The following is a 72,089-nucleotide window of genomic DNA, read 5'->3' as shown; positions in this document are numbered from 1 at the left end:
GTATAAATACGTTATATAAGGTTGATGATATATTACCACATTAACAGCGGTTATATAAAATTTTTCTATTTTGTCTCTTCATAACCCTACTTCTCTAACAGATAAATAGCAGTGCCATTATTTATTGCAGACAAAATCATATATTATAGCTGAGAGACTAACCACCTAACACTAAGATTAGTGGCAATACCTCACGAGAAATCAAACTAAAACATATATGCCTAGATTACGAGTCTTGCGTTAGCCTTAAAAAGCAGCGTTGAGAGGTCCCAACGCTGCTATTTAACGCCCGCTGGTATTACGAGTCTGGCAGGTACAGGTGTACCGCTCACTTTTCTTCCACGACTCGAGCATACCACAAATCCCCTTACGTCAATTGCGTATCCTATCTTTTTAATGGGATTTGCCTAACGCCGGTATTACGAGTCTTGGAGAAAGTGAGCGGTACACACTCTCCTGTCAAGACTCCTACCGCATTTAAAAGTCAGTAGTAAAGAGTTTTATGGGCTAACGCCGTAACATAAAACTCTTAACTAAAGTGCTAAAAAGTACACTAACATCCATAAACTACCTATTAACCCCTAAACCGAGCCCCCCCCCAACATCGCAAACACTTAAATAAAAATTTTAACCCCTAATCTGCCGACCGGACATTGCCGCCACTTTAATAAATGTATTAACCCCTTAACCGCCACACACCCGCCTCGCAAACACTAGTTAAATATTATTAACCCCTAATCTGCCGTCCCTAACATTGCCAACACCTACCTACATTTATTAACCCCTAATCTGCCGCCCCCAACGTCGCTGCAACTATATTAAAGGTATTAACCCCTAAACCTAAGTCTAACCCTAACCCTAACACCCCCTAAATTAAATATAATTTAAATAAATCTAAATAAAATTAATACAATTAACTAAATTATTCCTATTTAAAACTAAATACTTACCTGTAAAATAAACCCTAATCTAGCTACAATATAACTAATAGTTACATTGCAGCTAGCTAAGGATTTATATTTATTTTACAGGCAAGTTTGTATTTATTTTAACTAGGTAGAATAGTTACTAAATAGTTATTAACTATTTAATAACTACCTAGCTAAAATAAAGACAAATTTACCTGTAAAATAAAACCAAACCTAACACTACACTATCATTAAATTAATTACCTAAACTACCTACAATTAATTACAATTAAATTAAATAAACTTAAAAGTACGAAAAACAACAAACACTAAAATACAGAGAATAAAAAAATAATTGCAATTTTTTTAAACTAATTACACCTAATCTAATCCCCCTAATAAAATAAAAAAGCCCCTCAAAATAATAAAATTCCCTACCCTTTACTAAATTACAAATAGCCCTTAAAAGGGCCTTTTGCGGGGCATTGCCACAAACTAATCAGCTCTTTTACCTGTAAAAAAAAATACAATACCCCCCCAACATTAAAACCCACCACCCAAACACCCAACCCTACTCTAAAACCCACCCAATCCCCTCTTAATACAACTTAACACTAACCCCTTGAAGATCACCCTACCTTGAGATGTCTTCACCCAGCCGGGCACAAGTGGACCTCCAGAGGGGCAGAAGTCTTCATCCAATCCGGGCAGAAGAGGTCCTCCAGACGGCCAGAAGTCTTCATCCAGGCGGCATCTTCTATCTTCATCCATCCGGAGCGGAGCGGGTCCATCTTCAATACAGCCGACGCGGAGCATCCTCTTCAACGAAGTCCAACTGAAGAATGTTCCTTTAAATGACGTCATCCAAGATGGTGTCCTTTCATTTCCAATTGGCTGATAGGATTCTATCAGCCAATCGGAATTAAGGTAGGAAAAATCCTATTGGCTGATGCAATCAGCCAATAGAATTGAGCTCGATTGGATCAGCCAATAGGATTGAACTTCAATTCTATTGGCTGATTGCATTTCAGCCCTTCTGGCCGTAATTGTACGATTACGGCCAGAAGGGATGAAACGCGTCAACATCCAGTTCATTGTGTGTATTCCTAAGGCACAATTTGTCACCAAAGATACTGCTGTCAATAAAGCCGTTTTTATTTGCAACAAGTCCGCTGGTGCAGCTTATTTCACTACTAACATTTTTTTCAGCTGGCTCAGCCCCATTGTTTCCTATGGGTAAATCGTGCACAAGCACGTTTAGCCAGCTCACCGCTACCGTAAGCAGCGCTGATATTACAGTGAGATGTGGAGCTAAATTTTGCTCTACGCTCACTTTTTAGAGGCTAACACCGGGTTGAAAAAAACCTGTAATACCAGCGCTGTCTTAAGTGAGCGGTGAGAAAAAAAGGCTCGTTAGCACCGCAAGCCTTACCAACAAAAACTCGTAATCTAGCCGATAGATTTTTTGCAGAGACATTATTTAAGTAGGCAATCCAATTAATCTTATGCAAAGTTGGGAACAAAATTGTCTGTTATTGGATTTTTGGTAGTACATTATGAAAGGTCCTCTAACCTTTTTCTTCTGACAGCAATTATATTATATATTGATGCCTTGTCTCACTAGTACATATATTAATTCTACTACATAAATAATACAATCTGTTGAGTTACCAGCCATTGCAGACAAATTAAAAAGACTATATGCTATAGCTAATAAGCAAATTACCTGATACTTACACAAGTGGTAATACCTTATGAAAACGCTATTATATATTACCACTATATAGCAACAGTATCAGATATTGTTATTCTGACTTTTTTATAACTATTATTTATATCAATTCTTATTACAATACTGAGTTTAAGCTTCTTTAACTGTGTGTGCGCGTGCGTGTACAAGTCCGGTTGGACTTTTATATATATTTTCTCCAATAAAGTTATTTAGTATGTATGACAAAGCATTAAGAGACAATTAGTTCTCTTTCTTCACTCAATTTTTGTGTACAAATTTCTCTCTAGAGCCTGGCAGTCTATCCCTTTCTGCAAATCTATTTGTATTTTTCGTACATAATCCTCAAAATGTGGCCTGTCAGGAGGCCTGAGGACAGGTTGGAAAACCAGTGCGCTAGTTCAAAGATGAAGGAAATTGTTTTTTTTTTAACAAATGTTTGGAATTAATGTTAATTTAACATTTGAATATTATATTGGACTATTATACTTAAATGTTGATGTTCATAGACTAACAGAGAAGACTTAAAGGGACAGAAAACCCCAAAATGTTCTTTCATGATTTGGATAGAACATGCAATTTGAAACAACTTTCTAATTTACTTCTATTATCAAATTTGTTTAATTATCTTGTTACCGTTTGCTGAAGGAGCAGCATTGCACTACTGGCAGCTAGATGAACACATATACACCTAGATTACGAGTTTTGCGTTAGAGGCTGTGCGGTGCTAATGAGCAGTTTTCCCTCACCGCTCACTTACCTGCAGCGCTGGTATTACGAGTTTTCAGAAACTGTCGTTAAAAGACAAGAAGTGAGCGTTGAGCAAAATTTTGCTCATTACCGCACTCCAATACTAGCGCTGCTTAAGTCAGCGGTGAGCTGGTCGTATGTGCTCGTGCACGATTTCCCCATAGGAATCAACGGGGAGAGCCGGCTGAAAAAAAGTCTAACACCTGCTAAAAAGCAGAGTAAAAACTCAGTAACGCAGCCCCATTAAATCCTATGGGGAAATAAAAGTTATGTCTACACCTAACACCCTAACATGAACCCTGAGTCTAAACACCCCTAATCTTACACTTATTAACCCCTAATCTGCCACCCCCAACATCGCAGAAACACCTACATTATAATTATTAACCCCTAATCTGCCGATCCGGACATCGCCGCCCCCTACATTATATGTATTAACCCCTAATCTCCTGCCCCCAACATCGCCAACACCTACATACTATTTATTAACCCCTAATCTGCCATCCCAATGTTGCCGCAACCTACCTACATTTATTAACCCCTAATCTGCTGCCCCCAACGTCGCCGCCACAATATTAAAGTTATTAACCCCTAAACCTAAGTCTAACCCTAACACCCCCTAACTTAAATATAATTAAAAGAAATCTAAAGAAAATTACTATCATTAACTAAATTATTCCTATTTAAAACTAAATACTTACCTATAAAATAAACCCTAAGATAGCTACAATATAACTAATAGTTACATTGTATCTAGCTTAGGGTTTATTTTTATTTTACAGGCAAGTTTGTATTTATTTAAACTAGGTAGAATAGTTATTAAATAGGTATTAACTATTTAATAACTACCTAGCTAAAATAAATATAAATTTACCTGTAAAATAAAACCTAACCTAAGTTATAATTACACCTAACACTACACTATAATTAAATAAATTACCTAAATTAAATACAATTACCTAAATTAAATTAAATTAAATTAGCTAAAGTACAAAAATAACAAACACTAAATTACAGATAATAATAAACAAATTACAAGATATTTAAACTAATTACACCTAATCTAATAGCCCTATCAAAATAAAAAAAGCCCCCACAAAATAAAAAAACCCTAGCCTAAACTAAACTACCAATAGCCCTTAAAAGGGCCTTTTGGTGGGCATTGCTCCAAAGTAGTGATGTCGCGAACATAAAAATTTGGGTTCGAGAACGGCGAACGCGAACTTCCACAACTGTTCATGAACCAGCGAACCGGGCGAACCGCCATAGACTTCATTAGGCAAGCGAATTTTAAAACCCACAGGGACTCTTTCTGGCCACAATAGTGGTGGAAAAGTTGTTTCAAGGGGACTAATACCTGGACTGTGGCATGCCGGAGGGGGATACATGGCAAAACTCCCATGGAAAATTACATAGTTGATGCAGAGTCTGGTTTTAATCCATAAAGGGCATAAATCACCTAACATTCCTAAATTGTTTGGAATAACGTGCTTTAAAACATCAGGTATGTATCGATCAAGTAGTGTAAGGGTTACGCCCTCTTCACAATGCGCAGTGTAGGTGATATACCTGCCCTGACCATGATTTGCAGACTAGGTATCAGTGGTCAGATGGACCCTTGCCCCAACACTGTGTGCCAGACATGCCATTATAGCAGACTTAAATGGCTTTGGCGTTGCTTTTTGGTAATTAGAAGGCTGCTAAATGCCACTGCGCACCACACATGTTTTATGCCCAGCAGTGAAGGGGTTAATTAGGGAGCATGTAGGCAGCTTGTAGAGTTAATTTTAGCTTAAGTGTAGTTTAGTAGGCAACCCAAAGTATTGATCTAGGCCCATTTTGGTATATTTCATGCCACCATTTCACCGCCAAATGCGATCAAATTTAAAAAAAATTAAATTTTTTCCCAATTTTAGGTTTCTCACTGAAATTATTTACAAACAGCTTGTGCAATTATGGCACAAATGGTTGTAAATGCTTCTCTGGGATCCCCTTTGTTCAGAAATAGCAGACATATATGACTTTGGCGTTGCTTTCTGGTAATTAGAAGGCTGCTAAATGCCACTGCGCACCACACGTGTTTTATGCCCAGCAGTGAAGGGGTTAATTAGGGAGCATGTAGGCAGCTTGTAGAGTTAATTTTAGCTTAATTGTAGTTTAGTAGGCAACCCAAAGTATTGATCTAGGCCCATTTTGGTATATTTCATGCCACCATTTCACCGCCAAATGCGATCAAATTTAAAAAAAATTGTTCACTTTTTCACAAACTTTAGGTTTCTCACAGAAATTATTTACAAACAACTTATGCAATTATGGAATAAATTGTTGTAAATGCTTCTCTGGGATCCCCTTTGTTCAGAAATAGCAGACTTATATGGCTTTGGCGTTGCTTTTTGGTAATTAGAAGGCTGCTAAATGCCACTGCGCACCACACGTGTTTTATGCCCAGCAGTGAAGGGGTTAATAAGGGAGCATGTAGGCAGCTTGTAGAGTTAATTTTAGCTTAATTTTAGTTTAGTAGGCAACCCAAAGTATTGATCTAGGCCCATTTTGGTATATTTCATGCCACCATTTCACCGCCAAATGCGATCAAATTTAAAAAAAACTTAAATTTTTTCACAATTTTAGGTTTCTCACTAAAATTATTTACAAACAGCTTGTGCAATTATGGCACAAATGGTTGTAAATGCTTCTCTGGGATCCCCTTTGTTCAGAAATAGCAGACATATATGACTTTGGCGTTGCTTTCTGGTAATTAGAAGGCCGCTAAATGCTGCTGCGCATCACACATGTATTATGGCTACCAGTGAAGGGGTTAATTAGGTAGTTTGTAGGGAGCTTGCAGGGTTAATTTTAGCTTTAGTGTAGAGATCAGCCTCCCACCTGACACATCAGACCCACTGATCCATCCCAAACAGCTCCCTTCCCTCCCCCACACCACAATTGTCCCTGCCATCCTAAGTACTGGCAGAAAGTAGTCCATCTTCAAGACATCCGGCACGGAGCATCCTCTTCAATCGACGTCTTCTTACTGTTCCAATCAGCCAATAGAATGTGAGCTCAATCCTATTGGCTGATTGGATCAGCCAATAGGATTGAACTTCAATCCTTTTGGCTGATTGCATCAGCCAATAGGATTTTTTCTATTTTAATTCCGATTAGCTGATATAATTCTATCAGCCAATCGGAATCTAAGGGACGCCATTTTGGATGAGGTCACTTAAAGGAACCGTCATTTAGTAAGAAGACGTTGATTGAAAAGGATGCTTTGCACCGGATGTCTTGAAGATGGACCCGCTCCACGCCGGATGGAAGAAGATAGAAGATGCCGTCTGGATCAAGACTTCTGCCCGTCTGGAGGACCACTTCACCCGGCTTGGATGAAGACTTCTCCCGGCTTCGTTGAGGACTTCGGCCCGGCTTAGATGAAGACTTCTCCCTGTAAGTCGATCTTCATGGGGTTAGTGTTTTTTAAGGGTGTATTGGGTGGGTTTTAATTTTAGGTTAGGGCTTTGGGCCGCAAAAGAGCTAACTGCCCTTTCCAAATGCCCTTTTCAGGGGAATGAGGAGCTTAGGTTTTTTTAGATAGTATTTTATTTGGGGGGGTTGGGTGTGTGGGTGGTGGGTTTTACTGTTGGGGGGGGTTGTTTGTATTTTTTTTACAGGTAAAAGAGCTGATTACTTTGGGGCAATGCCCCGCAAAAGGCCCTTTTAAGGGCTATTGGTAGTTTAGTTTAGGCTAGGTTTTTTTTATTTTGGGGGGGCTTTTTTATTTTGATAGGGCTATTAGATTAGGTGTAATTAGTTTAAATATCTTGTAATTTGTTTATTATTTTCTGTAATTTTAGTGTGTTTTTTTGTAATTTAGCTAATTTAATTTAATTTATTTAATTGTTTTTAATTTAGTTAATTTATTTAATTATAGTGTAGTTTTAGGTGTTAGTGTAACTTAGGTTAGATTTTATTTTACAGGTACTTTTGTGTTTATTTTAGCTAGGTAGTTTTTAAATACTTAACTATTTAGTAACTATTCTACCTAGTTAAAATAAATTTATACAACACTATAAGAAAAGAAAAAAAAGCCTCAATCTAATATTAGGCCTTTAAAAAGACAGGGAATACAGCACTCTTTATATTTATATAAAGCACATATCTATTGTTAAACAGTTCCAAATCCAGAACTGAAACAAATCAAGCAAATATTGGGAAAGCTGAAAAAATATACATATATATATATATATATATACAAAGTATCAAGTACTCACACATTGCATTCATTCAACATACATACTGAAACACACTATGCATCAGCATTGAAATCTATACCTAGTCACAAAAATCTTATGTGGCCACAATGACTAGGAAATAACAGCGCTGTTACTTTATGGGCGTTAGTGTACTTTTTAGCACTTTGGTTATGAGTTTTATGCTACAGTGTTGTACCATAAAACTCATAACTACTGACTTTTAAATGCATTAGGACTCTTGACGGCCCGGGGTTGGGTGTACCGCTCACTTTTTGGCCTCCCAGGACAGACTTGTAATACCAGCGCTATGGAAGTCTCATAGAAAAAAAGACTTTACAAAGTTTACGTAAGTCGTTTTGCGGTAAGGCCAAAGAAGTGTGCGGTGCCCCTAAACCTTTAAGACTCGTAATACCAGCGGGCGTTGAAAAGCAGTGTTAGGACCTCTTAACGCTGCTTTTTCAGCCTAACGCACAACTCGTAATCTAGCCGATAGTTAGCCAATCACAAGAGACAAATTTGTGCAGGCACCAATCAGCAGCTAGCTCCCACTAGTGTAGGATATAAATGTATTGTTTTTTAAAAAGCGATACAAAGAGAATGAAGCACATTTGAAAATAGAAGTAATTTTTGAAAGTTTCTTAAACTTACATGCTCTATCTGAATTATGCAAGTTTAATTTTGAATTTCCAATCACTTTAATACTTTAATTGTTCTTTAGAAGTCTTTGGAAATTAACATTTTAATGTGAATATTAGGATATTCAAATGTTACATTCTGTTTCCAATATTACATATGGTATTCCCATATAGTTAAAATGAGGTTCATTTAATCAATATTTAAATAAGAAGAAGAATATTTAAATTCTAAATCCATAATTTTAATATTAGTTTACTGAACATTTAAATACTATGTGCAATATATGAAAACTTACCATGCGCAAGTATAGCTGTTAGTTTTTTTTAACCTCGCTGCTCTATTGAAGTCAATGGGGTTAATGTGATATCGCGAACGCAATATCCTGTGGTTAACTTTTTGCGTGCATCGGGCTTTGCTCAATTTTTAATTTCAACTTGTAATATCAGTGATACAAATGTATGGTAAGTTTTCATATATTGCACATAGTATTTAAATGTTCAGTAAACTAATATTAAAATGATGAATGTAGAATTTAAATATTCTTATTATTATTTGAATATTGATTCCATGAACTTCATTTTAACTATATGGGAATACCATATGTAATATTGGAAACAGAATGTAACATTTGAATATCCTAATATTCACATTCAAATGCTAATTTCCAAAGAGCACCTCCAGAGCATAATATATGAAAACTTACCATACATTTGTATCACTGTGATATTACAAGTTAAAAGTCACCCGATTGCAAACTACTCATTACACAATTAACCCCTAAACCGCCATTACCTCCACTGCAATAACCTAATTTGTAATGTGCCAAAATATTTCATAGAGCCCTTCTCAAAATATGTAACTGAACTGACTAATGGAGAGGGCATTGAGGCCTCTGATTTCCTGAGACCTTACAACATGGCGTCTGACCAAGTGTAATTGAGAAGATTACCTAATGAATTCTGGTTGTATTATGCAGTATATTCAGTGCTTTATTAGTGGACAGTGATACGATTTAAAAAAAAAGGAGTAGATCTTTTTATTTTTTTGATTAGCTAAAGTTTAAAAGCACCAGAGAGAGCTGCACAGGACTTTCGCCACCAATTCCTGAGAACATGACGGAATATGATGGGGAGACCTATGTTATAAATACAGCACAGGTGCCAGTAATTATGTTTGTATTTTGATAATTGTAACAGTGCATAACCTGTTTAAACAGTAAAAGAAAAGATCACCAAATGACATTTTTATAAATAATATTATCATGCAGATACTCCATCACATATAGGGGCATATTTATCAAGTTCCATTCGGAGCTTGATACCCCTTGTTTCCGGCGAGCCTTCAGGCTCACCGGAAACAGAAGTTATGAAGCAGCGGTCTAAAGACCACTGCTCCATAACTTGTCCGTCTGCTCTGAGGCCACGGACAGAAATCAACACCCCCTGCTAGCATCCGATTGGGCGCAAATCGGCAGGGGGCGGCATTGCACCAGCAGTTCACAAGAACTGCTGGTGCAATGATAAATGCCGACAGAGTATGCTGTCTGCATTTGTCGATGTGCGGTGGACATGATACGTTACTTTGTATCATGTCCGCTTGCACAATGATAAATGTGCCCCATAGTGACTACCAGTCCTTTACGTTTAGGGAGCAAAAAATAGAGCCGCATATTGACGCATTATGCTCTGGAGGTGCTCTTTGGAAATTAACATTTGAATGTGAATATTAGGATATTCAAATGTTACATTCTGTTTCCAATATTACATATGGTATTCCCATATAGTTAAAATGAAGTTCATGGAATCAATATTCAAATAATAATAAGAATATTTAAATTCTAAATTCATCATTTTAATATTAGTTTACTGAACATTTAAATACTATGTGCAATATATGAAAACTTACCATACATTTGTATCACTGATATTACAAGTTGAAAGTAAAAATTGAGCGAAGCCCGATGCATGCAAAAAGTTAACCACAGGATATTGCGTTCGCGATATCACATTAACCCCATTGACTTCAATAGAGCAGCGAGGTTAAAAAAAACTAACAGCTATACTTGCGCATTAACTCCCATCGCAATAAGCTCCCTACTCAAATAACCCCTAAACCGCAACATTACCCTACTCTTTTAATCCCCTACACTGTTAACCCCTAAATTACCATAACCCCCATTGCAAACTACCATGCTACCCTTTTAACCCCTAATCTACCATCACCCTATTGCAAACTACTCGTTACACAATTAACCCCTAAACCGCCATTACCTCCACTGCAATAACCTCTATGCTACTTAAGCCCTAAACCGACATACCCCCAATGCAATAACCTCTACACTACTTTACCTCTAAATTGACATTAACCCCACTGCAATAAGCCCCCTACACTACTAAACCCGTAAACTGCCATTACCCCAGCCGCAATTTAGGGGTTAATAGTGTAGCGGGGTGGTTTGTGATGGGGGATTTGGCAGATAAGGGGCGTATAGTGTAGGGGTTAATTAAATAAGAAATTAAACATGTATAGGGCATGTCTCAAGAGATAATACTGTATTTGCTAACAATTATTATCCTACATTTGTAATGTGCAAAAATATTTCATAGAACCCTTCTCAAAATATGTAACTGAACTGACTAATGGAGAGGGAATTGAGGCCTCTGATTTCCTGAGACCTTACAACATGGCGTCTGACCAAGTGTAATTGAGAAGATTACCTAATGAATTCTGGTTGTATTATGCAGTATATTCAGTGCTTTATTAGTGGACAGTGATACGATTTAAAAAAAAGGAGTAGATCTTTTTATTTTTTTGATTAGCTAAAGTTTAAAAGCACCAGAGAGAGCTGCACAGGACTTTCGCCACAAATTCCTGAGAACATGACGGAATATGATGGGGAGACCTATGTTATAAATACAGCACAGGTGCCAGTAATTATGTTTGTATTTTGATCATTGTAACAGTGCATAACCTGTTTAAACAGTAAAAGAAAAGATCACCAAATGGCATTTTTATAAAAAAATATTATCATGCAGATACTCCATCACATATAGGGGCATATTTATCAAGTTCCGTATGGAGTTTTATGTCCCTTGTTTCCGGCAAGCCTTCAGGCTCACCGGAAACAGAAATTATGAAGCAGCACTCTAAAGATCGCTGCTCCATAACTTGTCTGCTTGCTCTGAGGCCACGGACAGAAATCCATACCCAATGCAAGCATCCGATTGTGCTCAAATCTGCAGGAGGCGGCATTGCACCAGCAGTTCACAAGGACTGCTGGTGCAATGATAATGCCGACAGAGTATGCTGTCACCATTTATTGATGTGCGGTGGACATGATACGCTACTTTGTATCATGTCCGCTTGCACAATGATAAATCTGCCCCATAGTGACTACCAGTCCTTTACGTTTAGGGAGCAAAAAAATAGTGCTGTATATTGACACATTATGCTCTGGGGGTACTTGAAATATTAGCACTAGGGATTGGCGAATGTGTTTATATTCTAATTTGAATGTTATGGTAGAATTTCGATTTTCATAATCAAATGTTAACAAATATTCTTAAAACTTTTATAATCAAACGTTATTTTCAGTTTTCAAATGTCACTTTTGTATTAGAATTCGAAAATTGAATGTGTATATTCTATTTATTATGAACATTCAAATTAGAATATTACATCTATAAAACACAGTTGTAGACTAGGAATACTATTTAAAATTCGAATTCGAATATTACATTTATAAAACACAGTTGTAGACTAAAATAACTATTTTGAATACGAATATTACATTTTGAAATTAAATGTGATAAAATAAATAGCTAAACATTCTATTATTCGAAACAAATATTTTCAAATGTTATTGAAAAATTAGAAATTTGAAACTAGAATGTTAGAATGTTATATAAACATTCAAAATTCGATTAGAAAGAACAAATGTAACAAAATTCGTTTTAAATTTTGATTTTTTAGAAACATTTGCCCATCCCTAATTAGCACCATATTAAAGTTTTTTTAATTTCACTTTATGCATTGAGAAGCCTGGAATGTTTAACCCCTCCTTGGTTTGAGTGTGTTTGTATTATGATGTAGTTAGCATGTTGGATATCTAGTCAGGAACAACAGTACAAAAGAAGAAAGTAGATATAGCTAGATGTATCTTTGCAATTCCTAATCTCTTATTAAACTACCAAGTAATGACATGATAAGAACAACAAAATAAAAGTAAACCCAGGTCAAGGAAGGGTTTTCCATTGGATAATTATTAGTGCATATATGTATTTTAGAATAAATAATTTGGATAATAATAATAGCAAGACAAGTTTTTAGCTAGTAGTGGTCACAAAGATGACAGTAATACGCACAGCTGGGAACTTGCAGGATCTGATGCAGTCTAAGGATTTAAGCAACCTTACTGGGCTACTGGCTTCATTAAACATGGGCTGGGTAATTCTTTTATCAAATGTTTGTCTTGCTTTCATGCAGTATGTGGTTGACATAAGGAATGTAGTAGAAGGAATCTGATATTGCTGAGAGTGTTGTACAGCAAAGGGTCCAGCAGTCTCCTCCTGTAGCCTCCCCACACTGCACATAGGGAAAAAAAGCAGTGCAGTGAAGTGAATAGGTGAATATGTGGCTAAGGGCCTGATGGTCAATAACTTGTCGCCATGGGGAAAAATTTTACAAAATCTTTTGGATTTGTTTGAGAAATTATATTGTTATGTAAGTGTCTCTCCTTCACATACAAAACCCTGCATAATGAGATAAACATCTCTCAAGGTAAACTTATTTGAGGGACCTTGCTGTACGGACAAAACTACTTAGATGACCTTGACTGAGAGAAGAGGTTTAGATAATCGGCCCTAAGAGAGTGTTGTAGGTAAGTTGTATGTGTATATGTGCCTAAGAGAGTGTTGCAGACCCATGAGATCAATGTTGGTATATCGCTAAATATATTGCAGGGCCAAGAGCCTGATGTTGGTATATGGCTAAGAGAGTGTGGAAGTGCAAGGGTTCAGACTTTGCTATGCGATAGATATAAGGTTGTAAGCATCTGGCTCACATAATAGTTGCAAGGTCAGAATTATTATCTGAGTGTGTTGTTGGCAGAGGGACTGCATTGGAAATATTTTGATGTAGGTATGTCGCTGACATAAGGCATGTAGGAGAAGGAACATGATATTGCTTACAGTGTTGTACAGCAAAGGTTCTGATGTTCGTATATGGCTAACAGAGGGGCTGCAGTTCCAGGGGTCTGTTCTGATTTGGGAATGTAGCCATAAGAGAGGGAAAGGGCACAGAGTCTCATTTAAGGTTTACAGGGTCAACTGTCTTGTGGGTATGTGCCTGACATTAGTGTTGCAGGGCAAGGAACCTGAAAGTAATGATAAATAAAGGTTTTTACCTCTTTCTATGACAATGAATTCATATGTGCAGAGATAATAAGGCAGATACAGGTCAGGAGCAAGCTGGGGTCACTAACCAGGAGTTTGTTCAGTATAGCATCAGAGGTGTCTGAAGATAATCCAAAAGGGTATACATATTTAGTGAGCCGAATTTAATGTGGCACTATATCCCTCACATAACAGAATTCTTGGTGGTGCAATGAAAAACTCACGTCAGCTATTGCTCAAGCGCTAAGTCGAAGGTAAAAAAGTGGAGTTCCTCAGTTTAAAACACCACACATACATATTTACACACACACACATATAAATATATACATATATATTCATACACGCATATATCAATAATTTTACAATTAATATGTATAAATATGAGTGAAATACTTTATTTAGATATATTTTTCGTGTTTTTTTTTTTTTTTTTTTTTTAAATATTTTTATTGAGGTGAAAGATAAAGTAATACATAGTAACCACATACATAGGCCTCCAGCCAGTGGGGGCGGTTTAGAAAGGTATACATCACTGTTTATACACAGAGCGTTACATCAAAAATAGGAGGCATGCAAACATTTCAGACAATAAGAAACTAATAACCATAAGCAATTCCAAGAAATGTATTGTAATCTAAGTGGTTAATGAACCTGTGAGTCAGCCTCAGATTTTAAAGTTTATGGTATATAGGACCCCTTTTTAGGTCCTCACATCTGTATCTTCTTATTAAATTCAATAACATATAGGGTCAAATATAAGCCCTTGTTGCTAGAATGATACATAGATAAGTGAATAGAGTATCGGGGGAGGGATTATTATATAGGGCCCTTTTTGGGTCCTCCAGACTATAAACATATACCTATATCACAGAAAGGTTTATCAACCATAACTATAATGGACTCTTATGTATTTTTTTAGGGGGTCTTCGATGGGATCTGTGTCCCTTAGCTTAATGAATAAGCTCCAAAAAGGGGGGGACGGAGCCTAGTAATATAGAATATGAGTAAAATAAAATAAACTGATGTAATCAGCCGTATCCAGGCATGATCTAAAATCTGGTATACCATTCTTGCAACATAGAATTTACAATTGAAACTGCAGCTGCAGCTCAAGCATCTATTTAGGAGATTGTGCAATATTGCAGTCTCTAACATAACTCAGGAGATAGGAGAGTAACGTTAAACAATTAATTTGTTTTTAAACCGATAATATACTATATCTATAAACTCAAATAAAGGGAGCAATAGAAATTAAAAAAAATAAAATAAAAAGAACAGTAACATTTTATGGATTCAGAAAGTGTTATGCATACATATTAAACAGTTATATCAAAGGTAAGCAATATTATAGCCAAACTACAGTTAATAAGATTATTTTACATTGATAAGTTGACAAGCCTGTCCTAACTCCATTGGTGATAAATCTAATATGGTGAAGCGCAAGTACCTGTCTATTTCTGGATAATGGCGCATCCAGCAAGGTACTCATAGCCAATGTCAACTATGTAGGGGCATGATGTCAATGCCAGGGCAAACAGCTTTGATAAAAAATATATCTCTGCAGTAGTATATCTGGGATTATGTAGGCCTATGGCCAAGCGTTATACTCCTGTCTCCACAAATATAGGCACGTGTCTATGTAACTCGTGCAATAAAAACATATTCATGAGATAATACAAAGCTATACTATACACGCCTAAAGTATCCATAGTAGTGGGGTCCCCTAGTTTATTAACACAGTAGTACAGTGCAGTGCGGTGTGACACAAAAGATGTAAGCCGCTATTTTAGAAATGCTGTGCTAAGAGTAGCCGTGCTATGGGGCACCTGGGCATCGCCAGCATATATCTAATTTCAAGGGAATTTGGGGAAAAACAACTAGTTTAGAAGTTGAAGGGTCAAAGTATCTATTAGACATATATTAAAATGGACCTAGCTTGGTGGCAAAAAGTGTTCTATATAGGAGTGAACCCACTTGTTGGTACTTGTATATTAAAAATCTGAGGAGTAACTCAAACTAGTTAAAGGGTGAACGCTATCAGAATGTGGCTTGGATCTACTAATCTGAGGGTAACCATTGCCTACAGTATGTTCCCCTGCCTCGGCCGCAGACAGAGGAACAAACATCTAACTATAGTGTGTGATAGGCCATTACTCCCCAGGGAAAGAATAACCATCCAGAGATGCCATCTTTCTGTCTAATAATTTGGTGGATATATTCAACTTTATGTACCATATAGTATTCAATGAAGTGGAAGTGCATAAAACATAGCAAAGACAAATGCGTTAATAGAATACCTGTTCAAAGACTGCTTTTAAGTTTCACATAAGCTAATACCTAATAGGAGGACACAGTAGGAACAATAATGAACAAAAATAAAACATTTGCTCTTGCAGTTATAAACTTACAACGTAATATTACTAAAGAACACATACAGTCTATAAAGGTGCTTAGGCATTTCTGAGCAGCAAAAGGTATTGTCAACTAAGCAAAATTTTAGGAGGCATGAAGATATAGGATACATACATTATACCAGTAATGTTACAACAACTTAACGATAGACAGTCATAAGTTCAAACAAAAAAGAATACAAAGCCAGCAAATTTAATGTTAGTAATTTCCAAAAGCGGAATCTCCAACCTAAATAGATTAGCAACTGTCCAGAACATAACATAACAGACGCTCTCAGAGCCATACCGCTAAAACAAAGCTTACTATGCGGTAAAATAAATCTGGATCATTAACTGGGGAGACCGGCTGCCACTTGGAAAAATAATGTCCCGGTGTCTAGCCCATACCTGCTTTGTCAAACAGGGAGCTCGGATGTTGTCTTAGACCATATGAGGTGATATGTCTCACTGCTGCGTGCAACCTTTCGCCATCGGAGCCCAATGTGAAACTGTACAGGCGAGGTAGGACCTGAGCGATAACAGCATCCGCGTCCCCAGATGCGAATTTAGCCTTTAGCATCAGCACAACATATACCGCATTCCGGATCTCAGGGCCTGTTACTGGTTTCCAAGTGTTAGCGGGGCGCACATGACCTAAGAGACCAGAAGACTCTGTGTAAAGCCTAGCAGACTCGGCAGCTGTCCCGTGTAGGTTAGTAACCTTGACATCCAGGGGAGTGGGTTGTCGCCATTGATATGTGACTCCGGTAATGGAGATACCACTAGACATGCAGCTATCTGTGTCGCCACCGCTCTCAGTACAGTGGCGTCGGTTGGCTCTAGATGTTTCTCGGCTGTGTCCTTGAGCTAGGCAGGCAGGGGGACCATCAACATTGCGACTAGGTAAAAGAGTCACAAGAAATTGAAGGAGATGACCCTTCAAGCTGTGAAAATGGACGTCGAGGATCTGCTGTGCCCTAGTTTCCCATCTGTCTAGATCATTCAGAGAGCTCGATATAGGTGCCTCTTGACACCTATCTCTCGGGCACATGTTACTTTTATACAGGATCAAAGTACCTCTACCGCTCTTAATAAAAGACGTTTCAGTAGCCTCTCTATGATTGCGTCCTTATGATGTCGAAGATTGCAATATATGCTAGGTCTTTGTGGGATATATTGCTGTGGCGCAGTTAGAAATTGTCAGTTCTGTGCGGACCAAACAGTGAGTGTATCATCAGGTTCCGGCTTAATAATAGTTATAAATTTGATAACTCCACAAAGCTGGCAGGTTCAGGTATTCATTACTCAGCCTGTGAGTATGATTGGACTTCGTAGTACTAGATTTTAAGCTCCATTTGATGCATATCCTAAGCAGAGCTCTTCACTGAAGCAGCCATCTTCCTCGGTGCTTGACTCCGCCCCCCTATTTTTCGTGTTTTGATACACATACTTTCAAGTGTTAACACATCACGTCTCCCAGAGCGCTACATTTTCTAGCTCTATTTTGTATTGTGCTTGAGTGACACACTTAGCTTACCACTTGTAATATGAGCGATAATAGCGGCACTATCCATTCAAAGTATAGAGTGCATTGACCCTTTTTTACTATCCTCTTGTAATACTAGAATGAAGACTATTGTTTGTACAATGTCATGCTTAGGATAATGCACCATGAGCAATCTGAGAAGCACCATAAGGTACTATATAGATGGACTTATTAGCTGGTATAGCATGAAAAATTATAAATGATTATTGCTTTGGAGAATTATTTCAATTGTAAACTGTTCTCACAATTTTAACTCAGCTATTTGTATTTAACATATACTGTTCACTAACAGGGAAATCATTACTGTACTTAAAATCCCTTAATGAAAATAGCCTAATATTTCACACCATGTTTTGCAATTATTTATTACTTTTCAATATATTAGACTCTAGTAAGGCGTAAGTATTGAAATAATTAATACTTTCCAACTATACAGCTTAAGAAAGACAAAAGGCTTTTCACAAGATTTTGGAATGTGTCTGTGGGAATTTGTGCCCATTCAGCCAAAAGAGTATTTGTAAAAGTCAGGCACTAATATTGGACTAGAAGGTCTTACAAACAGCATTTCAATTCTTTCCAAAAGTGTTCCAATGGGTTAAGGTTATGAACCTTGCTTTCTACACAGGGCTACAGTCATGCTGGAACAGGAAAGGGCCATCCCAAAACTGTTGCAACAAAGTTGGAAGCACCAAATTGTTTATGATATCTTTGTATCCTGTAGCATTAAGATGGCCATTCACTTAAACAAATTGGCCTAGTCCAAACCTGAAAAAAAAGCCCAGACCATTATCCCTCCTCCACCCAACTTTACAATAAGCAATATAATAGTAGAGTTCTCCTGAAATCTGCTACACCCAGATTATTCCATCAAACTCAGAGGAGAAAATGTACTACTCCGAAAGAAAAATATATGACAATACTAGCTTACTCTGTATGAAAGAAAATGGGGTAAAATTATATTGTATTTTCAAAAGTTATGATGTGTAAAATAGTGATAAAAACTGATTAATAAACACAAAAAGTTTAGTGATTAGTAAACACACAAAAAAATAATAATTGATATATACTGAAGTAGTTCAGTCCAGTTTGCACTAACATCAGCATGTAGTACGTATTTTACAATAGCTGGATTCTTGCTTAATCACAGGTGGTTGGAACAATGGTAATAATAGCTTGAGGTGTTTTGATAGGTTCACAGAGTAAAAATAGTTGTTGTTCCCTTACATAGGTAATGTTGTAAAATGCAAATAGCTACAAAAAAGACAGAAAAAGAAAGGCACTTACCTTACGGCTAGATTATGAGTTTTGCGTTATGAATGGTGCGATACTAACTTGCAAGTTATTGTCACCGCTCACTTACCTACAGCGCTGGTATTACAGGTTACTGCGCTGCGGAATCTGTTGGCGCTCTACAAATACCTGATAATAATAATAGTTTACAAAAACCCGGCGTTAGCAGGCAAAAAGTGCGTGTAGAACAAAATTGAGCTCCATACCGCACTCCAATACTAGTGCTGCGGTGAGCGGCGGTAAGCTGGTTTTACGTGCTCATGCACGATTTCCCCATAGACATCAATGGAGAGAGCCGGCTGAAAAAAAGTCTAACACCTGCAATAAAGGAGCGTAAAGCTCTGTAACGCAGCTCCATTGATTCCTATGGGGAAAGAAAATTTATATTTACACCTAACACCCTAACATTAACCCCGAGTCTAAACACCCCTAATCTTACACTTATTAACCCCTAATCTGCTGCCCCCGACATCGCTGCCACTTACATTATACTTATTAACCCCTAATCTGCTGCCCCCAACATCGCCGCCACCTACATTATACTTATTAAAACCTAATCTGCTGCCCCCAACATCGCCGCCACCTACCTACATTTATTAACCCCTAATCTGCCGCCCCAACATCGCCGCCACTATACTAAAGTTATTAACCCCTAACCCTAAGTCTAACCCTAACACCCACTAACTTTAATGTAATTAAAATGAATCTAAATAAAACCTACTATTAATAACTAGATAATTCCTTTTTAAAACTAAATACTTACCTGTAAAATTAATCATAAGCTAGCTACAATATAACTAATAGTTACATTGTAGCTAGCTAAGGCTTTATTTTTATTTTACAGCTAAGTATGTATTCATTTTAACTAGGTAGACTAGTTAGTAAATAGTTATTAACTATTTACTAACTAACTAGTTAAAATAAATACAAATTTACCTGTAAAATAAAACCTAACTTGTCTTACACTAACACCTAACCTTACACTACAATTAAATCAATTACATAAATTAAATACAATTAACTAAATTACAACCCCCCCACTAAATTACACAAAATAAAAAAAGAAATTATCAGATATTTATTTGAACAGCTGATAGAATGCAAGGTCAATCCTATTGGCTGATTGAATCAGCCAATAGGATTGAAGCTCAATCCTATTGGCTGATTGCAACAGCCAATAGGATTTCTTTCAACCTTAATTCCGATTGGCTGATAGAAATCTATCAGCCAATCGGAATCTAAGGGACGTCATCTTGGATGACGTCATTTAAAGGGAAACCTCATTTCGAAGAAGACGTCGATTAATGAGGATGCTCCGCGCCAGATATCTTGAAGATTGACCCGCTCCGCGCCGGATGGATGAAGATAGAAGATGCCATCTGGATGAAGACTTCTGCCCAGTTGGATGAAGACTTCTGCCCGGTTGGATGAGGACTTCTGCCAGCTTCATTGAGGATGGATGTCGGGTCTTCAAAAACTGTAAATGGATCTTTGGGGGTTAGTGTTAGGTTTTTTTGGGCGGAAAAATAGCTAAATGCCCTTTTAAGGGCAATGCCCATCCAAATGCCCTTTTCAGGGTAATGGGGAGCTTAGGTTTTTTTAGTTAGGATTTTATTTGGGGGGTTGGTTGTGTGGGTGGTGGGTTTTACTGTTGGGGGGTTGTTTGTATTTTTTTTTACAGGTAAAAGAGCTGATTTCTTTGGGGCAATGCCACGCAAAAGGCCCTTTTAAGGGCTATTGGTAGTTTAGTTTAGGCTAGGGTTTTTTTATTTTTATTTTGGGGGGCTTTTTTATTTTGATAGGGCTATTAGATTAGGTGTAATTAGTTTAAATATCTGATAATTTCTTTTTTTATTTTGTGTAAATTGTAATTATTGTTTGTTTTTGTAATTTAGTTAATTGTATTTAATTTATGTAATTGGTTTAATTGTAGTGTAAGGTTAGGTGTTAGTGTAAGACAAGTTAGGTTTTATTTTACAGGTAAGTTCGTATTTATTTTAGCTAGGTAGTTAGTAAATAGATAATAACTATTTACTAACTAGTCTACCTAGTTAAAATAAATACAAACTTGCCTGTGAAATAAAAATAAAACCTAAGCTAGCTACAATGTAACTATTAGTTATATTGTAGCTAGCTTAGGGTTTATTTTACAGTTAAGTATTTAGTTTTAAATAGGAATTATTTAGTTATTAATAGTAGGTTTTATTTAGATTTATTTTAATTACATTAAAGTTAGTGGGTGTTAGGGTTAGGTTTAGGTTTAGGGTTTAATAACTTTAGTATAGTGGCGGCGACATGGGGGCAGAAGATTAAGAGTTAATAAATGTAGGTAGGTGACGGCGATGTTAGGGGTGGCAGATTAGGGGTTAATAATATTTAACTAGTGTTTGTGATGCGGGAGTGCGTCGGTTTAGGGGTTAATATATTTATTATAGTGGCGGCGATGTCTGGAGCGGCAGATTAGGGGTTAATAATTTTATTTTAGTGTTTGCGATGCGGGAGGGCCTTGGTTTAGGGGTTAATAGGTAGTTTATGGCTGTTAGTGTACTTTTTAGCAATTTAGTTATGAGTTTTATGTTACATCTTTGTAGCGTAAAACTCATAACTACTGACTTTGAGTTTACGGTATGGATCTTGGCGGTATAGGGTGTACCGCTAATTTTTTGGCCTCCCAGGCAGACTCGTAATACCGGCGCAAAGGAAGTCCCATTGAAAAATGACTTTTTGAAAGCTGCGGTAATTACGTTGCATTACGGCCAAAAAAGTGTGCTGTGCCCCTAAACCTGCAAGACTCATAATATATTATCAGGGATATTGTGGTACTGGTGTAATACCACAAATCCCCTATAGGAGGCGCTAATAACTACGGGCAGAGTATAGTACTGGAATGGTAATACAATCAATATGCCCCTGGTGATACCATATATGTGGATAGAATTATAAATCTAAAAATTAAAAAATAATAATAATAAAAAATATAAAATATAAAAAATAGTTAAAATATATGTATATACAGACGTATCAAATGATCAAATGGAAAAGTTCAAATGAAGTCCAAATGAGTCCAGAGAAAGATAGATAAGGCAGCTCTCAGTCTTCACCCAAACGATGGTGTATCTTCAAAAAAAGGTTAACTGCAAGGAAAACAGAAACAGAGGCGCCACATGTGTAGATCAATCAAAACTGACAAAATTCAAACAAGATGAGATACAGGATACTCACAAACGTGAAGGCACTCTCTTGTGCCTGTAGGGGCAGGCTGGTATTTAAACAGCAAACCAGCTGGCTGTACCAAGGGATCCCCGTCAAGATATCCTACAGTTGTGGTGAATCTCACAACAGCAACCCTTAACTAGGTTACTTCCAGCAAAAAGGAAAAATAGTCCAGAGGGGAGGAAGGCTAAACAGCCTTATGGTTACTAGCAAGGGAAATGCCACACGAACACCAGATTTGTTAAAAAAGTTTCAAGTATTTTATTTTTCAAAAGATAAAAAATACCATCAGTAACAGATTACAGCTGGGTGTGTTTAAATGGAAAGTCTCCTTGTATATGCAGAGATAATAGCGACGCGTTTCTCAGGGAAAACCCTGTTTCATCAGGCTTGTATACTCTAAAACAATTTAAATCCCCTTTATATAGGGATCAGTAACCATATGTTTGCAATAAACCCTCCCCTTCCTTGACATCAACCAATAAAACCTTTTCTTTCCAAAAACTCCCACTTGTTGCCTTAATTAGAAGTTTATTATAATTTTTTCTTATGTACTATGTTCACTTGATAAGTAATCTATGAGCCATAACCTTAATGTGGTTGTCTGTGAAATTAGATCTAAATAATGATATGTCGATTGTGAGATAATTATAGGTGTGTAAATGTAAACAAATTCCGTAGGTAATCGTTCCTTGACCAATTGTAAGCCGTCTTAAGGAGGCTTGTATAATTTGAGGCATCTAATTGGTTTATGTGCTCCTAGTCTGATGACTGCAAGTACCATCATGCCTCTCTGCCGGAACTACAAGGAAATTGTGTTTGCATGATTGTATGTTGTTCTCTAACCGGCTAATCTAAGTGACTACACGTACCATCATGCTTCTATATTCTATACCGGAAGTGCCCGGATAATGTGTCCGCATGACTGTTATTTTGTAGTCCTTTTGTTCCTGGAGGGGGCTTGTACTTAATGATCCATTCAATTGGTTAGTGTCACGTTACAATGAACTGTAGCTGCCATCTTGCTCTGATTAACTACAATTACCATCATGCTTCTGTGTGTCATATCAAAACCGCTCTCTGATTGTCCATTGGACATTCACTTGAAGTTTCCCCACGAAAGCGCATTGGGTCAACTTGTAATGCTTTTGCAGATGAACATATTGCGCTCCTCAATATGATAGTGGGGGCACCAAGATAAATAATAAATTGTATATATAAACAGAAAAATATATAATTGCTGTAAAACTCGATATTCTCTTATGTTAATGTGGTAGCAATAGAAGTAAATGTAAATATAAAGAGCTATAGATAACTAAACTATACTGTACTCACCCTATATACTTTTAACTATAAGCTTACACAGATTTTTGACATAAATATATACTGTCAGTGCACATTGATTTGTAATTGAAGTGACTTTCCCTTTTCACCTTATGAGGTATTTTTGACATATATATTTAATGTCAGTGCGCATTGATTTATATTATATTAATCCCCACCATTATAACAGTAGTAATAATTGTGAGGGTAAAAATTATACTAAGTGAGGTGTTAGATGTTATACTAAATATGTTATAAAGGATAAAAGTGAATGGTCATGTTTAGGACACTTGTGGCTAATGCAACATAAGTATGTGTATAGACAGTTTACAAATAGTGTGAAGGTGATTGTGAATTCCTAATAATGTTTTAGACTGCCACTTAATCTAAGCTATACCCTATTGTTGTGTTGAAGTGTTGATGTGATTATCTCTGATAAGTGGATACCTATTGCAATATATAATGTTGATAAAGTGGTTGTGTCACCATGTCAAGCTATACCCTACTGTTGTGTTAAAGTATTAATGTGATTATCTCTAATAAGTGAATGCCTATTACCATATGTAATGGTGATAAAGTAGTAGTGTCACCATGTCAAGTTATCTCATGTATGCGGCTATGTGAATGCCATTTTGTATAATAGGTATAATGATGTAATATGTTGTTATCCTAATTGGATGTTACTAAGCAACAAGTGAGCTAGGAAAGTCCAGTATATAAAAGCTCCCACTGTTTACAACAAAAAAAGAAAAAGAATGCATAGAACATCTCAAAAAACGATGTATCAAAACAATCTGCAAATAAGACCGTGTTAAACATACTAATCTCCAGAAATGTTAAAAGAGCCCATAATAAATCTAACATTATAACCATGGCATACTATAAAAATAACTTAAGAAAATGCAGCAGAATCTATAACTTCGTTGAGGCCAGTGGGAAATAAACTATTGAATTTGAAGATCCAATAGGTTTCTCTTTGTCTAAGCTTACTAAACCTATTGTAAAGATTGCTTTTGGGAATACATTCTATTGGAGTGATTTTAAATGGACATTTTCCAGATATATATTTTTCACAGGTATGGCGGGATACACTATGTTTAGATGACTTTACTTTGATGTTTCTTAAATGTTCACTCCACCGAGTCCTGACCTTCCTACAGGTCCTGCCTATATATTGTATCCCACATTTGCACGTTAGTGCATAAATGACAAAGCTAGAGTCGCAAGTCATTTTGTTTTTGATGGGAAATGTCTCCCCGGTATTATATGAAACAATCTCAGTGGAACCCTGAGTGATGTGATCACACATAAAACATAGTTTCTTACCACATCTATAAGCTCCCGTCTTATTAAAGATGTTATTACCTTTCTTTCTTGTTAATCTAGATGTATTGGCAATATTCCTTTTGGACATGACAACCTTACTTGGGGCCAATTTCTGTTTGTATGTAGGTGCTCTTTTGAAAACTAATTTTGGTTGTGGTGGTAAAGTCTTATTTAAAATCGGATCTTTAAGGAGGATAGGCCAATGTTTTTTTAGAACTTTGTTAATAATTCTATGGTTAGAATTATACTGTGTGACAAAAAGTGGTTGTTTATTAAATGTTGTTTCTCCCTGGCTATTATGTTGATCTGAAGTAGTGACTGTTGATAGTAAAAGTTCCCTATCAAGGTCCCTGGCTCTCTGTTGGCCCGAACTAATTATCAAGTGAACATAGTACATAAGAAAAAATTATAATAAACTTCTAATTAAGGCAACAAGTGGGAGTTTTTGGAAAGAAAAGGTTTTATTGGTTGATGTCAAGGAAGGGGAGGGTTTATTGCAAACATATGGTTACTGATCCCTATATAAAGGGGATTTAAATTGTTTTAGAGTATACAAGCCTGATGAAACAGGGTTTTCCCTGAGAAACGCGTCGCTATTATCTCTGCATATACAAGGAGACTTGCCATTTAAACACACCCAGCTGTAATCTGTTACTGATGGTATTTTTTATCTTTTGAAAAATAAAATACTTGAAACTTTTTTAACAAATCTGGTGTTCGTGTGGCATTTCCCTTGCTAGTAACCATAAGGCTGTTTAGCCTTCCTCCCCTCTGGACTATTTTTCCTTTTTGCTGGAAGTAACCTAGTTAAGGGTTGCTGTTGTGAGATTCACCACAACTGTAGGATATCTTGACGGGGATCCCTTGGTACAGCCAGCTGGTTTGCTGTTTAAATACCAGCCTGCCCCTACAGGCACAAGAGAGTGCCTTCACGTTTGTGAGTATCCTGTATCTCATCTTGTTTGGATTTTGTCAGTTTTGATTGATCTACACATGTGGCGCCTCTGTTTCTGTTTTCCTTGCAGTTAACCTTTTTTTGAAGACTCATAATACCAGCGGCAGTGAAAAAGAGTCTTAACGCTGCCTTAATACCGCAAAACTCGTAATATAGCCGATTGTGTTTTATCATCCAAACATTTAGTTCTAGCCAAAGAAATGGCAAAAAGAATTACTAGATGTATATATATATGGGATGTGTATTATGGTTATAAAGCCTCACATGTTAACCACAATTTTCCGCCACCAGCAGAGAATCCTGTGAACAAGGGGATAAGCAGACAAAAGGACACAACATTCTGTGTTATCCAATAAACCTTACTATGGTATAGATTTTTACATAACATACATATTTTATGACCCCCATGCTCCAAACCAGTACATTTTGAAATTAAATGTGATAAAATACATAGCTAAACATTCTATTATTCAAAACAAATATTTTCAAATGTTATTGAAAAATTTGAAAATTAAAATTTGAAACTAGAATGTTAGAATGTTATATAAACATTCAAAATTCGATTAGAAAGAACAAATGTAACAAAATTCGTTTTAAATTTTGAATTTTTAGAAACATTCGCCATCCCTAATTAGCACCATATTAAAGTTTTTTAATTTCACTTTATGCATTGAGAAGCCTGGAATGTTTAACCCCTCCTTGGTTTGAGTGTGTTTGTATTATGATGTAGTTAGCATGTTGGATATCTAGTCAGGAACAACGGTACAAAAGAACAGATATAGTAGATATAGCTAGATGTATCTCTGCAATTCCTAATCTCTTATTAAACTACCAAGTAACGACATGATAAGAACAACAATATTCTGTATTTCCATTATATTTCCATTTCTTTGCTTAGAATTATATCTCTGGGGACAAGACACTTTGGCCTTGACCATATCTATAAACGGAGGTCTTTTTGTCTCTTTTTCTGTCCAAAAAGGCTACTTTCACAATCACGCATTTCTGGCTTTTTCCCACATTCAGAAATGTGTTTTTGGATCCTCGCTAAAATCCCTATTTCTCCTATGTGGCCAAAAAATGTCTTGCATGCCAAGTCCAAACATGGACACGACAGTGTCTTTCAAAATGCTTGCTCCTACATTATTGAAATTGTAAAATGGAACTAGTCTTTGTGACTGTGAGTTAAATAACATAGGCACAAAAACTTTGAAATGCACTGTAGTAATCATGTTTGAGCTTAGAGTGCATGGAGGCACATCACAAAGGCCCAATTTTGTTTGAAGGGCTCTTAGTTAGATACAATGTTGAAAGGCAAAGGTTCACGCTTAACAGTTTCAGTTATGTTAAAATCCAGTATGAGAAGACATTATAAGACCTTTCAATAGAAACCTGTAATCACCATCTTGTTTGCAAACCATGCCAATATGCAAACAGTTCTTTAACAAATAATACAAATAACTATTGTCAACACACATTACTTGTCAAAGTTTAAATTGACCATATTGCAATAGAACAATGGTGCATAGTATGCCCATGCCCAAGATAGTTTAGCAGTGGTGCAGATGGAAACAGATTATAATAGTTTCTTATGAAACTGGGCAAATCTAAAGACACCAGTAATGATAGTGACAAACAAGACAGTGCGAGTGTGACTTTAAATCAAATATTAAACTAAAAAAAAAGCCACTCCTTTTGTAGATGTATGCAGGAATGTAGGCTTAGGAGCAAGCCCATTTTTGGTTCAGCACCTGGGTAGTGCTTGCTGATTGGTGGCTAAATCAGTCCATTTTAGTGTAACTTCCCACAGGTACTTAACACAAGAAAAGGCCTTTTCTGTCAAAAAGGCATCTGGGTTGCAGGATATTAACAAACAAAATGATTCTCCATTGTGATCACCCTAGAAACTCGGTGACCGATTTGGTAAGAAAGTCAAACGCCATTTTGTGAGTGAATCACCGATAGATATTCATCAACCCTTATTTTTAGCGTCTTTGGGCCATATTACAAATGGAGCACTAATGACAACGCAGGTTGAATACTCAATAACACTGGACTGCGCTAACATTAGATATTACGAGTTCATGGTAAAGCACATTTAATAGAAAAGGGTTAACGCGGCCGTCATCGTTTGAGTGCAACCTATACTTTCATTGAATACCGAAAACACATTCAAATCGTATTACACACATATAGTATATACAATTTTTTTTATAAAAACATATCATTTAAATATTAATTAAAAATGTTTAAAAATGGTTAAAAGGGATATGGTAAGGTGTTTGACTGCAAAGGGCTCCATATATTTATATATATATATATACTATAATAGCATTTGTAATGGATCTTTCGCCGTCGGCAGTTGCGCACGCATTCTCAAAGGAATGTTGGCTGCACGCACAGCCAAAAGAAATCACCTGGATGCAGCAAAGCGGGGTATTAAAAAAAAAAAAAAAAATAACCACTGCAATAAGTATTAAAAAATAATAAATAACCGTCCGCAATAAGTAATAAAAAAAAAAAAAAAAAAAAAACGCCCGCAAGAAGTATTAAGAAAAAAAATAAAATAAAAAATTCCCAATAAATTTATCAACCCCTAAATCCGCCAACAACAACATCGCAAACTACATAATACATCTATTAATCCCTAATCCACCAACCCCCACAACGCATTAAACCTAATTTACCTATTAACTCCTAAACCGCCAACCCCCACAATGCAAATAATTTATTTAATGACTAAGCCCCCTAACCTAACACCCCTAAATTAACCCCTTAATTACATAAAAAAAATACTACATTACAATTGAAATAAAAAAGTCTAACATTACAAAAAATAATAAAGAACACCATCCAAAATAAAAAAATTAAACCAATCCCTATAAAAATAAAAAAGACTCCCCAAAATAAAAACACCCCCTAATCTAAGAATAAACTACAAATAGCCCTTAAAAATGCCTTTGTAGGGCATTGCCCTAAATAAATCAGCTCTTTTAAATTACAAATAAACAAATACCCCCCTAACAGCCACCCACCCACCAAACAACCCAAAATAAAAAAAACTAACACTAATAAACCTAAACTACCCATTGCCCCTAAAGGGGCATTTGTATGGGCATTGCCCGTAAAAGGTGATTCAGCTCTTTTTTACTGCCCTTAAAAGGGCATTAAGATCTTTTGCATATTGCCCAATAAACCCTAATCTAAAAAAAAAAATAAAAAAAAAAAAAAATAAAAAAAACTAACACTAAAGCCCCAAATAGGTGTTTACAGTTTCAGAAGTCCGGCGGAGAAGGTCTTCTTCCAGGCGGGTCCATCATCTTCATCCACAGCGAAGGCAACGCAGATCGAAGGTCCGGAGCGGACTTTCCAGATGTGGTAGTCTTCCCAAATGTGCGCGGAGCGAAGGCGGCGTGGATCGGAGGTCCGGAGCAGTCTTTCCAGATGTGGCGATCCTCGGCAGCGGTCATCGGCGGTCCTCGGCGAAGGTGTGGTGGTTCCTCTTCATGCGATCGTCCACCGCACACTGAAGATTGAATTCAAGGCACCCCATATTTATTGGGGTACCTTGCATTCCTATTGGCTGAAATGTTCAAAATCAGCCAATAGGATGAGAGCTACTGAAATCTTATTGGCTGATTTGAGCAGCCAATAGGATTTCAGTAGCTCTAACCCTATTCGCTGTTTTGAAAAATTTAGCCAATAGGAATGCAAGGTACCCCAAATTGGCTGCAGTACCTTGCATTCAATATTCAGTATACGACAGACATTGGAGGAAGAGGAACCTCTATGCCGACGAGGACCACCGAATTGAGGACTGCCGCAGAGGATCGCCACCGCCGCCACAGATGACCACCGCCGAGGATTACCACATCAGGGAAGACCACTCTGGACCTCCGCTCTGTGCTGCCTTTGCTTTGGATGAAGATGATGGACCCGCCTGGAAGAAGACCTTCTCCGCCGGACTTCTGAAACTGTGAGTACCTATTTGGTGCTTTAGTGTTAGTTTTTTTAAATTTGGATTTTTTTTTATTTTTTTTTAGATTAGGGTCTTTTGAACAATTTTAAAAGAGCTGAATGCCTTTTTAATGGCAGTGAAAAAGAGCTGATTGCCCTTTTAGGGGTAATGCCCATAAAAATGCCCCTTTAGGGGCAATGGGTAGTTTAGGTTTTTTGTTTATTTTTAATTTAAAAGAGATGATTTATTTAGGGCAATGCCCTAAAAAAAAGCCATTTTAAGGGCTATTGGTAGTTTAGTATTAGATTAGGGGGTGTTTTTATTTTGGTGGGATTTTTTATAGGAGTATTATTTTAGGTTTAATTTTATTATTTTGGATAGCTTTGTTAATTTTTTTCTAAATTTTAACTTTTTTATTTTTTGTAGCTTGGGGGGTTGCATTTTTAACAAATAGACTGCCCTCTGGGCAGGCTTATCAACTAGTATATATATATATATATATATATATATATATATATATATATATTGATATTGTTACACAGTTGACCACCCCCTCCTCCTACAGACCCTTAGCTCTTTTGGCCTCTGTGGCACTGCTCTTTCCTGGTTTCACTCTTATCTTTCTCACAGGTCTTTTTCTGTGTCATTTGCCAATGACTCCTCCTCTCTAATGCCTCTGTCTGTTGGAGTACCTCAAGGATCTGTTCTGGGTCCTCTACTCTTCTCCATTTATACTTCTTCTCTGGGTAAACTTATCAACAGTTATGGCTTCAAATATCACCTCTATGCTGATGACACCCAGATCTACCACTCCACCCCTGCTCTGTCTCCCTCTGTCCTTTCTCATGTCAGCAACTGCTTATCTGGTATTTCTTCCTGGATGGCCTCTCACCAAAAGATTAACATGTCCAAGACTGAGCTCCTTCTTATACCCCCCTCAAGCTCTACGCTGACCTGTGACTTCTCTATCCCTGTTGACGGCATCACCATTTCCCCATCGCCCCAAGTCCGCTGCCTTGGAGTTACACTTGACTCAAATATATCCTTCACCCCACATATCCAATTGCTTTCTACATCCTGCCGCAACCATCTACACAACATTTGCAAGATTCAACCTTTTCTGTGCGCTAACACCACAAAGCAAATAATCCACTCCCTTGTTATCTCCCGACTTGACTACTGCAATAACCTACTCGCTGGCCTCCCTCTTTTCCACCTCTCCCCCCTTCAATCCATCCTAAATGCCTCTGCCAGACTGATCCACCTTTCCCGTCGCTCTGTATCTGCTGCACCTCTCTGCGAGTCCCTTCATTGGCTCCCCATACACAGCAGAATTAAATTCAAAATTCTCACCCTTGCATACAAAGCGCTCACCAACTCCGCTCCCCTCTACCTATCCTCTCTAATCAACAAGTATACTCCAGCCCACCCACTAAGATCCAACAATGACCTGCTCCTTGCTTCTGCGACTATCACCTCCTCTCATGCTAGACTGCAGGACTTCTGTCGTGCAGCACCTACCCTCTGGAACATTCTCCCTCGTGCTGTCAGGCTTTGCCCAAATCTTTCTTCCTTTAAATGCTCTCTGAAGACTTTTCTGTTAAGAGAAGCCTACCACCCAACTCAATAATATTCATTTTACCTAACAACATTTCCCTCCTCTAACTCTGCATTAACATCTTTCTCAATCTTGCAGTCCTCACCTCCTGTTTCTCAACCTTCTACCCTTCTAGATTGTAAGTTCCCACGGGAATAGGGCCCTTGATTCCTCCTGTATGTGTTTGTAAATTCTGTCCTGTCTCTTAGTCTTAGAAGTTTTATACTATTGATTTATTTAAATGATCTGTATCCATGGACAGCGCTGCGGAATATGATGGCGCTTCATAAATAAAGTATAATAATAATACTGTGTATATATATATATATATTTATATATATATATATATATATATATATATATATATATATATATATATATATATATATATATATATATATATATAATTAGCAGGTTTGTTGAACTGGACTTGGTGAAAATCCCATCTGAACAACAAATAAGCAGGCACAACAGAATTACTGCAACCACCTTTAATGTGTCAAAACAGCGTAACACATAACGTTTCAGCCCCTCACAGAGGCCTTGGTCACATGAAAGATAATACACAACCTATACCAACACACCCCTAAACTAGTGACTAATATACCCCCAGGGGAATAACCTGATACGCTGTCAGGAGGACCGCATAACAACTCCCATCAAGTGTAAATTAAAACACATGTAATGTAAACGTCATCAGTACCAGCCCATTGTCATGGTGATCGCCAAAACAAAAGCACAAACAAAACAGCTGTATGCTATGCGACGTAAAGTCTAAGCCGAACGTATGATGCTCTCTCAGCTGACATGGTAAATGTTTCTGAAAGCACCATGGCAACGTGCTGACAACACAGAAAAAATGTCAGAACCAAATTACAGCGAATTCAGGGATCCCCTATCATAAAATGTATTGAGAGTCTGCTGAACCAGAAATCGCCACGGGAAAATATGTATAATATAGCCAACCTTTTATTAGCTGAACATCTGGTCATGCATATTATATAGCTATATTAAATATTATCCACATGTGTGGCAAAATATGCTGAAAAGTTAAAGCAGGCACCAAATTTAAAACAAACAGTACTAAAAAATGCAAAACGCAATGTGCCCCAAGGATATGGTAGAAACATTAGAGGAGAGGAAACTAACAGCTATAACTTTTCAGCATATTTTGCCACACATGTGGATAATATGTAATATAGCTAAACTTTATTTAAACTTGATGGGAGTTGTTACCTGGTCCTCCTGGCGGCTAATCAGGTTATTACCCTGGGGGTATATTAGTTACTAGTTTAGGGGTGTGTTGGTATAGGTTTTGTATTATCTTTCATGTGACCAAGACCTCTGTGAGGGGCCGAAACGTTATTTGTTACGCTGTTTTGACGCATTAAAGGTGGTTGCAGTAATTCTGTGGTGCCTGCTTTTTTGTTGTTCAGATGGGATTTTCACCAAGTCCAGTTCAACAAACATGCTCCTTATTGATATGATTACGCCCGAGCACACAGTATATGGAGGTGTTGGTGAGTGCTGATCTTGTTGGGTCTCTACATACAGTTTTGTTTGGATCATGCACCCCCAGTTCTATTCTGATTGGGATAGAAGTTATATATACCTGAACTGTTTTGGCATACACTACACTCTTCCAGCAGGGTGCTTTGAGTACTCTTTTTTTACATTTGCTACTAAATGAGTGTTGCTCTTGAAGGATATTGCTACTGATATAGCCTCACAACTGCCTCTTCAGGATGACCCGTATGGGGAAATTGAGGACTTTGCTTTTACAGAAGATGATGCAGCACGCATCAGGTGTGAAGCGGACATACAAGAGATGGAGGAAATTAAAGGTGAGACTCCCTTAAATGTGTATCATAAATTACTACACTTAGAAAAAAAGGATAGATTCATACCACGGGGATTTAGGATTAAAAATATCCCTACTTTGGGGAGAGCAAGTATGGAATTCTGCAAAAGGTGGTGCGGCATTCTCAGCAAGTGCTCGCACGACCTAATGCTTTTAGTCATTGAGGAGGTGTCTAGACTTAAGGCTGTGATAAAATCAGATATTACATCAATTAAGGATAAATTGTTACATATTCTCAGTCAAGATTCAGAGACTGACTGGTTAAATAAGCTAGCAGTCCAAGTTGCCAAATACAAACAAGAATTTCTTGTTTTTAAAAATAAAAAATACAATACGGTTGAACATGACTACAGAGAAATAAAGGTTTATAAGTGGTTATATGGCAAACAGGATACACCTTTTCAAAGAAGGGGGAGATATAACAAAAACAGATGAGTGAATTTTGAGACAGTGGATAGTAGTGGAGGTGACTCCTCTGGGAGTGAAGCTATTAGCACCCAATGTACTGCAACTTCAACTAGTGGGGTTATCACCAGGTCCTCACAGAGACCCCCTTTACCTGCGGGGTCAGACACCGATAGGAATATCAAAGAAAAGCACTGTTCACAAGCAGAAACTATAGTATACAATTTGAGCTCACAATCTTTATCCAACACAGAACACTCATTATTTAATAAGGGCGTATCTTTTATCCCTACACCTAAGTGTGATGCCTTTGATTTGCAAGTTGACCTGTGTCGTTTTCAACGTCAGTCGAAATTAAAAGATAATTTTAAGAATAAACTGTGATATCCCAGAAGGGGATATAAAGGCGCGCTATTTTAAAAAAACAGAGGGGTATGTAAATAAAAGAAATAAAAAGAAAATATTTACAGCAAAGATTGTTACAAGTAGTTGCGATCAGTCAGATGATAAAAATCCGTGATGGCTAAAGTCCCTGGATGGGTGGTGTTCTGGTGATGAAGTCCCGGTAGGCAGCTCCTCTAAATCCCAGAGAGCAGGAATATCACTGTAGATAAATGAAGAAAAGAGGGCGCCACATAGGGTGGCTCTTTTTGGATGTCGGCTCAATCTTTGAAGCATAGAAGCGAATTGTTTAAAAACTTGTATAGTTGTGCTGAATAAAAGGTGACGGACAACTTCCAAGTATAAAAGATACAGGCTTATGAAATGGAGTTGTTACCTGGTCCTCCTGGCGGCTAATCAGGTTATTCCCCTGGGGGTATATTAGTTACTAGTTTAGGGGTGTGTTGGTATAGGTTTTGTATTATCTTTCATGTGACCAAGACCTCTGTGAGGGGCCGAAACGTTATTTGTTACGCTGTTTTGACGCATTAAAGGTGGTTGCAGTAATTCTGTGGTGCCTGCTTTTTTGTTGTTCAGATGGGATTTTCACCAAGTCCAGTTCAACAAACATGCTCCTTATTGATATGATTACGCCCGAGCACACAGTATATGGAGGTGTTGGTGAGTGCTGATCTTGTTGGGTCTCTACATACAGTTTTGTTTGGATCATGCACCCCCAGTTCTATTCTGATTGGGATAGAAGTTATATATACCTGAACTGTTTTGGCATACACTACACTCTTCCAGCAGGGTGCTTTGAGTACTCTTTTTTTACATTTGCTACTAAATGAGTGTTGCTCTTGAAGGATATTGCTACTGATATAGCCTCACAACTGCCTCTTCAGGATGACCCGTATGGGGAAATTGAGGACTTTGCTTTTACAGAAGATGATGCAGCACGCATCAGGTGTGAAGCGGACATACAAGAGATGGAGGAAATTAAAGGTGAGACTCCCTTAAATGTGTATCATAAATTACTACACTTAGAAAAAAAGGATAGATTCATACCACGGGGATTTAGGATTAAAAATATCCCTACTTTGGGGAGAGCAAGTATGGAATTCTGCAAAAGGTGGTGCGGCATTCTCAGCAAGTGCTCGCACGACCTAATGCTTTTAGTCATTGAGGAGGTGTCTAGACTTAAGGCTGTGATAAAATCAGATATTACATCAATTAAGGATAAATTGTTACATATTCTCAGTCAAGATTCAGAGACTGACTGGTTAAATAAGCTAGCAGTCCAAGTTGCCAAATACAAACAAGAATTTCTTGTGTTTAAAAATAAAAAATACAATACGGTTGAACATGACTACAGAGAAATAAAGGTTTATAAGTGGTTATATGGCAAACAGGATACACCTTTTCAAAGAAGGGGGAGATATAACAAAAACAGATGAGTGAATTTTGAGACAGTGGATAGTAGTGGAGGTGACTCCTCTGGGAGTGAAGCTATTAGCACCCAATGTACTGCAGCTTCAACTAGTGGGGTTATCACCAGGTCCTCACAGAGACCCCCTTTACCTGCGGGGTCAGACACCGATAGGAATATCAAAGAAAAGCACTGTTCACAAGCAGAAACTATAGTATACAATTTGAGCTCACAATCTTTATCCAACACAGAACACTCATTATTTAATAAGGGCGTATCTTTTATCCCTACACCTAAGTGTGATGCCTTTGATTTGCAAGTTGACCTGTGTCGTTTTCAACGTCAGTCGAAATTAAAAGATAATTTTAAGAATAAACTGTGATATCCCAGAAGGGGATATAAAGGCGCGCTATTTTAAAAAAACAGAGGGGTATGTAAATAAAAGAAATAAAAAGAAAATATTTACAGCAAAGATTGTTACAAGTAGTTGCGATCAGTCAGATGATAAAAATCCGTGATGGCTAAAGTCCCTGGATGGGTGGTGTTCTGGTGATGAAGTCCCGGTAGGCAGCTCCTCTAAATCCCAGAGAGCAGGAATATCACTGTAGATAAATGAAGAAAAGAGGGCGCCACATAGGGTGGCTCTTTTTGGATGTCGGCTCAATCTTTGAAGCATAGAAGCGAATTGTTTAAAAACTTGTATAGTTGTGCTGAATAAAAGGTGACGGACAACTTCCAAGTATAAAAGATACAGGCTTTATTTCATAAGCCTGTATCTTTTATACTTGGAAGTTGTCCGTCACCTTTTATTCAGCACAACTATACAAGTTTTTAAACAATTCGCTTCTATGCTTCAAAGATTGAGCCGACATCCAAAAAGAGGATTTTCTGCAAGTGACTGTCTGACAGTGTACTAGCCACTGATTTAAGTGCTAGCAGGCGAGACAGTACTGGTCACAGAACAGTACCACAGCTTCTGGTAAGCGCATTACTTATTCCACGCTTGTGTTTTTTGTACCGAACGATATCACCCTATGTGGCGCCCTCTTTTCTTCATTTATCTACAATTTTAAGAATAGCCCGAAATACATACACAAACCCTTCCATTAAAACATTTACTAAGATGTGTAATTCTGATATCATAAAACAAAAAATATCTGAGTTTGCTACTTGGGATAATCTGACAGCTGATGAGAGAATTGCTTTGAAAACTCTTTCTGAAGACAGCACCATTGTGATTAGGCCCGCTGATAAGGGCGGAGCCATTTTGTTAGATTACACTCAGTATCAGACAGAGGCACTACAGCAACTTAGTGATGTCTCCACCTATAGAAAATTGACATTCAACCTGACTAATATGTTTAAGTCACAGGTGGATACATTTTTGAATTTAGCGTTGAATGCTAATTATATCGATGAGAATGTATTTCACTATCTGACAGTAGACAATCCAATTTGTCCTATATTGTATTTGTTACCTAAAATACACAAATGCCTGACCACTCCCCCTGGGCATCCAATTGTATCCGCCAGGGGATCATTGTTTCAACCCCTGGCTGAATATATTGATTATTTTCTACAGCCCATAGTCCAGTCTACTCCTTCTTATCTTCGAGATTTGGCTGAACTTTTATCTCAATTATATAAGCTTAGTGACATACAATCAACAGACATTTTAGTGACAATGGATGTTGTCAATTTATACACCATTATTCCACATACACATGGACTTGAGATGGTGAGACAAATTCTGAGTGATAATGCATATTATATCGGTCCCCCAATTGAATTTTTTATTCAACTAATGGAGTTCTGTTTAGTGAAGAATTACTTTCGATTTGAAAGCACTTTCTATCTTCAAACATTAGGCACAGCGATGGGGTCAAACATGGCCCATTCGTATGCCAATATATACATGGCAATGTATGAACAGGAACATATTTTCTTTCCTGAACAGAACTCCATCAAGTTCCATATCGCTATATAGACAATGTCTTTCTGATTTGGAGAGGCAGTGTATCATCCTTACTAGATTGGTTCTACCAACTCAACTCAATTAATTCTATTGTACGGTTCAAAATTGAGAATGATTTAGATCGGATACACTTCCTAGATGTAGAAATCTATAAGAAAGATACAAACAATGGTCTTAAGCTATACACTACGTTATTCAGTAAGCCCACTGATAAAAATTAATTACTACACTTTGGTAGCTATCACCCACAGTTTCAAAAGGTAGGAGTCAGTTCCTCCCAGCTCCTGTGTGTTGTACGTAATAACACAGAGGAGACTAACAAGAAGAACCAACTGGAGACTATGTCCAAATGATTCTTAAACAGGGGTTACCCCGAGACCATAGTGAAAGCACAATGCGAAGCAGCATCTCTCCTCACCCAACAATCCATCACCTCCAAACCACCTAAACCACCAGATACACAATTTAATTTTATAACGACATATAGAACTGCTTCTAATGCAGTGCAAAGGATTGTGCAACAACATTGGCCAATTTTGTCTACCAACAACAGTCTACCTTTTGAAGACATCCCTCCACCACGATTGCCATATCCTTGGGGCACATTGCGTATTGCATTTTTTAGTACTGTTTGTTTTTAAATTTGGTGCCTGCTATAACTTTTCAGCATATTTCACCACACATGTGGATAATATGTAATATAGCTATATAATATGTATGACCAGATGTTCAGCTTATAATAGGTTGGCTATATTATACATAGTTTCCCATGGCGATTTCTGGTTCAGCAGGCTCTCAATACATTTTATGATAGGGGATCCCTGAATTCGCTGTAATTTGGATCTGATGTTTTTTCTCTGTGTTGTCAGCACGTTGCCATGGTGCTTTCAGAAACATTTACCATATCAGCTGAGAGAGCCTGATACGTTTGGCTTAGACTTAGCATACAGCTGTTTTGTTTGTGCTTTTGTTTTGGTGATCACCATAACAACGGGCCAGTACTGATGATGTTTACATTACATGTGTTTTCATTTACACTTGATGGGAGTTGTTATGCGGTCCTCCTGGCGGCCAATCAGGTTATTCCCCTGGGGGTATATTAGTCACTAGTTTAGGGGTGTGTTGGTATAGGTTGTGTATTATCTTTCATGTGAGTCCAGTTCAACAAACCTGCTCATTATTGATATGATTACGGCAGAGCACACAGTATATGGAGGTGTTGGTGAGTGCTGATCTTGTTGGGTCTCTCTCTCTCTCTCTCTCTCTCTCTCTCTCTCTCTCTCTCTCTCTCTCTCTCTCTATATATATATATATATATATATATATATATATATACTAGTCCTAAAGCCTGTTCACACGGGCCATTTTTTGCAGTACATTGGTCCCACCCCTTGCTCTCTCTCCCTCCCTCTCTCTTCTGCTCTCTCTTCCCCTCTCTTTTGCTCTCTCTCTCCCCATCTCTTTTGTGCTCTCTCTTTTGCTCTCTCTCCCCTCTCTTTTGCTCTCTCTTCCCTCTCTTTTGCTCTTTCCCCTCTCTTTTGCTCCCTCTCCCCCTCTCTTTTGCTCTCTCCCCCCTCTCTCCTCTCCCCCCTCTCTTTTGTGCTCTCTCTCTCCCCTCTCTTTTGCGCTCTCTCTCCCCCATCTTTTTTGCGCTCTCTCTCTCCCCTCTCTTTTGCGCTCTCTCTCCCCCTCTCTTTTGCGCTCTCTCTCCCCCCTCTCTTTTGCGCTCTCTCTCTCCCCCCCTCTCTCTTGTTATCTCTCCCCCTCTCTTTTGCACTCTCTCGCTCCACCTCTCTTTTGCGCTCTCTACCTATAGGATATATATATATATATATATATATATATATATATATATATATATATATATATATATATATATATATATACTTAAATATGTGTAGGTGTGTATATGTGTATACATATGTGCTTTTGTCTATATATGTGTATACATGTGTATTTACATGTTTATATGTGTAAATATGTATGTTCACACATATATGTAAAAGTATATACATATAGACACGTGTATACACCTATATAGACGTATATATAAATATATATATATATAAAAGAACATTTTTTTAATGAAGAATGTGCGAGCGATAACTGAAGAAGTTAGTGTGATAGCAATAGCTCAAGTTGATTTTCCTAGACTGGTTAGTAAAGATAGAAAAATAATTTAGAATATTTGTAAAGGTAAACCCATAGAAGACTCAGGTCACAGTGAACGACTAGAGAGAAAGAACTGTTTCTGATGGCTATAAAGAAGTTGAAAACATAGATTATGCAGCATCGTTTGGTTTGAAAAAAAATTCCATTAAGCTTTTTTTTTTGTCATTTAAGAGAGTTAGGTCCTGGGAGGGGAATTAAGTCTAGAGGTATTTTTGCAATTGGGACTACAGTGGGAGGCTTAAATTTACTAAAGACATTTTTACTATAAGGTGCACTGTAAAGGGCTGGTTAAGAAACAGAGGTATTTTGTGTGGGGCTTAGAGTTAAATGGGTGTTGGATGTGTAGGAAGTATTATTAATGGCAGACTGCAATGGGGCACATTGTTTCAAGGGCTGTCAACTTTAGGTTGATGTGGAGCAGGATATTGTTAATGAGGGGTTGGTTGAGTCATTGAGGCCCATTTATCAATCTCCGAATGGAGCTTGAGGGCCCGTGTTTCTGGCGAGCCTGCAGACTCGCCAGAAACAGCAGTTATGAAGCAGCGGTCTAAAGACAGCTGCTCCATAACCCTGTCCGCCTGCTCTGATGAGGCGGACAGGAATCGCCGGAATTCAACCTGAATGAGTACGATCGGGTTAATCGACACCCCCTGCTGGCGGCCGATTGGCCGCAAGTCTGCAGGGGGCGGCGTGGCACCAGTAGCTCACAAGAGCTGCTGGTGAAATGCTGAATACGTAGAGCATATTGCTCTCCGCATTCAGCGAAGTCTGTTCGACCTGATCTGCACTGTCGGATCAGGTCCGACAGACATTTCATAAATAGGCCTCATTATGTTTATTTGGGATTAGGGAAGGTTTGGATTAACAGCAGTAGGGACTTGTCATAGTAATGGTTAATTGTAATGGGCACTGGTTTACTGATATGATAATAGTAGAAGGACTGTGTTGTGGGAAGGTTTAAGGTTTATGATTTAGTGCAATGGCTAGATAAATGATTGTGAAGGATAATTTATTTTTAATCCTATGCATTAGGTCATGCATGAATAAAAGTTGCTGTATTGCTGCTATCAGGTGTCACTCCAAGAAAGATTGTTCCTAAAAAGAAATGGAGAAGGCGACACATAGCATAATTCTGTGGAAATAAAGTACACAGTATGCAGGATATAGTGCACTCACGTGTAGTAAAGCACTAAATGTAGTGCACACTAGGCAGGCCGGATCCTCTGAGTTACTCACCTCTCATATTAGAGCAAAAGGACACTGTCTGTCTGTTATTCGATCGCCACAGACCAGTCAGCATACAATTTGATGCACACAAGCCCAGATATCAGTCCAAAGGTAAAGTGCTCAAAAAAAGGCAGCAAGTAGTAATAAAAAAACAGTGTTTATTTAAAACACATACATAAAAACCATCCAGCAACGCGTTTCTCAGTCCTCAGACCAGTTTCATCAAATCGTATGCTGACTGGTTTGCGGTGATTGAATAACAGACAGAGAGTATCCTTTGGCTCTAATACGAGAGGCGAGTTTGCCAGGCAACTCAGAGGATCCAGCCTGCTTAGTGTGTACTACGTTTAGTACATGTGAGTGCAATATATCCTGCATCTTGTGCACTTTATATCCACAGAATTATGCTGTGTGGCGCCTTCTTCATTTTTTTTTAGGATCAATCTGATGTGGACGGCCTAACACCTGAGAAGAGCTGCCTTTTTTTGGTTTGCCACTTAGAATCATTGGTTCTAATTTTGACATTATATTTCTTTTTACAATATTGTATCTCTATTCTAATATTCAACGTATGTTGTGCAATACATCCATGCAATATCCTTGTGAACTATATACAATTTTGATACTTTTGTACTTTGATACAACTGTTGCATTTTTTTTAATCTGGTTGTAAACTATTTAGTTTTGGTTAGCGCCCCTATCTACACCTGCGAGTGTTGTTTTGTGACTACAAAAAAGATAAGTCACCAGGAACATTGTGAATTGCTACAAATAATAGCAACAATAATAGAATACCCATGTTTTTATGTTGTAAAGGCTGCCATAAAAAATATTAGCTGTCAATAATACTTAGATGTAGCTCTAAGGTTTGAACCACACAACTTCTGAGCAACTAGGCTATCACTCTAGTCCATCTCTATTCCTATCAATAGCAGGTTGAACAGTAATTAGCCTGGAGTGTTCAATGCTTGGAAGAAAAAACAAATTAACGAAAGCTAAAATCTAAATGTTGCAACTAGGACTAATAGTTAGTTTAATGACTTTCCTATTGACGATCATTTGTAGAATGTGAAGAGGTAACTTATCTTTAACTATAAATGAATAACACTAAACTAATATTAAAAAAATGTACACTCTATTTTTTACTAATCTTTATTAAATTTGCTAAATGTGCTACTACGGTTCTAAAATACTTGAAAATAGAAAGGAAGGCAGCATGAAGTATTATAATTGCCTTTATTTGGATAGCATGCTGACAAGCTGAGGATCATGGGACAGAACATAGCCATATAGTTTATGAAATGTATAACTAAATTAAAAGTTTAAGTGTAAGTTACAATTTACTGCAATAAGCATATACTTCTATATATATTGAACAAATCTGTAGTACAGTTATATAATTATAGGCATGTGGTAAATGTTTTATTATTTTTCTAATTTCTCATCAACAATATTGTGTATGCAATAACACATCCATGTAATATATAACTTAAGGAATATGTTAAAATTGAATATATCCATAAACTAGTTAGAACATATACATTATTTATAACATTCCAGACATTTTTTAATGGACTATGAAATTTCATCATTTTGTTTTTTCCCAACGATACAATTTTTTGACATATGTTGAAAATAGTTAATTTATTATAATTAAGAAACAGAAACAACCTTGGTGCAATTCTTGTTATTTGGTGAAACTAATGATTCATTCTTATTATAAGAAAAATATATTGTTTTCCTTTTAAAATTGTATTTTTACTTAATAAATAAAAGGTGGACCAAAAAGTAATGCCGCATAACATGGAGCATGACTAATGGCACAAGCATGTTAAAATCATTGGGAAAATGTCCTTGGAAGACAAATGAATTTTCAGCAGAATAATTAACTTAATTAACAAATTTGCATGCATATTCATCAGGCTATTGAAGTCTTTCCAGCACAGCTTGATGAGCATTGGTGTAATAATTGTCTCATTTACATTCTGCAGTCTACTACAATTTAGGGCATTAAAAAAAGGAAGAAGAAAAAAAAGCTACCCCTTATTTTTGACTTTTGTTTAGGACTGAGTCCTTAAATATCATGTGGGGAGTAGCCTTTAGTACCCAGTAGTAAGTAGGTTGAAGTGTGTTATCATCATACGCTTACTGAATTTCTGCTTCTTCTTTTACTTTTCCATTGGAGTAGGATTTCAGCTTTGCCTGTGCTAGCCCTCCTGGGTAAAACTTGGCACCAGTTCTGACTTCAAATCTCATGGGCCGCCAGACTGCATCATGTAAAAATTGCCATTTTCCTCTATCTCTGCAGGGCAATCTTTAAAGGCAGTAAGGTGTGACGCCCCAGACTGGCAGCTTGGCAAGAAAGAGCCCGTGGATACCAACACACAGTAATATGGAGTGCATACTTTGACAGTCAGTCTGCGCTGCAAACAAAAGAAATGAAACAATAAAATGTATTTATATATTCTACAGACATATAGCTACCAGACCAGCAAAAATAAAAGTAATTACTAATCACTTGATAGGATGGAGTAAGGAAAACAAAAATAGTGAAAATGTAGACACAGCAGTCTTCGATCTCTTTTGATTAAACTTTTCACCTCACATAAGACATTTAAATTAAGGGAGCTGCACGCAGCAAAATAGATTGTTGTTCTATTGTTTGCTGTAGAGGTGTTAAGGTTTAGATTTCTCTGTTGGAGTTTTGGCTGGCTTCAGGTAAAGTATTTTAATTACGATCTGATGTTCTTTAATACAAAGGATCAAAAATGTAAATGACTACAAATATGCAAAAGATGATATTTAAGAATAACTACACTATTCATTAAAAATGTATTATATAGAATCCACAAACAAAATTAACATATGTTAATTTAGTGCAGGTTATTGATTTGGTCAAACACCAAAGTGTATGTTCTGTTGAAGTGCTATAATGGGTTTTATACAGGTCAGGTGGCTTTTATAAATAAGTATTTAGCATGGCAAGCGTTAGAATGTGAAGGAGCAATAATATAGTGTTCTAATATGCAGTATTTCTTACAGAGAATTATGTGTTTTAACCGCCACAAAGGAAGCAATAAGCACAAACGCCGCCCCTAATTGGCTCAGCATCTATGTACATTTCAGGACCAGCAGTGCATTGATGATCTGGAGTTGATTTTAAAGGGGCATTCATATCTTTTTCACTTGGGTAAAAACTGTGCTTTGACCCATGCTCTCCAGAAAGACCAAAAAGCAAAATGTATAACCTAGATTTTCAAAATGCTGAACATTGCCTAAACTGGTTGTTAGATTTACAGCAGTTTTTGGTTACAGATTTTGATTTCCAGTCTTTCTAGGGCAGTGTTTCCCAACTCCAGTCATCAGGACTCGTAGCAGGCCAGATATTGATTATATCTTAACTAGAGCACAGGTGAAATAATCAGCTCACCCATCAGCTGATTATTTCACTTGTGCTCTAATTAGGATATAATGAATCTCTGGATCTTGCGGGTCCTTATGACTGGGTTTGGGCAACACTGCTCTAGTAAGTGTGGAACAAGCACAGTTTTTACACAATAGCAAGAAACATTTCATGTCCTTTTAACTATTTGTTTGACCTCCTAAACATAGTTCTCTACAAGCAATGATTCAATAATCTAATGCTTTAAGAGATCAGAGTATTTTATTATCGCCCGTTTATGCCCCTTTAAGAGGAGGAATAATTATAGTCCATCAATTTATAATTCATAGAAATGTAAAAGTTGCAATCTGTTTTTAACCATGAACCTGTAATATAAACAGTAAGATGCAAGTGACATTAGTTGAGCTTCATAATGCTTGCAATTTAGCGTTGGTCTTGTTTTCTTGCTCTAAATATGGTAGATACGTGTTTCGTTAATTAAAAAATGGAAAAAATCGTAAAAGTTCAAATTGCTCTAAATATGGGCCATGATAGAGAACTTGTGTATAGACGATTTAGGAATTTAGTTTAAGATTTCATAACTGAAAACAAGTATTTGGTTGTGGGTTACAAAGATACCAATGGAATAGATTCAACAAAACTAGTTTGTAAAAATAATATTTTGATAAAGATACTTGCCACAACTTTGTTGCACAAAATTGTAGAATTCATTTTGATTTATACCCACCCATCTTCAGCATGTGGCAGCTCCAGTGAAATCAAAGGACTTGAAGGGACAGTTTAGTCAAAATTAAACTTTCATGATTCAGATAGGGCATGCAATTTTAAACAAATTTTCAATTCACTTTTATCATCAAATTTGCTTTGTTCTTGGTATTCTTAGCTGAAAGCTAAACCTAGGTAGGCTCATATGCTAATTTCTAAGTCCTTGAAGGTCACCTCTTATCTGAAAGCATTTGACAGTTTTTCACAGCTAGAGGGCATTAGTTCATGTGTGGCATATAGATAACACTGTTCTCATGCCCGTGGAGTTACTTATGAGAGGGCACTGGTTGGCTGAAATGCAAGTCTTTCAAAAGAACTGAGATAAGAGGCAGTCTGCAGAGGCTTAGATACAAGGTAATCACAGAGGTAAAAACTATATTAATATAACCGTGTTGGTTATGCAAAGCTGGGGAATGGGTAATAAAGGGATTATCTATCTTTTTAAACAATAACAATTCTGGAGTAGACCTTTAATTATATTTCACAACCATTAAAATTCTCACCACACAGAACAAGTTCCACTGTCAAGGATACCAGAATCATAAATATACGTTCAAAACCTTACATAATAAACCTAAAAAACAAACATTCCACCGTATATATAAAAAAAAACTATTCTAATATATGCAAGAAAAAAGAAAACTTGACAGAAAAATTAAACAAGACAACCTTGTCAGTTTTGAAAAATTGAGCCACAACTGTGAAAAGCAAGTCTATATTTTTCAAGCGTGATTCCTAAGTGTTGTGTTTATAATTATTGTTTTTCTGCATTGCTAGCTTTTCTTGTTTGCTATGTGAGATATCATGTATTGGGGCACTTAACACAACTATACATGTTAATGACCCACTAATAAAGTGCTAGGATAGGTGCAGCAAAACTCACCTTATCAATAAGACCCCTAGGCCCCTTAATGACTGTCTATGAATAACTCAATATGTATCTTAGTATTGTTACATGAAACAGTTTTATTATAGAAACTTTCAAGAATATTAAGTGGCTTAATAAAACTGAGACTGTAAGAATTTTTCAAAAAAGAAAAACACAGCACCAAAGTTGTCCAGGTGTCAAGCTAAAACAGAAAGGGTGGTTGATTCATGGAATATATTTCCATTAGAGATGGTATAGAAAAACACTGTGAAGGACTTTAAGAATTCCTGAGATATGTATAAGGCTATCCTACTTACAAATTAAGCTAAAACTTTATTGGAAATTTGGGTAGACTTGGGCCTATGGCTCTTATCTCACATTACATTGTATCAATTTTTTTTACATATGAAAGACAGTATTCTACACTATTAACATTTTTTATTCTCAAACTAGATTTTTTTTTTCCATTCTAGGGATTGAGGATGGTAGTGTTGCTGTATGTTAAAAGGATATGAAACCCAATAATTCCAATTTATTTCTATTATCAAGTTTTCTACGTTCCCATGATATTCTGTGTGGAAGAGATACCTAGGTAGGCAAATAGTGCTGCCATCTAGTGCTCTTGTAAATAGATTACAGTGTAAAAGGCCCAGCACTGGTACCCAGGCAAATAGGTGCACGCTGTAGGAACCCTGCACTAGTCCCTTGTAGAATCCAAAGAAGCAGAAAAACAGCAGCACCTTGTAAATGCAAAAAATTCTTCCTTTATTGGTTTAACATCATGGCAGATAAGAGATACAACGTTTCGGTCATACACTGACCTTAATCATGTTCTAAATAACATCATAACTGCTCACACTTTATACCCTTACTTAGAGGGGAGGGGCTCAATTACCTGGTTCAGGTGTAATCAAATACATTCCTAACCTACAAACTCCCTCTAGTGGTTGTTAGCAGAGAGATCATTCTTCTTTAACCCTCAAAGACCTGTAAATACATACAACCTAAGTTAAAAACAATATATAGCATATTTATATGTTAAAATTAAAACTACTTGAAACTAGCAAAAAATGTAAAATTCCCAGAATCACATATATTGTCTAGTGTAAGTACATAGTCCACAAGGTACCTTTTTATGGTTCAAGGAGAGACATGTATATTAAAGGGTTATCCCCCAATCTATTTCTTTATTCATCCCTATAGGGGCCAAAGATTGTAGGGTATATATCCAAAATGTTTCCTTACTTTTCAACATTTTAACCCTATCACCCCCTCGCCTAGGTCTTTTAATATGTTCAATAATTTGAAACCTAAGTTGCGAGATTGAGTGACCAGCCTGAAGAAAATGACCTGACAAAGGGGCATCAAGGTTTTTTGTACGAATATTGGATTTGTGTTCATTTATGCGATCCCTGACCCTGCGTGTTGACTCCCCTACATAGATTTTAGAGCAGGGGCATTTAATCAGATAAATAATAAAATCTATATTGCATGTGTAGTATCCAGAGATATTATATCTCTTTCCTGTTAGGGGGTGTAGAAATATCCCACCTTTGATCATGCTGTTGCAGTTGCAGCATCCTAAACAAGGATAGCAACCCATCCGAGGACTACTAATATGTGTCTGTCTCAGACCCTTCTCTGGGCCAATATCAGCTTTGACCAAAGTGTCCCTAATATTTCTACATCTCCTATAGGCTGGCATAGGGGGCTCTTGGAATTCTTTAATATGCTTATTTAAATCCTTTATCATTGGCCAATGTTTCCTGATGATACCATTTATTTTGTTACTAAGTGGGTTAAACTCAGATACAAATACAAGTCTCTCCTTTATCTGAAATTTCCTATTTACATTATTTCCCTTAGGAATTGGTTCCCTTTTGGGAGCCTCAATTTCCTTAATTTGACTCTCAATCAGGGATTTAGGAAAACCCCTTTTGAGAAAACATTTGCCCATCTCTTTGAGTCTAGAGGTCATTTTATCCTCATCCGAGACTATTCGCTTCACACGTAGGAGCTGGCTCTTGGGCAAACTTCTAATCAAGGATGGAGAGTGTGCACTATCAAACCTCAATAAGCTGTTTCTATCACTCATTTTTTTGTACAAATCAGTTTTTAAAGACCTACCATCCTTGATTATCAGTGTGTCCAAGAAAGGGACCGATTCCTCACTCAGGTTCAATTGAAATTTTATAGATCTTGTTGAAATGTTTAAATCTGCTATAAATTCATATAAGGAGTCAATGTCGCCCCCCCATATGCCAAACACATCATCTATGTAACGAAACCAGCAAAGTCCATATTTCTGGAACATGCCATTAGTGTATACAAACTTTTCTTCATACATATTCATATAGATGTTGGCATATGTGGGGGCGACATTTGACCCCATAGCAGTCCCCTGACATTGGATATAAAACTGACTCTGAAAAAGGAAGTAGTTGCAATAAAGAACTAGTTGCAGTAACTCCATAACAAATTCCCTCTCAAAGGTGGTTAGTAAACCACTGGATGTGATAGCCTGCTTCGTAGCATCCAAACCACTATTATGTGTGATAGAAGTATATAGGCTACTCACATCCAGTGTATAGAGAATACATTTATCACTCTGTAGAACTACCTCCTGTAATTTTTTAAGGAAATCCCCTGTGTCTTTAATATAGGATATGGCTGTAGTGACCAATGGTCTTAATATCTTATCCAGATATATAGATACAGTAGTAAGGATGGAGTTGGTACTTGCCACTATTGGACGGCCCGGCAGTTTATCAAGATTTTTGTGTATCTTCGGAAATGTGTAAAAGGCTGGTATGGAAAATTTATCTGGAATCAAAAAGCTTTTCTCATTTCCAGTAATTAGACCATTACACATTGCCTTAGATACACATTTCTCAAGTTCTTTTTTAACTTCAAATGAAGGGTCCCTATCCAGTGGCAAGTAAACATCCCCATCCTGAAGCTGAGTCTTAATCTCCTGTATGTAGTAGTCCCTGTCGAGTATCACAGTGGCCCCGCCCTTATCAGCCGGCTTGCATATTATATGTTTATTGCTGCTAAGATCTTTCAATGCCTTAAACTCTGCTGATGTAAAATTAGGCTTGATTTTGCTTTTGTTCAGTGTAACTCTGTTCTGTAATAGGCTTACATCTTTTAGCACCAATTGAATAAAAGTATCTATGCTCGAATTGTGAATAACAGGTGTAAAGCTACTCTTGTTTCTAAGGTTTAGTTTACCCAATGTTAAATTGTTACTCAAACGAGACTCATTGCAATAATCAGTAACAATATTGCCAAAAAATGCTTTCAATTTTAGAGTCCTGAAAAAGGAATGAAGATCTTTATGCAAATCAAAGAAATTACACTTTGACTGGGGGCAAAATGACAGTCCTTTCTCAATAACAATCTGTTCAGTTTCTGTCAGAGTATGTCCAGATATATTTACCCCCAGATCTACTTGGTCTTGTTGCGGGTCGTCCTCTGTGGCCGTTGCTTCTGCTGTACAGGCACCTTGTTGGTTCCGACTCCGGCGGTGTTTTCTTCCGCCTCGATGTTTTCGCTTGAGTCCCCCGACGATGAGTCGCCTGTTGATGACGTGGAGTGTCCGCGCCGGTGAGACAGCGACGCACACGTGGACACATTGCCGAAGATACACAAAAATCTTGATAAACCGCCGGGCCGTCCAATAGTGGCAAGTACCAATTCCATCCTTACTAATGTATCTATATATCTGGATAAGATATTAAGACCATTGGTCACTACAGCCATATCCTATATTAAAGACACAGGGGATTTCCTTAAAAAATTACAGGAGGTAGTTCTATAGAGTGATAAATTTATTCTCTATACACTGGATGCGAGTAGCCTATATACTTCTATCACACATAATAGTGGTTTGGATGCTACGAAGCAGGCTATCACATCCAGTGGTTTACTAACCACCTTTGAGAGGGAATTTGTTATGGAGTTACTGCAACTAGTTCTTTATTGCAACTACTTCCTTTTTCAGAGTCAGTTTTATATTCAATGTCAGGGGACTGCTATGGGGTCAAATGTCGCCCCCACATATGCCAACATCTATATGAATATGTATGAAGAAAAGTTTGTATACACTAATGGCATGTTCCAGAAATATGGACTTTGCTGGTTTCGTTACATAGATGATGTGTTTGGCATATGTGGGGGGCGACATTGACTCCTTATATGAATTTATAGCAGATTTAAACATTTCAACAAGATCTATAAAATTTCAATTGAACCTGAGTGAGGAATCGGTCCCTTTCTTGGACACACTGATAATCAAGGATGGTAGGTCTTTAAAAACTGATTTGTACAAAAAAATGAGTGATAGAAACAGCTTATTGAGGTTTGATAGTGCACACTCTCCATCCTTGATTAGAAGTTTGCCCAAGAGCCAGCTCCTACGTGTGAAGCGAATAGTCTCGGATGAGGATAAAATGACCTCTAGACTCAAAGAGATGGGCAAATGTTTTCTCAAAAAGGGGTTTTCCTAAATCCCTGATTGAGAGTCAAATTAAGGAAATTGAGGCTCCCAAAAGGGAACCAATTCCTAAGGGAAATAATGTAAATAGGAAATTTCAGAAAAAGGAGAGACTTGTATTTGTATCTGAGTTTAACCCACTTAGTAACAAAATAAATGGTATCATCAGGAAACATTGGCCAATGATAAAGGATTTAAATAAGCATATTAAAGAATTCCAAGAGCCCCCTATGCCAGCCTATAGGAGATGTAGAAATATTAGGGACACTTTGGTCAAAGCTGATATTGGCCCAGAGAAGGGTCTGAGACAGACACATATTAGTAGTCCTCGGATGGGTTGCTATCCTTGTTTAGGATGCTGCAACTGCAACAGCATGATCAAAGGTGGGATATTTCTACACCCCCTAACAGGAAAGAGATATAATATCTCTGGATACTACACATGCAATACAGATTTTATTATTTATCTGATTAAATGCCCCTGCTCTAAAATCTATGTAGGGGAGTCAACACGCAGGGCCAGGGATCGCATAAATGAACACAAATCCAATATTCGTACAAAAAACCTTGATGCCCCTGTGTCAGGTCATTTTCTTCAGGCTGGTCACTCAATCTCGCAACTTTCAAATTATTGAACGTATTAAAAGACCTAGGCGAGGGGGTGATAGGGTTAAAATGTTGAAAAGTAGGGAAACATTTTGGATATATACCCTACAATCTTTGGCCCCTATAGGGATTAATAAAGAAATAGATTGGGGGATAACCCTTTAATATACATGTCTCTCCTTGAACCATAAAAAGGTACCTTGTGGGCTATGTACTTACACTAGACAATATATGTGATTCTGGGAATTTTACATTTTTTGCTAGTTTCAAGTAGTTTTAATTTTAACATATAAATATGCTATATATTGTTTTTAACTTAGGTTGTATGTATTTACAGGTCTTTGAGGGTTAAAGAAGAATGATCTCTCTGCTAACAACCACTAGAGGGAGTATGTAGGTTAGGAATGTATTTGATTACACCTGAACCAGGTAATTGAGCCCCTCCCCTCTAAGTAAGGGTATAAAGTGTGAGCAGTTATGATGTTATTTAGAACATGATTAAGGTCAGTGTACGACCGAAACGTTGTATCTCTTATCTGCCATGATGTTAAACCAATAAAGGAAGAATTTTTTGCATTTACAAGGTGCTGCTGTTTTTCTGCTTCTCTTGTAAATAGATAACATTTTTGCAAAACTGCTGCCATATAGTGCTCTAGAAATGGGCCGGCCCTAAGCATACGTCTCTGCTTTTCAACAAAAGATACCAAGAGAAAAAAGAAACATTGATAATATAAATAAATTATAAAGTTTTTTTTAAAATCACATGCTCTATCAGAATAATGAAAGAAACATTTTGAGTTTCATATCCCTTTAAAGGGACATTATACACTCATTTTTCTTTGCATAAATGTTTTGTAGATGATCTATTTATATAGCCCATAAAGTTTTTTTTTTAAATAAATGTATAGTTTTGCTTATTTTTAAATAACATTGCTCTGATTTTCAGACCCCTAACCAAGCCCCAAAGTTTTATGTGAATACTGTCAGCTACCTTCTCCAGCTTGCTCCTGTTTGTGTAAAGGGTCTTTTCATATGCAAAAGAAGGGGGAGGGGGGGAGTGTCTTATTTGCCACTTGCAGTGGGATTTCCAGCTACCTTTTCAACAGAGCCAAACTGACAGCTTCTAAGTAAGTTTTTAAACAATTTTATACTGAATTTTTATATCAGTATCTGTGCATCTTATTCTTTGTAGTAGTGTCTATTACATGCAGTTATATGAAAATGAGTGTATGCTGTCCCTTTAAGGAGAAGTCTGTGGAGATGACAGCATACAACATATAGAAATATAGATTTTGATAAAAATTAGAGTTTGCCTATATTTCCTACAAAGTGTAAGCTTAATTTTTTAGTATGATAGCCTTATGCTTATATACTGTATTAAACAAACAATGTTAGCCACTAAAGATGATAAATCCACTCAGCAATATAGCTTCTGAAATCTCAATTGGGCACAATGTGAAAGGCTACGATTTATAAAAAAAAAATATATTAATGCTTTGTCTTATGCAAGGAGTATCCTACACATGTTATATTTCCTATAGCTAAGGGACAGTTTAGAAGAATGAAGAACAATTGTTCATTAAAATGAATCGAAAGAGCAATAATAACACTAGAAAATAACCTTAGAGAAAGAGGATTTTTCGAAAGATTATGGGGTCAATTTATCAAAGGCTTCGCAAGCCTTTCAACCCACTACGGCTGCATGTTCTCACAAGAGAACCTGCACACTGTATCTAATAAGCAGCCGCCATCAGACCGCTGCCTCCCTAATCTAAAGTGGCAAAATTCAATCTCCGCGGTCTAGACCAACCGGTGAGATTGACAGCTCCTGCTCGTGTTTGTGTGCCCCTGTCCACCTCAGCTTGATAAATCGCCCACTATAAGGCATCCTACGTTTAAAGTATCAGGACTGAGCAGAAATGATTTGATTCACAATAATTGAAAAAGATGTGAAAATTGTGAAGGAATTACTTTTGTGACGCAGTATATATACCAAAATATTATCACACTTGCAAAATTGTTAATAAGCTTGCAACTGATGATCACCTTAAACATCCAATGGATGTAGAGTCTGCTATGGAAGGAAAGTGTCTCTTACTGATATACTTTTTCTCACCAACACACCAAAGCTGACCAATTCATGGTTAGAGTTTAAGGGTGAATTTAAATTTGGTACTACAGATTGTAAAGTGTGCAGTTATGTTCATTTGGACAGTAAGTTTTGTTTTCAACTGTAACAAGAAAACAATATGATTTCATGTGTTAATTGTAGATCAACATGTGATACATTTGATCACATGTACACACTGCCATCTACAGTATGTTGGTGAAACAACAAGAGAGGTCAAAGTAAGAATAAGGGGGCATCTCTCTAATGTTATATCAGACACCACAATGCAAGACCAAAGCTCACCAATAGCTAGGCATTTTATTATATAGATTGATAAAATAGGAGATTTTTTATTTAAATGTCATTGAACTACCAAAATTAGGGAAAACATGGGGAGATAAGGAGAAGCTATTAGGGAAAAAGCGAGATATGGATTTTACAGTTACAAACATAAATTCCCACAAATTCCCAATAATAATTGAACTACTGTTCCCCTTCTTTATTTGCATATGAAAGTATCTTTAGCATTTTTTTTTTTATTTTCATCATCAATTATAGGTGATAACAACTATTAAAATCAAATATATATTCTCACTTTATAAATAGGTCTTGTTTGAAAATTTCTATGTAAAACTGTTGTTTAAGTACTAAAGTCTAAATGCATTTGGTCTATGAGAGGTTAATTACTAGGCCAAAGCTTGTTTTTAATTGTTTATATGTGTGCATATAATGGACATACACATACATTGATGTCAGTCTATGATTACAGCCCACAAAGCTGAACTGACTGTGTTAGGCTGTTTGCTTTGCCTTCACTTTTTACTTTGCTATGTTTTTCAGCAGTTTTAAATAAAGATTTACAGTTTTATACAGAGATCACTTCTGTTATTTGTGGATATTTTATGAAATAAGCCTTATGCTTACCAAGGCACTCTTGTTGTTCCTCACAGTGTTTGTCTTTACCACCCAGAATGGAAGTTTATTCTATAGGGCTGATTTAAGAAGCTGCGGTCGTAAGACCGCTGTAACTCATCCACCACCTCTGAGGTGGCAGATAGCAATTATCCCGATTGGATATGATCTGGATGATTGACACCCCCTTCTAGCAGCGGATTGGCCGCAAATTTGCAGGGGGCGGCTTTGCACAAGCATTTCACATGAAATGCTTGTGTAATGATAAATGCCAACAGTGCATGCTGTCGGCATTTATCGATGTCGGGCGGACATGATCCGCTATAGCGGATCATGTCTGCCCGACAGTTGATAAATCAGCCCGAATGAATCAACCACATTTTATCTGAAGTAGAGCTTCTGTAAATTACTCCTGAACCTGCTATCCTTCAAGTTGAGATTATGACCCCTTGTTCTGGTGTCTCTTTTTTTGAAAAATACTTTCAGTTCAATTTTATTAAAGGGACAAAGTCAAAATGAAACATTTATGCTTTAGGTGAAGCCTGCAATTATAAACAACGTTCCAATTTATTTATATTATCAAATTTGCGTTGGTCTCTAAAAGTTGCAAACACTGTGCAAACACTGCTGCCAGATGGCGATAGACACATACACGCTCCTGAGCACCACATTGCATTACTCTTAAATAAAGGATACCAAGAGAACAAAGCAAATTTGATATTAAGTAAATTGGAAAGTTGTTTAAATTCCATACACTTTTACTTACGCTTTACTGTCCCTTTAAGTCACTTTATATACTTAAAGATTTCTATCATATCACCTCTCCCCCTTCTCTCTTCTAAGTATAGTTGACAAAAAAATGGTGCACACCGTCATGCAGCTAGAGAGTTATCAAAGAGCAGTCACATGAAGATAACAATGAATAAGTGACAAGCATAGATGTACCAATTATAAGGATGCTGATGTTATCCCACACATGATGCTATGGGATAGGTTGAGTGGGAGCAGAAGGACTATAAATTGTAAGATAAATCTCCAGTCTTATAAAGATAACTGTTTGAACCTAGACAAGAATGGTGATCTTATTAGATGACATACCCCTTTAGAACTTTTTGTATTTTGTAATATGATAACATGGCAAGCGTTATACACAGTACAAAGAAAAGGCCATGCCAGTATTACTATGATTTAAAAATGAAGCATTATTGACTTACAAGATTAGATACAGCAAAACCAACTATAAGCATTAAATATAGTTTAATGCATTTATTAGGCATAAATCCATAATCTGTTTTTTATAACATATAGGAGCGCTAATTTTTCGCATGCTCACAAATGAGCAAATTCGCCCATCTGCAGGCGGGCGATAAATAATCAGCCATTACAAGTGGCTGGTTATTGCTACCATGAGCTTGCGGTAGCAATAAGCGCTCAGAAAATTAACCAGAGATCAGATCTCTAGTTAATTTTCCAAAAGTGATCCCAAATGCCCCAAAAATAAAGGTTTTTTTAGTTTTTTATGAAAAGAAAAAATGTAGCATTTATAACCTTATCCATACAGTTACTTTCTTGTATGTTTGTTGTATGTTTTTTGTATGTTTCTTGTCTTAGATAAGGAATCTTTAAGCGCTGTTATACTCTTGCACACATTTCTAACCCTTACATTTACCCAGTAATGTATTTGTTTCTTAATGGCTGCTAAAGATTTCACTCCCCCTGAACAGCGCAACTTTGAGTACTGCTTGTTTACAGATCAGTTCTCTGACCTGTTACATTCTACTTGTATGCTCATATATATATGTGTATATATATATATATATATATATATGTATAGGTATAGTTATATACAGATACATAAATATATATATAGGAACTATTTATTTACAAATATATAGAGCATATTCCCTAATGTGAAGAACATTGGAATATGAAATATTAACTGTAAATACAAATTTAAATATATTTGTAAGTACACACATAAATACATCTCTGCACACATATAGACATATTTTCTATCTATCTATCAATCTATCAATCATCTATCTCTATATATATTCTCTATCTATGTATCTATCTGTATCTATTTATCTACTGGTGTGGAAAAAAGTTATTTAACGCTAAATTTCTTACTTGTCCTGGAATGTGTTAAAGTGAAAGTCAATCCTAGTGTTGTACAAACGCTAGGATTGACTAGTGAAACAAATACAGGGGACTTTCATTAATGAAGTATAAGATACTTCATGAATAAAGCTCCTTTATCTGTTTCAACCGATCGCCATTCTTAGCTGCTACAGCAGCCCACGGCTAAAAATTTTTTTGCTAAGAGGTTACATTTTCACCTCTTAGCCAATAGCTGTGCAGTAATTTCGGCCAAATTTACTGCACGGCTATTGGCTAAGAGGTGAAAACGTCACACAAATTTTTTTTTTAGCCGTGGGCTGCTGTAGCAGCTAAGAACGGTGATCGGTTGAAACAGATAAAGGAGCTTTATGCATGAAGTATCTTATACTTCATGAATGAAAGTCCCCTGTATTTGTTTCAATAGTAAATCCTAGCGTTTGTACAATGCTAGGATTGACTTTGAATTTAATTTCTTACTAAATGTGACTAGGGGACTAATGGAAATTTGCACACACAAATCATATTTTTTATTAAGAATTGTTATGCTTAAAACACAAAGGACCAGATTGCGAGTGGCTCTCTAACAGTTACACATGAGCAATATTGGGTTTATTGTGGCTGTTTGCGCGTCATACGTAGTGCTCGTATTACAAGTTCAAAGTAAACGCGATCGTTTGAACGCAATTAAAGTTAATGAGCATCGGAATAATGCAACCTCAGATCTCTGGTTAACTGTTTCACAAAACAAAAAGGTGTCACAAAACACATTGAAAATATATTTAAAGCACAGTTACACTCAAAATAACACTATCTAAAAAAAATATTTAGAAAAATATTGCACAACAAAGTAATAAGGGCTGAAAAATGAGACCTCAGGTGCTATATATATAATTAATTTTTATAACTAGTATATATTTTGTGTCGTTTTCTACCTGAGAAGGCCAACCTCTGGCATTCCATATGCTTTCACATTAGCTCGTTCCTTTGAAATTAGATTGGTATAATATACCCCAATTGTCCTAAAGTTTGGGATTGTTTGTGATTCACATTTATTTTGCATATACGCATATCTATCTTCTGTTGTACATAATTATATATTTCCACTTCATTAATTATGCACTTGTGATTAGCGCTGTGTAGTGAACCAATTCTTCTCTTTCACTCCTATTATTAGGCGTGTACACTTACAGGGGTAGCATGCACACGCCTCGCAGGTACACTCCAGCAGCTTCTCTAACCAGTGTCATTTTTATCGCCTCCAGTGTGGCCTGTACTCAAATACAGTCCGCATTTTACAAAATCTTCTTTCGTAACATATATATATATATATCTAAATATGTATGTATATATATGTATGTATGTGTATATATATATATATATATATATATATATATATATATATATATAGTCCCAAATATAAGCAGGCACTCACCGGATTTAAATGAACAAATAGTTTAATCCAACAAAGTTACGTTTTGAGGTTTTACCCCGTCCTCAGACTCATACAAACAATACTTGCATAATCACAAACTTATATACCCTACTTACCACTTATGTGATATGTGATATCAATTATCTCTAATCACCTTCGCCTAGATTTAGAGTTTTGTCGGTAACGACCCGCGTAGCTAACGCTGGCTTTTTTCTGGCCGCACCTTTTAAATACCTCTGGTATTGAGAGTTTACAGAATGGCTGCGTTAGGCTCCAAAAAAGGAGCGTAGAGCATATTTAACGCAACTTCAACTCTCGATACCAGCGGTGCTTACGGACGCGGCCAGCTTCAAAAACGTGCTCGTGCACGATTCCCCCATAGAAAACAATGGGGCTGTTTGAGCTGAAAAAACCTAACACCTGCAAAAAAGCCGCGTTCAGCTCCTAACGCAGCCCCATTGTTTGCTATGGGGAAACACTTCCTATGTCTGCACCTAACACCCTAACATGTACCCCGAGTCTAAACACCCCTAACCTTACACTTATTAACCCCTATTCTGCCGCCCCGCTATCGCTGACCCCTGCATATTTTTTTTAACCCCTAATCTGCCGCTCCGTAAACCGCCGCTACTTACATTATCCCTATGTACCCCTAATCTGCTGCCCCTAACACCGCCGACCCCTATATTATATTTATTAACCCCTAATCTGCCCCCCACAACGTCGCCTCCACCTGCCTACACTTATTAACTCCTAATCTGCCGACCGGACCGCATAGCTATTATAATAAAGTTATTAACCCCTAATCCGCCTCACTCCCGCCTCAATAACCCTATAATAAATAATATTAACCCCTAATCTGCCCTCCCTAACATCGCCGACACCTAACTTCAAACATTAACCCCTAATCTGCTGACTGGAGCTCACCGCTATTCTAATAAATGTATTAACCCCTAAAGCTAAGTCTAACCCTAACACTAACACCCCCCTAAGTTAAATATAATTTAAATCTAACGAAATAAATTAACTCTTATTAAATAAATTATTCCTATTTAAAGCTAAATACTTACCTGTAAAATAAACCCTAATATAGCTACAATATAAATTATAATTATATTATAGCTATTTTAGGATTTATATTTATTTTACATGTAACTTTGTATTTATTTTAACCAGGTACAATAGCTATTAAATAGTTAAGAACTATTTAATAGCTAAAATAGTTAAAATAATTACAAATTTACCTGTAAAATAAATCCTAACCTAAGTTACAATTAAACCTAACACTACACTATCAATAAATAAATTAAATAAAATACCTACAATTACCTACAATTAAACCTAACACTACACTATCAATAAATGAATTAAATACAATACCTACAAATAACTACAATTAAATAAACTAACTAAAGTACAAAAAATAAAAAAGAACTAAGTTACAAAAAATAAAAAAATATTTACAAACATTAGAAAAATATTACAACAATTTTAAACTAATTACACCTACTCTAAGCCCCCTAATAAAATAACAAAGACCCCCAAAATTAAAAAATGCCCTACCCTATTCTAAATTACAAAAGTTCAAAGCTCTTTTACCTTACCAGCCCTGAACAGGGCCCTTTGCGGGGCATGCCCCAAGAAATTCAGCTCTTTTGCCTGTAAAAAAACACATATAATACCCCCCCCAACATTACAACCCACCACCCACATACCCCTAATCTAACCCAAACCCCCCTTAAATAAACCTAACACTAAGCCCCTGAAGATCTTCCTACCTTATCTTCACCTCACCGGGTATCACCGATCGGTCCTGTCTCCAAAATCTTCATCCAACCCAAGCGGGGGCTAGACATCCATCATCCGGCGGCTGAAGAGGTCCAGAAGAGGCTCCAAAGTCTTCATCCTATCCGGGAAGAAGAGGCGATCCAGACCGGCAACCATCTTGATCCAAGAGGCATCTTCTATCTTCATCCGATGAGGAACGGCTCCATCGTGAAGACCTCCAGCGCGGACCAATCTTCTTCCGACGACGTCCAACTGAAGAATGAGGGTTCCTTTAAGGGACGTCATCCAAGATGGCGTCCCTCGAATTCCGATTGGCTGATAGGATTCTATCAGCCAATCGGAATTAAGGTAGGACAATTCTGATTGGCTGATGGAATCAGCCAATCAGAATCAAGTTCAATCCGATTGGCTGATTCAATCAGCCAATCAGATTGAGCTTGCATTCTTTTGGCTGTTCCGATCAGCCAATAGAATGCAAGCTTAATCTGATTGGCTGATCGGATCAGCCAATCGGATTGAACTTGATTCTGATTGGCTGATCTACTCTTCTTCCCGGATAGGATGAAGACTTTGTAGCCTCTTCTGGACTTCTTCAGCCGTCGGATGATGGATGTCTAGCCCCCGCTTGGGCTTGGATGAAGATTTCGGAGCCTGAAACGATCGGTGATACCTGGCATGGTGAAGACAAGGTAGGAAGATCTTCAGGGGCTTAGTTTTAGGTTTATTTAAGGGGGGTTTGGGTTAGATTAGGGGTATGTGGGTGGTGGGTTGTAATGTTGGGGGGGGGTATTGTATGTGTTTTTTTTTACAGGCAAAAGAGCTGAATTCTTTGGGGCATGTCCCGCAAAGGGCCCTTTTAAGGGCTGGTAAGGTAAAAGAGCTTTGAACTTTTGTAATTTAGAATAGGGTAGGGCATTTTTTTATTTTGGGGGTCTTTGTTATTTTATTAGGGGGCTTAGAGTAGGTGTAATTAGTTTAAAATTGTTGTAATTTTTTTCTAATGTTTGTAAATATTTTTTTATTTTTTGTAACTTAGTTCTTTTTTATTTTTTGTACTTTAGTTAGTTTATTTAATTGTATTTATTTGTAGGAATTGTATTTTATTTATTTATTGATAGTGTAGTGTTAGGTTTAATTGTAACTGAGGTTAGGATTTATTTTACAGGTAATTTTGTAATTATTTTAACTAGGTAGCTATTAAATAGTTATTAACTATTTAATAGCTATTGTACCTGGTTAAAATAATTACAAAGTTGCCTGTAAAATAAATATTAATCCTAAAATAGCTAAGATATAATTATAATTTATATTGTAGCTATATTAGGATTTGTTTTACAGGTAAGTATTTAGATTTAAATAGGAATAATTTATTTAATAAGACAATTTATTTCGTTAGATAAAAATTATATTTAACTTAGGGGGGTGTTAGTGTTAGGGTTAAACTTAGCTTTAGGGGTTAATACATTTATTAGAATAGCGGTGAGCTCCAGTCGGCAGATTAGGGGTTAATGTTTGAAGTTAGGAGTCGGCGATGTTAATGAGGGCAGATTAGGGGTTAATACTATTTATTATAGGGTTATTGAGGCGGGAGTGAGGCGGATTAGGGGTTAATAACTTTATTATAATAGCGGTGCAGTCCGCTCGGCAGATTAGGGGTTAATAAGTGTAGGCAGGTGGAGGCGACGTTGTGGGGGGCAGATTAGGGGTTAATAAATATAATATAGGGGTCGGCGGTGTTAGGGGCAGCAGATTAGGGGTACATAAGTATAACGTAGGTGGCGGTCGGCAGATTAGGGGTTAAAAAAATTTAATCGAGTGGCGGCGATGTGGGGGGACCTCGGTTTAGGGGTACATAGGTAGTTTATGGGTGTTAGTGTACTTTAGAGCACAGTAGTTAAGAGCTTTATAAATCGGCGTTAGCCCAGAAAGCTCTTAACTACTGACTTTTTTCTGCGGCTGGAGTTTTGTCGTTAGATTTCTAACGCTCACTTCAGCCACAACTCTAAATACCGGAGTTAGAAAGATCCCATTGAAAAGATAGGATACGCAATTGACGTAAGGGGATCTGCGGTATGGAAAAGTCGCGGCTGGAAAGTGAGCGTTAGACCCTTTCCTGACTGACTCCAAATACCGGCGGTAGCCTAAAACCAGCGTTAGGAGCCTCTAACGCTGGTTTTGACGGCTACCGCCAAACTCTAAATCTAGGCCCTTGTGTGTAAGTGCGGACCCCAGTGGTAGTTACCTGGCGCATAGCTTACGTCACTATCGGGCGTCGTTTGTTGTCTAGTAACCTTCCGCTGTATACATTCTGAAAACCATTGCCTTGAAGTGTACGGGACATTTATAGCTGATATGTGATATATCAGAAAGCAGCATAAGAAAACCTACTGCTATATTATAAGAGCAATCTACTACTTGCGTGATCATTAATCAAATGCACCTTGTGAATGTATACATATCAGCGGCAGCTACCCGGCACCTTGCTTACGTCACTATGGAATGCTGTTTGTTGCCTAGCAACTAGCCGCCGTGTAAACAGAGTAAGTTTGATATATTTCCGTGCTGCTATAGCACTTATCCCAGACGACTTCAAAATAAAACATATATAATAAAACCAATGAAGAAATGTCACAAAGATCATGCTTAGTATTAACATCTTATCATCTATAAAAGACTTATCTAGTCTTGTGAGCTAGTGACTATAAATCCTGTCTACAATTAACAATATAGCTCTGCTCTAGACTTATACTATTAATATGGGAGTACTAAACCTAGCCATAATTGTGGGAAAAAGCATACATAAGCCCTTTAACTACTTAAATAATTATGCTAGCATATGTATATGATATACACAAGAATGGAACTTTAAGTGGCACTAAATACTAGTATGCAATAAGGGGCTTAACCAGTATTTTATTACTGACAACTATGAACTCTATCTAGCTAAAGAAAGCTATGCCACTCGATTTTGGTATTAAGGCCCTTGGAAATCAAAGTATCCAACTCGAAAGTCCATCTGGCTTCTCTATGCATAAGGACTCTATTGCGGTCACCACCTCTTGGTAAAGGGGGGACGTTATCGATTATAGTGTATCTTAGGTCTGCTACACTTTGGTTATTTTGTAGAAAGTGGCAGGCCACTGGTTGGTCTGATTGTTTGTTCTTAATTGCTGCACGGATTGCACTTCTATGGTTGGCCATCCGGGTCCTTAAATCAACACTCGTTTTTCTAACATAGACTAAACTGTAAGGACAATGTAACAAATATACCCTGTAATTTGTGGTGCATGTTACTCTATGTTTAAAGGGACAGCCAAGTCCAAAAAAAACTTTCATGTTTCAAATAGGGCATGTACTTTTAAACAACTTTCCAATTTACTTTTATCACCAATTTTGCTTTGTTCTATTGGTATTCTTAGTTGAAAGCTAAACCTAGGAAGGCTCATATGATAATTTCGAAGCCCTTGAAGTCTGCCTCTTATCACATGCTTTTTTATTTGCTTTTCACTACAGGGGAGAGCTAGTTCATGTAAACCATATAGATAACATTGTGATCACGCCCGTGGATTGTGGCATACACTGCACTAATTGGCTAAAATTAAAGTCAATAGATAATAAATAAAATGTCATGTGATCAGGGGGCTGGTAGAAGATGTTTAGATAGAAGTTAATCACAGAGGTAAAAAGTATATTAATATAACTATGTTGGTTATGCAAAATTGGGAATGGGTAATAAAGAGCTTATCTATCTTTTAAAACAACAAAAATTTTGTCCCTTTAAGATGGTATTTCTTTCTGTTTCTAGGATGATGGAAAAAGTGACCTGTTATCATTCCATTGCATGTTGTACATCCGCTACATTTGTAACAACCTGGTTTCACATTTTCTAGCCAAGTTTTTGTGTTGTAACAATGTGTTGGATCTGTTTCCTGCAAGATATCTTTAAGTGATCTTCCTCGTCTGTAGCCTATTCTTGAGATCCCCATCTTTTCAAAGGAAAGTGTTTCGTCAGTACAGAGTATTCCCCAGTTTTCTTTGAGTATAGAAGTAAACTCATTTTTATCAGCAGAGTAGGTTGTAGCAAGGATCATTTTATCAGTGTTGTCTTCATCTGTCTTCTTCTTATTTAGAACCATTTCTAGTGAAGATATGTGTTCTTGCAGTAGTTTATTATGATGTCCTCTCTGGATAAAGCGTTGTCTCATTTCTTTAGATTGAACATCAGCTAGTTCTTTATTAGTATTGTTTCTTTTGACTCTGATGAACTGTGATTTTGGAAGAGCTCTTTTCAAGGCTGGTGGATGGCAACTTGATGCATCTAGCAACAAATTTTTGTCGGTTGGTTTCCTATATAATGTTGTACTTAAACTGTTGTCTTCTTTATAGATCTTTAGATCCAGGAATTAAATTTATTTCTGGTTGTAGTTCATTTTTAATTTTAACGTTTCATGTATCTAATTCATTGAACCACGCTTGTAGGTAGTCTTCACTGCCTGACCAAACTAGTATCAAGTCATCAATATATATTTTAAAATATTTTATTTCTGACTTTTGAAAGCAGGTTGTTCTGCTTTTTTCAAATTCTGACATGAACAGGTTAGCATAAGATAGGGCCCCTCTGGATCCCATCGCTGTTCCTATTAATTGAAGGTAGAATTGGCATTTGAAACGGAAGTAGTTCTTCTGTAAGCAGGTTTCCAGCAGATCCAGAATAAACTCAATTGGTGGACTCACATAGAGGTATTTCAGTAGCTGTATTCTCACTGCTGCCATGCCATCTTGATGGGGAATGACTATATATAAGCTAGTGACATCTAATGTCACTAGCAAATCGTCTTCTTTTAAGTTTAGATTTCTCAATGATCTAATTACATCATTAGAATCTTTTATATAGGTGTTCATATTTTGAACTCTTCTACTGCAGAGACAACAGGACTGCCTGGTGGTCTTTTTAGATCTTTGTGAATAGACCAGCAAACATTAGTGTACCTGAAAGTCGACTACCCGAAGACCTCCATCTTTTACATGTTACCAAAGATCCACAAAGACCACCAGGCCGTCGTATTGTCTCTGCAGTAGAGACAATAGTTGATATATGGAGGATTAAAAATCCAGATTTGTGTAGCTTTACATGTGAATCGAAAACCCACAAAACGTTCTCTAGAATTAATTTTTTATTTTTTTCTGAATCCCTGTCTATTCTAAAGATTGAACCACAAATAAGTGACATTTTTATATCAGACCATGTGATCATTTCATTATCAATCCATACTTTAGCCAGAGCTAAAGATAAAAGTCAAACTATCTTTTTCCCTTAATATCTTTTAATATTCTCACTCTGGTTGAAACAGAAATGGAAAGATTACTGCACATATAATATAGCATACCTTAATAAAATAGAAATATTCTGGGAAGCTTCATAGGCAGTATTGCGGGGCAAGATTAAATTATACATGTATAGTAGGAAAAAGAAAGCAAATAGTAGGGAAGTTCAACTTGCAAATCAAGCTAAAAAAGACATACAGAAAACTCTACAACCACCTTTCTGAGGCTAATTGGGGAAAATATACTAAAGCAAGGCAAAAATAATATATTGTTTAAACAAAAATCCCAAGAAGAAGAGTTAAAGGTTAACCTACAGTTTAGAGAATTTCACGGCTGTTCGGCTAAATATTTGGCCAATTTTTTGGTTAAAAATAGAAAGAAAAAAATATATATTCTAGCTATTAGAAATGAAAATCACAGATATACAGACCCTAAAGATATTAGTAAGATTTTTTATACATACTATCAACAATTATATACAAAGATTATTGGCAATAATTTGAATCAAGAAAACTTTTGGTCGTAAATTAAAACCCCTATGATTACAGAGGATCAACTTGCAGTACTGAATGCCCCAATTACAGGTGAGGAGATTATGAAAATGACAGAAATGGCTAAGTTAAATAAGGCTGCAGGCCCATACTGCCTACCGGCAGAATATCTTGCAATATTAGCGGATTAAATTAAATTTACCTTAGAGAAACTTTTTAATAATTATTTTTCATATAATAATTTAACATCAGCTTATTTCTCTGCAGCTATTATTTCTTTCATACCTAAAAAAGGGAAAAACCTGGAGGATCCAGCCTCAAACAGACCGATATCTGTACTCAACGCTGATTACACAATTTTAGCCTCTATTTTAGCATCTACACTCACGGTCTGCCTTGATAAAATTATACATCCTAATCAAATGGGTTTTATGGCTGCAAGAAATTCCTCTAAAAATATACGCAAGGTTACAACAATCTTAGATTATATGTGGGACCTAGAAAATATTAAACATAAACTACAGAGACATGATATGGAAAGCTTCTTTATATATCCATTCTCATTGAAAGCTATTCTATATTGCTCACATATACTGTTAACTTACCTGATAATGTGGAGGGCTTAATCTCTATGAAAAACATTATCATAGCGTGGCACAGATTTTGTGCCATAATAGATATAGACTATTCTTTCTCTGATTATTTACCCATAATAGGTAATGCAGAATTGACTCCAGGGATCAATCAGGAAGTATTTATGATGTGGTCTGGGAAAGGTATTACATTTATTCATCAAATATTATCAGATAATGGTCATATTTTATAATTTGAGACTCTTTCACAGCAATTGGATTTACCTAGAAATATTTTTATGCATATTTAAAAGTAAGACACTACATCAATAGTAAGGAATGGGACATTAATGGGCGTTTCTCTTGGTCTGATGTCAAAATGTGTATTCAAAAATTTGTTGGAGGAACCCCCTCAATTTCACTTATGTACAATATTATGTTGGCTAAACAAAGTCCAGATTTTCTTGATAAGCTATGTAATATCTGGATATCTTATTTCCCAACTGTAGATCAGGAAAAAATAAAGGCAAGTTTCAACATATTATAAAAATGTAGCATATCAATGAGCTGGAAGGAATCACATATGAAACTTATTAACAACTAATATTTTACTCCCTTTAAAATGGCAAGAATGTATCCCGCTCAATCGTTCGGATGTCCACGATGTGCGTATCTGAATGCGGACATCTTGCACATGTTCTGGTCTTGTCCAAAAATGTATCAATTCTGGAGAAAAAATATTTTCTGGTTTAATAAGCTTTACAATGCAAGTATTTTTCTTGAACCAGAAAATATATTTTTCCTTAATAGTCAAAATAATAATTCCCTGTTACACAGAAATATATTAAACACAATAATCCTACTAGTTAGACATCTTATATTGAAGGGATGGAAGGGTAGAATGGCCCCTAGTTTTTCAATCTTCATTAAAGAAATACAATCTCAAATAATATTTGAATCATTGCATATACAACTAGCAACAGAAAAGAAAATTAAAAAGTTGTTAATAGGGTGGCTCCCTATAATCAAATCTTACCCTCTGCAAATCCAAAAACGCATATTATATCCGGTTTTGAGCTCTAACAGCTTTGCAGAACTAGTCTTATTAGATGAATTTCCAGCATCCTGGATATCCTGCTATAGAGAACAATACTAATATTTAAACAAAATTGGTACATAGTTAAAAGGTAGGATAAATCCAGATTAAGGGCTTACTATTATAGCATCCACAGTGCATGGGTTGGGAGAGAGAGCGGGAAAGTTTCTAGGCCTGGAGAGGATCTAGTTCTATCCCTCCCCCCCTCCTTTTATATTATTGTATGATTCTGAGTTGTTTTGTTAGTATTTAAAAATAAGTTAATTTGTTAATTTGGCAGGAATATCTGCTATCCTATAACTCATATTCATGGGATATATGCTCAATAAGTTTAGCATTTAAAACGGAATGTTAAATCTCTTACTGTTTTTTATGATTATGTAATATGAGCATTGTTGTGTTTTTTTTTCTCTCTCTCTATGCCAATAACTGTTTTTGCCAACTTGTAAATGATTGAGCTTCTGCCAATAAAAAAAAAAAATTCAAAATGAACTACAACCAGAAAGAAATTGAATTCCTGGATCTAAAGATCTATAAAGAAGACAACAGGTTAAGTTCAACATTATATAGGAAACCAACCGACAAAAAAATTGCTGCTAGATGCATCAAGTGCCATCCACCAGCCTTGAAAAGGGCTCTTCCAAAATCACAGTTCATCAGAGTCAAAAGAAACAATACTAATAAAGAACTAGCTGATGTTCAAACTGAAGAAATGAGGCAACGCTTTATCCAGAGAGGATATCATAATAAACTACTGCAAGAACACATATCTTCACTAGAAAATTGTTCTAAATATAAGAAGACAGATGAAGACAACACTGATAAAAGTCCCCTTGCTACAACCTACTTTGCTGATGAAAATTAGTTTACTTCTATACTCAATGTAAACTGGGGAATACTCTGTACTGACAAAACACTTCTCTTTAAAAAGATGGGGATCCCCAGAATAGGCTACAGATGAGGAAGATCACTTAAAGATATCTTACAGAAAACAGATCCAGCACATTGTTACAACACAAAAACTTGGCTAGAAAATGTGAAACCAGGTTGTTACAAATGCAGTGGATGTACAACATGCAATGGAATGATAACAGGTCACTTTTCCCATCATCCTAGAAACAGAAAGAAATACTACTATCTTAAACATAAAGTAACATGCACCACAATTTACGTGGTATATTTGTTACATTGCCCTTGCAGTTTATTCTATGTTGAAAAACGAGTGACGATTTGAGGACCCGGATGGCCAACCATCGGAGTGCAAATCGTGCAGCAATTAAGAACAAAGAATTGGACCAACCAGTGGCCCGCCACTTTCTACAAAGTAACCACAGTGTAGCAGACATGAGATACACTATAATCACGTTCCCCCTTTACCAAGAGGTGGTGACCGCAATAGAGTCCTTATGCAAAGAGAAGCCAGATGGACTTTCGAGTTGAAAACTTTGATTCCCAAGGGCTTTAATACTAAAATCGAGTGGCATAGCTTTCTTTAGCTAGATAGAGTTTATAGTTGTCAGTAATAAAATACTGGTTAAGCCCCTTATTGCATTCTTACATAGTTTAGATAAATCATGGTAGTATTTAGTGCCACTTACAGTTCCATTCTTGTGTATATAATCAACATATGCTAGCATAATTCTTTATGTAGTTAAAGCGCTTATATATGCTTTTCCCCACAATTATGGCTAGGTTTAGTGCTCCCACATTAATAGTATAGGTCTAGAGCAGGGCTATATAGTTAATTATAGACAGGATTTATAGTCTTTTATAGATGATAAGATGTTAATACCAAGTATGATATTTGTGACATTTCTGCATAGGTTTTATTATGTATGTTTTATTTAAGTCATCTGGGATAAGTAGCATAGCAGCATGGAAAGATATCAAACTTACTCTGTATACACGGCAGCTAGTTGCTAGACAACAAGCAGCGTCCCATAGTGACGTAACCAAGGTGCCGGGTAGCTGCCACTGATATATATACATTCATGAGGTGCATGTGATTAATGAAGTTGTAGAATGCTCTTATAATATAGCAGTACGTTTTCTTATGCTGCTTTCCGATATATCACATATCCGCTATAGATGTCAAGTAAACTTCAAGGGAAGGTTACTAGGCCACAAATGACGCCCGATAGGGACATAAGCTATGCGCCAGGTAACTACTGCTGGGGCCGCACATACACACGCGGTGATTAGAGATAATTGATATCATGTAAGTGGTAAGTAGGGTATATAAGTTTGTGATTATGCAGGTATTGTTTCTATGAGTCTGAGGACGGGTAAAACCCTGAAATGTCACTTTGTTGGATTAAACTATTTGTTCATATAAATCCGGTGAGTGCCTGCTTATATTTGTGACTGTGATCATTTTGCTGAGCACCCCGGTCAGAGGAAGCAACTAGTGAGTGCTAAACCCTTATGTGTTATATATATTTGTGCTTTTCTCTGTGTGAATTTAGTCTCCCTATGGGAAAAAGGGGAATCCAGACTTGGACTTCTTGCACAGTGTGCTTAGAGGAATATGGCTACACCTCACTGATGAGTCCCAATGAAGCCTGAAACGATCGTCTGGGGTTGCTGTGTTCCTTGTTCAGAGAGGAGATGCCTGGTATTTCGGTGCTGGACTGACCGTAATAGGCAGGATCAGACTGTTATACTACAGGAGAGTTCTTCTCTGTGAAAAGCATTACTGGGCTTAAAGAAACTGCACCCAGGTAGTAAATCACCATAGAACAGGCTAACAATAGTATTGAGCCAATTGTTCGTTCCTGTGAGTGTGCTTCTCTCTGTGTGTATTTAGTCTCCTTATGGGAAAAAGGGGAAACCAGACTTGGACTCCTTGCACAGTGTGCTTAGAGGAATATGGCTACACCTCACTGACGAGGCCCAATGAAGGCCAAAACGATCATCTGGGGTTGCTGTGTTTCTTGTTCAGAGAGCAATTGCCTGGTATTTCGATGCTGGACTGACCGTAATAGGCGGGATCAGACTGATATACTACAGGAGAGTTCTTCTCTGTGAAAAGTATTACTGGGCTAAAAGAAGCTGCACCCAGGTGGTAAATCCCCCATAGAACATGCTAACAATAGTATTGAGCCAGTTGTTTGTTCCTGTGAGTGTGCTTCTCTCTGTGTGCATATATACTGTATATATATATATATATATATATATATATATATATATATATATATATATATGCCTACTTGTGAATTTATAATGTGTATATATGTATTTATATACATATATACACATATAAATAGATATGAATAGATATACAAGCATATATATAAGTGCATTGGAAGTAGATGAAAACAGGAAAAAGTATATTTAGGCAATATTTATATTTAATAAAATGTTGTACTGTGAATTTACTGTAAATATTTCACATTCCAATGTTCTTCACATAGGGGAATATGTTCTATCTTTTTTAAAATATATATATATATCTGTATATATCTATACCTATATATAATCATGTATATATACTGTATATATATTGCTTCAGACTTGAAAAAGGAAAACATTCTTTCAAAAGCTTGTCATCTTATAAATGTATAGTTAGTCCAATAAAAAAGTATCATTGCTCAATGCAATACTCTTGTTATTTAAAAAAAAAAAAAATATATATATATATATATATATATATATATAGAAATATATGGCAAAGTGCACTCCGGATCTAAAGTGTAACAGCCTTGGGTGCTATAGCAACAGTAATAACAGCATCAAAACAAGCAGCACTCCAAAGGTCTTTTATCCATATCACCTTTAATCGTGAACGTTTTCGGGCTCAAAAATCGCCCGTCATCAGACTTACAAAGTTATACAAACTTACCCCCAAGCTGTGCTTATATCCACCACCAAACAAGTGAAACCACGCTCTCCACGGTAGATGCGCCTCCCAAGCGAGTGACGTCATCATCCGTGGCAACGTGCAAGGGACTACAATGGAACACACAAAATTAGACAAATCGTCAGTCCAAATAAAATAATAAAATGGTGGCCAATAGAACACAAATCGATTTCCTAGATGTTAGGCTATATAAAGGGAATGGTAAAATCCAGTCAACACTATATAGAAAAGACACTGACAGAAATTCCCTATTACATTACACCAGTTGCCATCCTCCTGCATTGAAGAGAGCATTGCCTAAATCGCAATTGCTGAGAGTGATTAGGAACAACTCGGAAATCGATAATAGGGATAAACAATTGACGGAGATGGTTCAACGCTTTAGAACTAGGAGCTATCCTCTTAATTTATTGAATGAACAATGTGACAACATTTGTCAAGTTAAAGACAGAGATCCTAAAAACTAGGATAAAAGAATGACATTTGTGACTACTTTTACAAGTGATAAGGGTCTCCTAATGGATATTCTGAATAAGCACTGGAAGATCATTAACACAGATAAATCCTTACCTTTATATAAATCTTAACTACCTAGGGTGGGCTACAGGAGGTCGAAGTCTTTGCGAGACTTACTCATCAAAACTGACCCTATACAGAGTTATAAAACTTCTACATGGTTAGACATCAAAAAACCTGGTGTCTTTCGATGCCTCGGCTGCACTACTTGTGGAGGATTGATAACTGGTTCATGCTTCACCCATCCACACAAACGGAAAATTTATAAACACAGATTTCGCCTGACGTGTACTACTACATATATAGTATACCTCCTACACTGCATTTGTGGGTTATATTATGTAGGGAAAACCACTGATGACTTGCGTACACGTATGGCAAACCATCAATCTGCTATCAAGGCAGCAATTAATAAAGGGTCATCGGAACAACCAGTAGCCAGGCATTTTCTGGAACTCAAGCACAATGTAATGGATCTTAAATACATGATCATCGACCATGTACCGCCGTTGTCAAGAGGAGGGGACAGGAACCGTTTGCTTCTACAAAGGGAAGCTAAGTGGACATTCGAGTTGAATACCCTTGTTCCCTATGGACTCAACACCCAGTTGGACTGGCATGTGTTCTTATGAGATTCCTCTAATGACTGGTGCCTCTGTTGGGAGTCCTGAATCATTCAATACAATTTAACAAATTTAATTTTATAAGTATAGAGTCCACAATATTATGAGATCCATGATCGATTTCTGAATTTATCTAGGTTTGGCTTAATATTTTGGCATGGCTTCCTTGGTTTAGTCAATTGGGGATTAGATTATCCTGTTATGGATTATCCTTAATTGTATATACTACAGCACTTGTGGCTGACACCGCTTTACAGTTTTTGGCCCCTGTGTTTTATTCCCAATTGGTTTGGCCTGTTTTCTGTCTAGCGGTGTCGGTTACTTATGTCATTTAAACTATTTAAACTATTTGATTTGTATTGACAGTTCTGATTGTCTTATTATATATATATA

The sequence above is a fragment of the Bombina bombina genome, chromosome 5 (genome assembly GCF_027579735.1).
Source record: "Bombina bombina isolate aBomBom1 chromosome 5, aBomBom1.pri, whole genome shotgun sequence".
In the NCBI taxonomy this organism is placed as follows: domain Eukaryota; kingdom Metazoa; phylum Chordata; class Amphibia; order Anura; family Bombinatoridae; genus Bombina; species Bombina bombina.
This window is presented reverse-complemented; position numbering follows the sequence as displayed.